The sequence below is a fragment of the Parambassis ranga genome, chromosome 2 (assembly GCF_900634625.1).
Source record: "Parambassis ranga chromosome 2, fParRan2.1, whole genome shotgun sequence".
Classification (NCBI taxonomy): domain Eukaryota; kingdom Metazoa; phylum Chordata; class Actinopteri; family Ambassidae; genus Parambassis; species Parambassis ranga.
Window position 1 is genome coordinate 32525070 of NC_041023.1, and position 67687 is coordinate 32592756.

The following is a 67687-nucleotide window of genomic DNA, read 5'->3' on the forward strand; positions in this document are numbered from 1 at the left end:
ATAATTCTTCTATTCTTTGTATCGAATCATTTAATAACTCTAATACCCTAGCTTCAATAAATCTTGCATATATCTAATAAACTTTTCTTAAAATAAACTTTTTATGGACTACATTATAGGCCGTTTTCATTTTCACATAGGAGTGAGTCCTCTTCCTCATAGACGATCTTTGCTATAAGTCTCCCCTCCACATCTCCCGCTGCTGACAGCTTGAGTCGGGCCGACCGGTGGCGGCACACGCAGCAGGACTCCACGCTCACGCTACATAGGTCTTGTTATGCGGGACGTAACAAAGTTGTGATAAAGATCGTGGGACGAAATAACTTATGACACGATTGAGCGATAACATGGAGAAACAAGCCAAATTACTGTCCACGAAGCTTCTCCACAACCACAGACAGGTAGAAGTAATTTTAAATCGCAGTGTTTTGGCGTGGAAGGTCACTGAGAAGAGTGGAAAACGGAGCTCTGGAGTTACTGAAGGAGGTAAGGCAAGCACACAAAAACACAAAAACGAAACAAACTTTGTGTTATAATCAATAACAGCCAGTTACTCTAACATATGTCATACTATGAAAGGATCATGTTGCATGTAAGCCTATATTTGTGTCCTTCAGTGCATCATTTGCCTTCTGTAAATGAAACCATTGTCACACATGCAAAAAAAGCAGCAGCTGTCTTCCCACTCTGCACTCCTTATCAGGATCAGACACATGTTGAGGGAGCAACAGTCAGGGCATGTAGCTCTGGTAGTTCACTGACAGGAGCAGGAGCAGGTCACACAGGTGGGCTTTCAGTCACGGGTAATTATGACCCTCTGTTTCTTTGGAGCAACCTACAGGGTTGGCTGTCATTTAACATGTCCCCCAGGAGTGGGCAGCTCATTCATGAACTCATGATCTGTTTCACTGCGCTCTTTGAAGGTATATACAGACTTTATCTATATGGTATAAGCCAGGATAAAGCCATCCAAGCCTTTACTTCTTGTTTTCTTGTGACATCATTTCCTGTTACTGTTGGTTGTGAAGTGGCTCTCTCAAATTTTGGCCCTTTCTACGTTTTGCGTCAGGCAGCTTCCATTAATCGCTTCTGACCTCCCGGGGCTAATGTTTGTTCATCTGGATACGTTCCCTGGTCTGCAATTACTGTTACCATATGAGCAGAGCAGCGATTACCCCGGGCACTGCACACTTCTGTTTAAACCTGCCCAGTGACCTTACTCAAAGTGGTATCAAGTGCACAATAATAACCTGCCATAAAGACTTCCATTTGTTGAGTCAATGTTGGAAATCCTGCCCAGTGGTTGGCGTGACATGTGAGAGCAGTTTACCCTGGAGTTAGGACTCAAACACAGAGACTTTGTCAGGAAGATGTATGCAGAAGGTTCAATATTAAACTGCTGTTAATGAAAAGAAATGGTATTACACTGACTTTAACAAGCACACACAAGCACACTTATATTTACCGTTTAAACTGTTTAATGAGTGGAGTGAGATTATCATGTCAGTACAGTGTGGTTAATCAGTAACTACAGTAGACATATGTTTTTCAGCCCTCCACATGTTTTACATGGTTGCTTCAATCGCACAAACATTCCACACCTCTCTCATGCATTTTGTTGGCTAAAATGGGCTAAAAAGTTATTTTTTTTGCCTTTTAAATTTTACTTTTTAAACTGACACATACTTGTCTGGCCTTATTGTTTAGGTTATACGATGCCACTTCTACATTTAATTGGATTTTTTGTGAAGCAGAGCATCTGCCAGTCAGATGTGCTGAGCAGAGAGAGCAAGTCAGACTATCCCAGGCAGAAATGCTATTTGTATACCGTACACACATCGAAACAACCAGAAGCCAATCACTGAGATGGCATGGCCTCTCAGCTTTGAATAAATCCTATGTCCACATAATGCCTGAGCCACTCCTCTCATACAATGCAGTACAGAGTAAAATCTTGAATAAATCATGGCATATGCTTTAGAGAGCTTCTCTCTTTTCCTCCAAATCACTATGCTTAGTGAGTAGCCCTTCCTCAGGCCCTCTAAGCCATGATATCTCTGTCAGCCAGAGGGGGTTTAGATATTTGCTTTCCCATATGGCAATGCTGGATACAGATCCAACATGTTACAGCCAGGGATTCACTTTAGAGTCATACTGAAAATATTGGAAATCAGGTCGAAATAGGAAATTTCCTCAGCGCCTGTAGTGAAATCCACATAGGAAATAAACAAAGGTAGATGATTTACATTACAGCTGTAGTTTTTGGAGTACAGACAAACACTTCTTAAAGTAACCTTGTTCTGTGATTCAGGTGCTAGCTAAATTAGCTAAATGCTAATATTGGTTAACATGCTAACTGACAAATGACAATGGTGAAATATAAAAGTCAAAACACTATGATGTTGTTATATTTGTTTCCTATGTTAGCATGCCAACATTAGCACTTAAAGGTAGGGTAGGAGATTTAGAAAACTCAGTGAGAGAAAAGTAAACACACACCCCTTTCTCTCGGAGCTCACCCCGAAGCCCCGCCCCCCAATCACATGGACGCGCATTATCTGAAGACGATCTGCGGTCTGTGACTTCGGCCATCATGCACGTACCTCTCTGGTGCGCACAGAGCAGGAAGAGAGTGACAACCAGCCAATACTCTGCGCAGGGTCCACCCGGAGGATTGGCTGATGTTTTTAGCGTTTTTATAGCTCCCACAGATGATTAATATTCTTCGTTTTAATGCGAAACTGCCGAATTAATTGGTTGCTATCAGATTGTAAAGAGAAGTTACACTAATTTAACAAAAAGTGCATCAAAATGAAATCTTCTACCCTACCTTTAACACAAAGCTAAAGCCTTATTTTTGGGTATTATAAATGATACCTTCAGTCATATATTTCAATTTTGTTGAAACAATTCATTCCTGTACAGAAAGCGGGCATAAATCCATCCCAGGAATGTAGCAATATTTCTGTCATCCTTGGTCAAATATGAATATCTGCACAAAAATCCATCCAGTAGTGCTAATTCTGCCTGAGCTACTACAGTGGTGGACCTTCATTGATCAGCATGGCTCTAAAGCTTCAGATGAAAAGCCAGCCCCAGTGGATTTTCATGTTCATTACAGAAAAATGAAGTTTCCAGGAAAGTAAGATTGCATTTTAGATTAATATTAACGACTTGTATTGACTGGAACTTTGGGCGCATTAGTGAACTAGTGGTATCATTAGACCCTGCTCTCCTGTTATACCTTCCACCTTGGTTGTCCTTTCTGCTACCATCTGTTTGCCTAAGCACTGGCCTAACAAACCCATTGTGCCTGGGAGAAATCCACATGTCTTGTTTGACAGCTCACTGCCATGTGTACCCAGGCAGATCTGTGCTCTGTAATCTAAAGCTGCTGCTCAATGCACAGGGCTGTCTGTACGTTGAGAGACGGCTGCAGAGGGAGAGAGAGATACAGAGAAATAAACACTGCCAGGAAACGACAGCTGCAGATTGGGTAAACTGTGCAGGTTTATACTGCGTCACTGACGGGGTCTATATGGGCTCTTTCATTACATTGATTTTATTTATTCAACTGAGGCATGGGTCAATGGAGCAAAGACAAGGACCTCACATGCTAATTACATAATGCAAGATGATATGCTGGTGACAGAAACAGAGCCTGGCTTTCTGATGATCTCAACAACATAAACAGTTTTATCAGTCTCACACCCTCAGTAACATCTTATCTCATCTGTCGCACCCACATTACATGTCAGCTGGAAATCAGCATGTAAGAGCAGATTTAGAATGATATAAAAGGAACATTAACACCGCAGGAACGCCTAAGAACGTGAGCATTTTCTTAAACTTGCACTGGCTTGTCCTCTAACACATTGTCAGTGCCAAACACAGTAACAATAAAGGGATTACACAGTGATCCACTGTGTAAAGGGAGGGGTGCACAGAACAGCAGCAGAATATGAATATGATGACAGCTTGCTGTTGTCAGAGGACTGGAAGGAGGTGAGGCCAGGCGCTGTGTTGTCACAGATATCATAACAAGAAAAATCTCCTGCACAATCTGGTGAATTCATCAGGTTTACAGAGTCAGGATCAAATGCGGTGCTGTCATATGAAAATCTCATCATGCACTTTGCATTTGGGCTGATGAGGCAATGGGTGTGCAAAACAGAGAGGGTGTGACAAACAAAATTCAGACCTCACGCTGGAACCAGTGGAATCCTGTCAGATTGGATGCCACCCTTTCTACAGAGAAGCAGGATCATTAAATTTAGCCTCACACATATACCTGTACAGGCACGGGCACTCTGTGTTCCAGGTAAAATACAGGTACTAGTCTGGTCTGTTTGGATGCAGCTTCCAAAGTGTGTTTTAGTTGTTTACGCTAAGTTAGTTGAGGTGTTAATTTGTGCCGTTTACAAATTTTAAGCAGTCTTGACGGTGATGACCTTTGAGGCAGCAGACACCCAGAAACTCCAATATGGTGGAACCTACCCTGGCTCATTTACTGTGTAAGGCTGCAATAAGCAATTATTTTCATTCTTGATTTGTCTGCTCATTATTTTAATGAGTGATAATTTTGTCTTTAAAATGTCATAGTTAAAAAAATGCCCTTACGGTTCACCACAAATGTCCTGTTTTGTCTGGCCAAGAATCCAAAAATTAAAGTTGTTGCATGACAAACATATGAGAGGTATCAGCCAAAGTGCATAGGCCTCAGTGGTGGCAGCGCTAAATATGCTAACCAGGCCAGCTATTTGTGAATGATCAAACAGAAAGTTTTATCAGTCAAAGTGACATAATCACTGTGGTGATCAAATAAATAGCTACAGATAATGTACAAAGTTATTTAACATCAGGCAGTAAAAAAGGCAGATAAGAATGAGTTGCAGTCAGTAATCTGAGTACAAAAACTGCAGGCGAGCAGGCAAAAGGTGGCCACTTCATATATATCATATGAAATCATCCATTTGTTAGGTGAAAGTTCAGGAAGGACCCGAGGCAGACACAAGGCAAATGGTATCTAAAGTGTAGCTTTTATTAACTAAAAGACAAAAGTCCGAACACAAAAATCCAAAAAAGTCCAAACAGAAAGTCAAAAGGATCCAAGAGACAAAAACCATAAGCCAATCAGGAACGAGGGACACAGGAACCACACTCAGGAAATCCAGGGAAGCAACATAGTCACACACAGGTAGGGAGACAGGACAGCACACAGTACAGACACAAGGACAAACGGGTAACAAGACACAGGTGAAAGCAATCAGGGCCGTGCAGGTAATCACTAATGGAGGGAACATAAGAGGAAGTAAAACACAAGGAAAAGCAGACTTTCAAAATAAAACAGGAAACAACCAAAATAGGGCAAATTAAACCAGGAAAATACAATTACACTCAAAGAACTAAAAAAAACCACGAAGAGTTAAATCGCAACCAACCGAACAAGGGATCATGACACCATAGGTTGTGTATGGAGGAGGAGCTTGTGGTCTGCAGTTGAGACATCAGTCACTGATGCAGCCATCTAGCTTTGCCTGTAGGGGTCAACTCTTGCTCTTGGATTACAGGCTGGATAGTGTTTCTGGCTGAATTTAACTGACCTCCCAAGCTGAAATTACATTAACATTACTTTGTCCCATTATTACGTGGAATAATTACTGCAAAGACCAGTGGCTCTGGATCCTCGTCAAGTACTGCTGAATTCTTACCCTCTAGGCAGTTGAAAGGCCACTTCACTGACTCTAACCTTTATTGCTACATTCTTCTTATAATGTGTTATAACATTATAACCACTACATTAATCTGTGCTCTCTATCTGCTACACTTGGATGATGCAGCCATGTGCTTAACAACTTTACAGCCTGTAAAAATCAGGCCTTCCCTTTGTGTTACAGGTGTTAATCCGTCTCATGTGGTCACAGTGGAAAGTCACTGCACCCTGAGCCCTGAGGACTGGCTCAGTAGAGAAAGGCACCAACAGTGCCAGAGTCAGGGATTACATTCATACTCAGGGCAAAGCAACACACTACCACTGCCAAACCTCAGGGTCCAGGGTTACACACGGCAGTATTAGAGAACCCTTCTTTGTGTTTGTCCTCATTGTGGTTTCACATGATCGTCTCTTTGAGGTTGGCCTTATTCCCTCGGCACGTAAGCTGATCCCACTGGGGGAACACTGACGCCTAAACTGAAACCTGGCAGGTTGTGATTCAGCATTTTACTCATGTTTGATTAATAGATAATGAAATAATGGACACTGTTTTACTTTGGATTTATGAACTTTGAGATACAGACCGTTTGACCCTTTGACCTCTAAATGAGGCATTTTTGTCCAGTGTTTGACCCACCTCATTCCTTTCGATGTAGAGCCAGTTGAGTGGTTGCTCTGAACCTGCCCCAGACCTTCCAGGATTGGGACCTTGTTATGCTAACTTTTAGTTATGTCTGCCTGGCAGGGTGTTTCACAGAAAAACAGGTCAGATGAGGAAGATCTAGACAAACTTGATCCAAAAGAATGAAGGATTAAACATGCCAGGAACATGCCTGTGAAGATTCTCATTAATCCAGATTTGTTTCATATCCAAACGTTTAAAATAGAGGCAACTGGGCTCATAGCATAGTTTGTCTAAAGACATTTTATCACTCTGCTGATGAAGTCACTCAGGGGAGTGGCAGAACATCCTCAGAAAAGCTATGCTATGAGTCTTAATTGCCTTGATTTGAAACGTTTGGATGTTAAAGGAACAATGGAAGTCATTATTGTCTAGCAGCTTATTAAGCTTTATGCCAAGTGGGATCACGATTCAAAGGTCAAAGGGGCAATATCTTGGATTTTGGCAAAGCTTACCATTGTCTTGTATGCTTGTCTTGTGTGGATATGGGCATATGTAGTTGGAAATGTTTAGTATCTTTTATTTGTAGCAGAGCCGGGGAAGCAGTACTATCACTTCTTAGCTAAGTGATGAAAAAATATTACAATAACAATTATATAAGACGGTTGTAGGAAATGAAATATAGATTGTCTTACACTAAATTAAGGCCTGTCAGAGATCTCAGGTATCACCGTGTTACAACTAAACAAATGATTTTTCTCTAACTGCAGAACAAGTCCCAGACTTTAGAAAATAGAGCTTTTTCTCCCGCGTTCCTGAAAAGCTTTTGACTTTCCGCAGATAGCGGACCTCTCCGGCTCACACGAGCACACTGAGCCCTGTGGTATGAATAGGCAGCACACGCTGGCTGAGAGCCAGTGCTAAGATTCTTTTCAAGCACAAAGAAAAGTATGTCAGAGCAGAGCAGAGAGGATCTGCCTTGTATGGCCGAGGGCTTAGCATGTAGCTTAGGGACCGCACTGGGCTAAAAAAGTGGGGAATTTTGTGTGTTCTCCTTGTGTGTGGTGATGGGATTATTGTGTACTCATGTGCGCATATGTGAGCGTGTGTAGGAGTGTGTGTGCGACAGGGTTATTGGAGCAGTAATAGAAGGGGGAAGGCCAGCTATTTGTTTCCAGTTCCTTCCTCATCACAGTTGACGGGGATGTTGAATTTTGCACTTGTTTCTAGGGGAAATTTGATCAAGTTGTATAAAGTAACACCCTGACTAGACAAAGCAGCACTGTGTGCACCGATTCAGTCATTCTGTCTTCATTTTGTTTGGATTGATGGAGCTCAAGATAACGTTAACCCTAATACAGGCCAAAAATATATATATTTTTACACAACTTCCAATCATACATTTAGGAATTAGTTATTAATGTTCAGAGAATATAGAGCTTCTGTAATCTCTAGTGAATAAAGTACTGCATGCATAGCATAGTAAAAGGATTCTTATCTATACTAGCAAGGACTCATGTGGGTTTGAGTGTTGACCTTTCTTCCCTCAGGTCCCAGACATACAATTAAAACTCCATGTGTAAATGTATGTCCTGTTCTATATGTACCGGTATGTGTGAATTGTGTTAGCTCACTGTGACCCCCACCCCCCAACCCCCCAGCAGGATAAACAGTCTGAGAAATGGAATATAGATGTTCAAAAAAAACAACAATCATTCTGGCAGAGCACCAGGTGCCATTTTTCAAATACTTGGACTGAAACTCCTCATTTGAAAGTTTTTTTTTTAGCTGAAATAAAACCCACATGGCCATAACTCTTCTTCCTATTTGTCAAAGTGTGAATATCGATGGCCATAAAGTTATTCATGCCTGTACGGCGTATCATCTTTATTTGAGAAAGAAATGAAATCCTATTCCCTCCGAGTCCCATGAGAGATATAATATGTCATGGCTCCCTCCCATCCATTGCACCATATCAGCTGAATAAATTTGTAAGGGAGACTGGGATTCCTGTATGTGATGCAGTTGAAGAGGTCAGTTAAACCCATTGCAAGTACAATTGTCAAGTCTTTTGTTCTATTTCTAGCTTACTTTTGTGATCGAATGCTGAGGATCTATATACAAATGTTTCACAAGAGAAGACTTTGTGTGTCTTTTAACACAGTACCTCACCACCCTGTAAATTCCTTGTAATCCTAGCTGCTCGTCAGTGCTGTGAAGTACCAGGTCACACTGTGCCAGACACATTCTGTTAATAATCAAACTATTCTTTCATCATTAAAAAAACAGCCTGAATCCAGGTTACTGGTGGAGAAAAAGAAGCTCTCCCGGGATGTAGCCGTGTTAATTTCCATTCACTCCACTCTCTCTAAAGCAGATTTAACAAAAGATACACACAACTTGCTGCTGATTGGATGGAGCTTGTTTACTGTTTTACTCATTTTTTCCGCATTTAATCAACAAATCCTCAGTTACTAAAAGATAAGAAAACACAGTTGGTAAAATTTTACACAAACTTCTCCAAAGTCTAACCTGACTGGATGATTTTACATGCATTTATTCACACGACCATGGGAGGGCGCTAGCTAGTGATCCCACTAGTGATCAAAAGCTAAGGAAGATCTGTTGTAGCTGCAAACTACATGTTGCTAGTGTCAAAAATATGTGGAAGAACCAGAAATTGTTTGTGTTGCTTAGGACAAAGAGCATTTAGTTTTCATATTTAGCCAATGCTTTTTCATTCTGTGTTTTTGTAAACAGTGGGATTGCCCCCTTTCTGTTTTAAGCTAACCTTTTAACTAATGGCATTTGACCTACAGTGTTGACAAGCTGTGGGCTAAATAGGGGACCGCTTTCAGATGTGTCTATGGAACCTTTGTTTCCCACAATTCTTTACTCTGAGTTTTCTAAATACAAATGTGTCAGCGTTAATATCAGCCTAATTTTGTATCTGTGTGGGTGTTCAACATCTCCAAAAGGAATTGTTCTTTACTGCTCTTTACATTTGGTACAGGGTAAAGCTGATCCACACAACACAGCTGCTTGTTACATGTGGAAATGGGGCTGATTAAAGCAGGTCAATAAACACTAAAAGCTGTGGAGCATAAGACCAAAACAATGATGTGAAACAAGCAGGATAAAACAGAGGGGGAGCTGAACAAGACAGGTGGTAATTGTTTGGTGCTTTGACTCATTTCACATCACAGAAAAAAGTGTTTTAACAAATATTGTCTTTCCAGCACACAGCCACACTGTTCAGGTGTTTGAAATAGTGGCTGTCCACAAGACAGAAGATGACGACACACAGACCAGGAAGCACCAGGAAAAGACAAAGCAGCACTCCCAGCTGAATACCTATGCATTTACAGGTACGAAACTTACAATGATACACACATATTCTCTATAGAAGCTCTTTTATTAAACTGCTAAGGAGCATCTTTAAGAAATTCTATCCATCAACAGAGCCTGAAGTCTGTACATCACTGTCACTTTCATTTTTCTTAAGTATAGGCTAATACTACATCACAGTTACATTTTGCTTAAATGTGCCAAAAAGCTGTGTGATGTGACACTGGAAATAAGCCTGGAGACAGCTCCATAGTTAGAAAGTAATGCATTAACAAGAGAGTCCCTCGCAGCTTAGCTGACTGGGTCTAAGATGGCAGCATGCCAGTGACTTTGGGGCTAATGCTTGATTTGGAACCATTAGATTATATCCAAACAAGATCGGATTTACATTATTTATCGCAGCCAAATGTTCAAAATTACCTTGCTAATGTGAGCTCTTACTGGCATTAGAGTGTGTCGAGTCTGACACAGCTGCATTCACACAGTCTGTGCGGGCTTCAAAGACACGTCCCGTCACTTCCATCCTGATTATGTAACTTATTAAAGGATGATTTTTGCAGCCACTTTTTTTTTGCCTAAGCGTGAGGTGCTGTAAGTGATCTGAATGGCAGAACTTGCCTGGAAAGTTAACTTTTTCTATCTGATGGAGAAAATGCTTAGTGTGATAATTTGACTTTGAAATGCTTAGTGAGTGAATCTGCTGTCAAAGTGCTTAGCGAGTGAATTTTTGCTCCTTAATGTAAATATTTCAGTAACGTTTCAAGCAGGATATTATGCCTCTTCCATCTCTGCTTTTTGTCTGACTATCAGCTCAGCCCTGTTTTTTTTTAACCGGCTTCTTTTTCCCCACACATGCCGTCATTTCTTAGCCACTCACATATCTGGTTGATCTGGTTGGCGAAGGTTCACTCTCAGGTCAAAATAAGGTAGCATGAATGGGTGGCATCTCAGAATCTTAACAATACTCACTAATGTATGATAGTGATCCATTTTTTCAGATTTTTAAGATTTTATCAGAGCCATGTAAGGAGTTGTGTTGTTGTGATGATTGTATCTTCCTTTTTTCCACTCTCATCGTGTTTTGTTTCTTCACAGTTTCCTATGTGAGGAGGACGCGGCAGCACCGCTGGCGGTGCAGTGACGTCACCTTCCACTGCGCCAGCCGGGAGCTGTGCGAGCAGTGGATCCAGGTCACGAATGAGCAGCTGCTGTTACTCAGTGCGTGCCATCTAATGATGTTCTCTATCACATGCACTTTGGACTTAATAAGAACTTCATCAGAGTCACTTTATTGACTCCATAAAAGTAGGAATCGGGCTGAGTGAGTGATTGTACACATACATATAAAAGTGAAGTACACACAGTCATTAAGCAGCACTCAGTGAAGCCAAAGGCCAAATAAACTCCAGGTGAAGTGTATTAGGGAGAAAGTCTTTACAATGCCAATACTGGGAGTGAACATTCTTCTTATTTCTTCCATACTCAACATTCAGATTTTTTAATTGAAACGGTGCTACTGCTACAGCAGCAGTTTGTCTGTTAGGATAATATTGGATTAGAAGTTGCTGCGCCGTACAGTATATTCTGCATCGGGTGGGGAACAGGGTGTCCCGTAAGGATCAGGTGCTTTGTTTTCCAATGCAATTTTAACACCTGACAGCAATTGTGCTCATGGGATATGCAACTCAATCCCATTTTTGGAGTAGTTGATGGACTACCTCATTAAGACGGCAGCATACTGCATATATTATACTGTGAGGTGCTGCAGGGAAGCAGTTCTATCTTCACTCACCTACAGGACATGACACGGGCACACTGTGAAATCTTTGTGGTGGGCTGGAACAATAAAGGGAAACTGTTTACAGATTTATATAGTAAATAATCTGGAATATTTAATCCAAACATATGGCTGACTTGAGTACACAAGTGAGGGCAGATTTGTTTTTTAAAATATGGTAACCAATTTTACCATCCAAACAAATGTCCATGGGGGCCATAAACTTTAAAGCAACTTTTTGCTTGACACTGAAGTTGTACAATCTGCTATCAACCTTTGTATATTCATTATTTACAAGTAAAGTGGAAGGGTAAAACTAGAAAATACATTATTAATATCAAATAATGATCATTTCTTTAGAGCTAGTATGATTTTTATCATATTTATTTAATAATAGTATTTATTTTTATTCATATAAAGACTATTATTGTTCAACAGTCTTTTAATATAATTAATAACTTGTGTTATCATACTCATTTTGGACTACTTATAGAAAAATCTTGCACCAAGTTTGGGCATTTTACAGTACAATAGAGCACAGACCAGGCAGGAGAATTATGAATGGGTTATTTTTTTACCACTGTAAATGGATATGGGCATATTAATCCATAATTTGCTATCATAATAGGCAATATTATATATGTACTGTATTTCACATTTAAAAATTTATTGAAATTGAAGTTGAAGTTGAAATATAATACCTATTGGCTACAGCTGTCATACACATGTAATAAAAAAGCAAAAGAGGTGTCTGTAAAATAAGCAGAGGCAGCCTCAGACTGAACCTGAACCAAAATATGTATTGTATATCTATAATGAAGTCATTATTTAAAATAAGACTTATTCCAAACATGGATTTATGCATAGTGTCAGTAGTTCTGGCAGCAGGGCTATATATAAATATATATATAGAATTAGTCTTCAAGCCGCACAGTCAGAGACACCAACAACAAGAGTCTGCTAGGCTGCACATTGCCCAGATGGGCTCTGATGAATCTGCACATCAGTCTCTTATGTGCCTTTAAAACAAGACTATTCAGAAGAAATTGTTCAATTAATGGGTTTAATGTGCTCTCTGTATACCATGTAACGTGGCCATAAAAATGCCATTAAAAAGTCAGTCACAACATGTCAAGATTTATTGTGATTTCGGCCTAATTAAGTGTAAAATACATAGTTCTACGCTCTGAGATTAAACTGCTCTCAGAGCAATCACATGATTGAGTTCTGCAGGATTTAGTGTGTATCTATGTGGAAATGAGAGTGTAAGCTTTACAACATCTTGTCTTCTCACTCCCATTATAGTTGGCAGGATGAATCAGTTCAAGAAAATTAACCACATTCATTGTGAAGATGAAGCCTCGGTGTGTTGCGTTAGCCTCTTCCACAGTACACCTTTACATCACCCATTGACAATCCATTTATGTAATGTAATGGAACTTTTGTCTTATTACCAAACAATATGGCACACAATATTTCTTTGTGCTCATTTAACACTCTATCCCCAGTTCATTCGTTCTCACTTTGAGCAGCTGCTGTAGCTCAGTTTGTTGTGCTAAACGCAACAGCCATAAACAAGCCATTTAGCATTCTCCATCGCAGCACTTTATAGGTTTATCACCAAATGATGCAGCACCTCTGAATGGCTTCACACTCCTCCCATCGTCAGTTAATCACACCATTTATTTTTTCAGCAGTCTTGTTTTGGAGACCGGTCTCAGTTGACTGAGTGTTTTCAAAAAGGTCTGTGGTTAATGAAAACTTCATCAAGTGGGATGTCAGTTACACGTTTGTAGAAAAAAAAAAAAAGGTAAACACATCGCATATTTAATGACTATGTCACGGCACGCTCTCACTTTGCAGCCAACCGACCAAAGAGTCTCCTGGTCTACATCAATCCATACGGGGGAAAGCGACGCGGGAAGCATATTTACGAGCAGAAGGTGGCTCCGATGTTCCGCCGTGCCGGCATCTCCGCCGACGTGATTGGTGGGTCCACATCAGCAGCATTCCTCAACATTTAAATAAAAAATGAGTTTGGACGGCCGTCGTATAGATCTCCACCGCCACTGTGGCCTCTCGCAGGGACTGAAGAGCCTTGCTAGGATATGATTTGGCTTATAGTGCCATTAATCATGCCAGCACCTTAATGGAAGCTGTGATAGTTGATAAGCTTGGGTATCCAAACACATCTATTATTCAATAAGTGTTTGCTACTGCTACACATAGTCTGGAGGTATTGATGGTCCATCACTGTGAATACTATTCACTCTTGGCTTCCTACAGCTACTGTGACTTGTAGGATTATACTTGTGTCTGTATTATATGCCTGGTAAACAGATTTACTGTTGAAATATTGTTTTTGTTTTTCTGGGCTCAGGGCTCATTCTGCTGGCTAATATACAAAAGCTAAATTAGGTTGTTTGGTGCCACTGTGTGTGCACGCTTTTCCTGAACATTAATCAGCTCGAGGGGTTCCAGTCACTGTTTCAAAACTGCCGTACTTCTTCTCATCTTGCAATAGTCATTTCTGTCTGTACATTCTCTCTCGTTGCACTAATGCTTGCCGTTGCGTTTGTTTCCATAGTTACAGAGCGTGCCAATCATGCCAGGGACCACTTGAAGACAGAGGCCAATCTAGATAAATATGATGGGTGAGTACTTAAACTTCCATCTGTTCATATCCTTAAAAAAAGATGCTTTTACCTTGTAATCTGTTTTGTGTCTGATTGTAATTGTTTTGTTGTGATTCTCTCTTTGAATCAGTGTGTTGTGGGCTCTAGATCACTCACAAAAAAGAAATGTTTACAAATATAACTCAGTATTCTACTGCTCACAACTGCAGTTCCTCAAATGGCCACTTGAGGCTGGCTCCAAAAGTGAGTCAATTCCCATAGTCCCTGAGCCCTAATTCCAGGTCTAAATAGTCAACTTCATGGTGCCTTAGGAGGAAAAGTCAAGTCTGATTCAACTTTCTACTGCAATAAAAACACAGATCAGCATAAAAATGTAAATAATTTTGAAATGTTCGACCAAAAAGAAGCTTTCACTATGCTGTAGATAGAGAACTGTATGATTGGGACCAATGATTGATCCATGGGTGAAACATGTTTTAAACATAGTATAAAACAATGATACACAAAATGACAACACAGTGCTTAAGATGTTTAGTCCAAACACGATAAATCAATGCCTGAAGTAGGTGCATTGGAAGATCTACATCGATTTTCCATCACTTTAGCCATGTAGATTCACTTTAAGTAATTCAACAATACATCTAAACCTACGAATGACTAACACTACGTCTGTTCTTAGATTAAATTGTACATGATGCTGCTCTGATCTGTAAGTAAAGGGGTAAAATGTAGCTGAGAGTCAAACATAAAGAGCCTCTTTTTTCTTGTTAAGTGCCTTGTCCTTTCCAGCTTCTATTTATCAGATATTTGCTCCCCCAGAGCAGAGTCTATTATGCCTTTACTCTGCAGTTCATTTTATTTATAGAGCTATCTTTGCAAGGTTTTGAGTTAGATTCAAAAAAGCTGTAATGACTGGTACCACGGTGTCATATTCTTATTGATTGATGGGTTCCACTGTTGGAACTGCTGCCCTGTGGTGTTACCATCAATTTTCTTCTTGTTCTGAAGTTATTTTTCTGATGAGTATAGAGCTGTCTCTTACGTTCAAATGTGGCTAAAAACTAAAGTTGAATCCATGAGATAGTGAATTCATTTGTCTGTTCAGTGTGGTGTGTGTAGGTGGAGACGGGATGTTCAGTGAGATCCTGCACGGACTGGTGAGCAGAACCCAAATGGACCACGGCGTGGACCAGAACCAACCAGATGCTGAGTTGGTGCCTTGTTCTCTGCGCATAGGAATAATTCCTGCAGGTGGGCTTTAATATTATTAATATTATCAATATTATCTTGACATTGTGTGAGGCATTGTTTAAAGGCACAGTATGAAAAGATTGATAACATTCTAAAAATTAATGTATACCCACAGATATAAGCCTGCAAAAGGGGGCTAAACAAGCATACACACTGCTAGCTGTCCATCAATATAATTTAATTAATAATTTAATAATAATAATATATAATAATTAATAATTTATTCCAGCTAGTGTTCCAGATGTTGCGTCGTGACCTCTGAGTGCACAGCTCATCCTTTTCAGGTTGAAACAGCACCACTGAATTTGTGCACTACTAAAGCACATATCGTATTTTCAAGACTATAAGTCACACTTTTTCCATCCTTTGGCTGGGTATGCAACTTATACTCAGGTGCGACTTATATATTAAAATATACGATTCCCATTACAGATATAATGGCAGCTATTCTGTCCCTCTCTTACGGTTCTCTTGCACCTCCAGCTTGTCCACACTTTGCATTCCGAGCATAGGTGACGCGCACGTTCATGGAATGTGTGCTTGCAGCTGAGCCTCAGACCTCACCTGGCAACAGGGAATTCTATTTTCTGATTGGTCGATAGGTCGCCAATTCCAGACAGCTATATGAGCACACAGTAGTCTGCCTTTTACTCATTTACAGGATATTTATAGGAATTTCTGTGCGGTGACACTAATCATTTCTCCGTGTGAGGACTTGTTGAAATGCGCGTGTCTCACTCTCAATGCCCTGCAGCCGTACCTCTTAAGTTAAGAGGAATTCAAGAGGCAACGTTACATTAAAAATGTAGTGATTTACGCTGGCCCACTGGTGCAACTAATAGTCTGGTGCGACTTATCTATGTTTTTTCCTTCTTCATTACAAATTTTCTGGCTGGTGCGACTTATACTCCGGTGTGACCTATAGTTTGGAAAATACAGTAGTTTGTTAATGCAAAATGAGACCCAAGCTAGCTTAGCTTCACAACTCTATGTCTTTAAATAATGTAAGGTCTATGATCAACTTTAATCCTGCAGTCCCGCAGTCACACATCTTCCTTGTGAGAAGACTACACAGCACGAGCTGGATAATGGATGTCAAATTGTTTTTTGTACTTAAGAGCTGCAGTTTAAATAGCATTAAATGCATAGAAATCCATCAGAACCGTTGTTGATGCTAAATGTGAAGAATTTCAGACTCACTGATCCCAAGTTGAGTTACATAAGAGAATCTCTATAGCAACAGAGCAGGGGGGGCCCAATAGGAGTCTGCACAGGGTCAATCATTCCAAGTACCATAAATGGGAACATGCTGGGTGACATTTTGAAATCACTATAATTTTCATGAGCAGAGAAATACAGTGTATGAGGACCAATATGAGGCTGTCCTGTGCACAGCTTGACAGTAATAGCAGAGGGGTTTAAAAATCGGCTGGGGACACAGTAAATGATTTTTTTAGGCCAATTACAACCATGATTTGGCAGCGCCACTTCCTTTTCCCTTTTTTTTAACAAAAGCGGATGAATTAAAATGTAAAGTGAGCAAAGTCCTTGCTGAAAGTCTTGCCATCACTCTTCAGATACTTTTGATGAGAGCTCAAGCAGATTGTTCAAAATATGTTGTGGCCAAGGCCTCCCTCTAAATTCTGTCTGTATCCATGCATTTAAACTGTAACAGCACAGGATTACACCTGAAAAATAATAATGCTGATATTATACATGTTTTCTTACTGTTAACAGTTCACATGACATATCTCTGTTTTTACAAATACAGGCCAGCTAGCTACCCCTGGGTGAGTGCTTCCACACTCACTGTATACTGTGTGTGTATACACTCTTTATTCAAAAAGCCTCTCTGAACATTTGTCAATAATCACAGTGCAAGGAGACAGTTTGGATCCTTCAACTGTGGCCAAGAATTACAGCCTTCCCAGAGCTATCATGAGCAGACAGCAACTTTAAAAACCGTCATAAGGACGTCATGCTTCCATTAAGGACAGATCAGTGTCACCAGCAGATATCTCAGTCTCCAACCTGATTAACTGATGGATCAGTTGACATACTCCACTGGTGTGGGCCCTACCTTTAACAGTGTTTGTGATGGTAAAACCTACCTACATTTTTTTGCATACACATTTCTGCTACAACCAAGCGGCAACCTTCGAGGCTCAAACTTTAAGCCCAAAGTGTCAAAATCTGTAATTCACGCCACAGCCACTGGGGGCTGGCTGCAGAAGCAAGTCATTTCCCATAGACTCCCAAAAATGGAATACCATTCTGGTCTCAAATGATAGGTTCTCTTCTAGTGTCGATTGTACATGGATTATAACAAATGTGCCGTTCTGTCTGGTTTGGACTCCTAGTTGTGGAGTAGTGGACTCCCCCGACACACTGATTATGTTAATGAAAAAACAGCTATATTGGCCGGCTTGTCTGCTTCAGAGTGGTTTGTGGTACTGTCACAGGCACGTCTATAAATACATTCATGCACTGATGGTTTAAACAGTGAAAAATATCCTGTTTTTTAGGATGCATGTAGACTCCACGTTGTCCCAGAGATACAGATGATCTTACTGGTGAGACAGTTTTTTTTTGGGGGGGGGGTGCAGCTAAAAACTGGAGCTCCTCTGCTGAGGGTATGCCTTGTGACAGTCGGCTCCCTCCTCTGATTATGCCAACAGGCTATTGCAGTTGAGTAACTTAAGGGGAATAAAACATTAAGCGTCTAAGGAGTGAGCATCACTGAACATCTGTGCGCGCCAGCTATTTCCATTCAAAGTCAGTTGGCTTGCTTTAGAAGAGTTAAATGGCATATGTCACCGTTTTTTTTTTTTAACGCTCAGCAAAATAGCAGGCAGCACGGCGCTGTCAGGAGCAATTGGAAAGTGTTCGGATGTGATTATGAAGCTCGGAGAAGAAGCAGCAAAAGGCCAGATAAGTGATATTCGTAGAAAGTCAGAAAAGGCGGAGAAAGAAGGAGCTCATCTTCATACTCATCTGTGTGTTCGCCTCTGAATGACAGGTCTGATCTCCTCTGTCACGCTTCTCTGAGCCAGCTCAAAACATCACTAGTTAGATTTCACTCCATCCCTCACTCTCTCCCTCTGTCTTTTATCAGTGGCAGTGGGTCCATTTCACCACTTGAAGATGATCAAAGTAGGGCAGATAGGTCTGAAATTACACCATGTGGTGCAGAAAGAGAGATAGGGCCTTATTACCTCTCAAGTTGAAAGATTTAATGTCAAACTCAACATTTTTCACAACGCGGGGGGATGCTTCTTATCCTTCATTTGTTGGCTGAAGAGAGCTGATGATAGCCCCGGGCCTGAAGCTGTCCGATTAGTTCGCTTTATGACTGCAACATCTCTTTGCCTCAGCCTAATAAAATCACTCAACTACATTTGAAAGACATGTAACTTTGCCTGGCTTATATAAAGATGTTAATCACATGTGTATAGAGTCATACAGAGTCTGGTCAATAGCATTGTCTCTTGTGATTACATGACAGGACAGACATTGTCTTGCACAGATTTCCCACGGAATGTAATCTTTAGATCCTACCCTGGAAAATAGCAAGCATCTGATTCACTTACAGTAAATGAAGGAGGAAACACATTCAAAATATTTGAATGACACACAGTTGCTAGGTTCGGTCAACCAGCTGAACAAGTGCTGATGCATAAAAATGAACAAGACTATGACACAGATAAGCAGAAACATGCATGTGTCCTGCTGCAGCATTCTGAAGAGATACACAGAGACATGCAGGACATGTGTAGAACAGGTGACAACGTCCATTTAAGGATGTATGATTTATCTATCTTTCATAATAATAATAATATAATAAAACCATATAAAGACATTGGTGTCAGGGTTTGTGTTTAGGAGCGGACACAAGTGTGGGGACATAGAGAGGTTGAAAAGCAAAAGAGTCTTTTATATAAGAAGCACGAGGAGGGCAAAACAATACAAAACTAAAAATCGCAATTGGTGTGGTCAAAAGGCAAAGCGAAAAGTAGCAAACTAAAAATCACACTTAACATGGAAAAAGCCAACAACAGGGCAAAAGCAAAAATCAAACAAAGCATGGCAAAAGGCATGGCATAGAAAAACCTGAGAGTCGTAAGCAACGTTTTGCGAGGCATAGACACATAACCAGAGACGAGGCACACAAACTCCATGAATGACGAGACAAACTAGCACCAAGTGCAGAGAAGATGCAGACAGACCATGCACAAGGAGGACAGGACCAAAGTAAAACAGGAAGCACAAGACAAGACAAACACCACAAGGACAACAAGACACAAGAACTAAACAAAAATCCAGAGAAACAAAATACTAGCCCCAAGGACTACAGGAAAACAACAATAACTAAAGACAGATTAAACTAAAAACCCAAAACAAGGAAAACAAAACCAGAAATGAACACAGCGTCATGACAATTGGTAACAGTCAACATCCTAACTCAAGGCACCAGTATGTTAACATGCTAAACTGTATAAAATGCTGACACTAGCATTACTATTATTAATAGTCAAAAATATCTATCTGGGCTAAACATATGCATTTAGATGATTGCTGCTAACATGTTAGCATTAATGTGTCATTTTAGACATTTTCATGGTATCAGCATGAGAGAAATCTCACAAAGGCATTTAAACATCGTGTACAAATGGTAACACATTAGGCATACTGCAGTGCTTAATGTGAGCTTAAAACACTAAAAATGAGTGCAAGATCATGACAAATGTATTGTGACATCTCAGCAAAATAAAGTCACAGGAGAGAGTCCCGGTTGCACTTTCACTATTTCACAACTACTGGAAGGCAGTTTTTTTTTTTGCTTGCAACTGCCCAAAAGTCACACAATACAACCAAAGCTAACAGAACACAACAAGTAGCAGAGGTCTTGCGTTTTCTTAGCCAGTATTGGTCAGTGTACGGTCACGTGACTCGGCCAACTAATGGAACAACACAAGTCACGTGACTTCGTAAGTACTGCTCACAAACACACAAGCATAAACATAGAAATCACCACTGCAATGTCCTACAGTATGCTGCTGTATGTCAAGCAGTAGTGATGTAACCATATGATCCGTTAGCTGGATATGTTGCTTCACTGTGTGTAGGAATTTCCCAGGGCATCCGTAGAACCTGGTTCAACAGTGCCTCATGTGTTTAATATTGGCATTGTTGACCCATCCACTAAAGGGATGACATAATTTAAGACATATATCTTTAAGATGTCCGCACATTATATATATCATTAAATACTGATATGTTAAAGCATGCTGTTTTAGTGAAGGGAGGTAATTTATTTGTCTCTAACATGTCTTTATCAGGACTACAGGGGCTCATTTGTGTGTATCTTATCCAACAGGCTCCACTGATTGTATCTGCTTTGCCACAGTGGGAACCAACGATCCGGTTACTTCTGCTTTACACATCATTGTAGGTGAGTGAAAGTCACTGCAGCATGCGTCTTATCTCAGTGCTCAGATATTCTGTTTTATGCAGTGTTGTCAGTGAAGAAACCGTTCAGTGGTTATTACAGCAGCTGGCTTTTTAGTTTTGTCTTTGCTGTGTCATGTTGTAGTAACCAAATTAAGATTTTTCACTCTACTTAACAGGTGATTCCCAGCCGATAGATGTTTGTTCTGTTCACCATGACGACATCTTTCTCAGATACTCGGTCTCATTGCTCGGCTACGGTTTCTATGGAGATGTACTCACAGACAGTGAGAGGAATAGATGGCTTGGTCCTGCCAGATATGACCTGTCAGGTATAAACCCAAGCTACTCTTAAATCTAAGGCTACCTGGACCCTTCAACTCTGTTTTTAACCCATAGCTTAGTGTCTTAAATATTTCTGACCTCACACCAGCTTGTTTTTAAAGTCAGGTAGCCTAGAGTTTATCCTATGAGCCTGCTGGTCCTGCTCTGGGGTCCAGACTTTGGAGGATTAAAGATATAAATCTATCACACAGCCTTAGGCTTCTGGATTCAGTGCAGGCTTTTCTTGTAGATCTGTAGTGAGACCAATAGACCCCACCCGGCAAACTGAGGCCAACCAAACAGAGGAACATAATTCAGAGCCACAAGTATGGAGCCTTATTTACAGTGGTGGAGGAAGTACTGAGGCTTGGTACTTAAGTAAAAGTACAAATACCCAGCAAAATATATACTTAAGTAAAAGTAGAAGTGCTACATCAACAATCCTACTTAAGTAAAAGTCTTAAGTACTTAAGTAATGTACTTAAATGTACTTAAAGTATTAAAAGTAAAAGCACTCACACACCAAATATGTATTATTTGCATTACAAAGGATCTGAACAGGTTAAAATAATCAAAGAAATAATTTATAAATTAAAATGGACAATGTGTAGTTAATTTACATTTTCAGTACCCAGAAGCAGCTATGAACAGGTCTGTGTGTCATGAGGCAGGCTGTGGGCATCAAGTGAACAGAGAGGCTGCTAATAAAAAACAGGCATTCAGCATTTTTACTGTGTAAGTATTCCTGCTGTAGATTCATGTTATGATTCATGTTAATCAGACATTAATGAATGGACTTGTGTTAGCAGACAGTAGCTAACTAGTTAGCTAACTGAGCCAGAGCACCGGCATCATGACTGAGGCTCATTATAGAAACACTGTATTAATAAATGTACTTGTAACTACAGACATGTTAAAATTTGTAGTGGAGTAGAAAGTACAGATAATATCTGCAAAATGTAATGGAGTAAAAGTATAAAGTATGCACTATTATTTTTACTTAAGTAAAGTATAAATACATCAAAATTTACTTAAGTACAGTAACGAAGTACAAATACTTAGTTACATTCCACCACTGCTTATTTCTTAGGCATAAAGCTCTGATCAGTGATATTAAAATTAAATTACAATAATCAATCATTTTTACTTTTTAGGTCAAGCTAACTGGCTTCATGGTGTAATTGTCACTGAAAGAATGAAATAAATAAGAAATCAGACTAGTTTATGTTTTATCAATTAGTCTCTATGGTATCGTTTTGCCCATTAGTATTCCTGTATAGCACTGGCTCCTGTAGAAAGGATGTGTAGTAAATAAATGGCACCCCTGGGTTAAATGGTTGAATTAATTATGCAGATGCATCTTTTTATAAAAGATTTAACTGTGTGTTGTTGTTGTAAGTGCAATTAAGATTAAGCTAATAAACACATCAGCATCCACTCTGTGTTTTTGTTCAAGGGGTAAAAACCTTTCTGAGTCACAACTACTACGAAGGCGCCGTGTCTTTCCTCCCCGCTGCCGATGACTCTGTGGGAAGCCCTCGGGACAAACTGCAGTGTCGATCCGGGTAAACAGAGATTTTCTGTTGCTTATCTGTACTTATTGTGCACTCGGTGCCCATTCATTTGTTTCAAAAAAGGAAATGTATTTTTGTATAAAACACAACATGACTGTAGTTTCCTTGACACAGATTTTTAAATCTGCTAATATTTAAACAGCTGAACACAAATACATGTCATGTTTGAGAGCTGAATTTCTTCTCATGAATCATTTATGAGCGTCACAGCAGCCATGATGGTTTTGATGAACGTAAAACAAGGTTTTGCTGATGTTTCAGGTGTCGCATCTGTCAGCACAAATCGCCATCAAAGGCCAGTTTGACGTCAGAGGAGGAAGAGGAGGAGGAGAAGTCTGGTAAGAGTTTATTCCTCATTCCTCCACCTCATTATCCTGCTTGTTTGTCTATTTTGAAACTATTGGCAGAAGCCTGAGATGTGTGAAAATGAGGCTTTTTTTAAAAGGGTGTAAAGATGGAGAATAAAGATAGAGATGAGACAGTCCCACGCTGGCTGTGTGTGTTTCCTTGAAGTCGCACACATGAAATGGAGCAGATTTGCATTTTCCTCTTATTTTGGGGGAGAAGATTAAGTACCTGAGGTGGACTGAGTGTAAATAAACATCCTCATCTTCTCCTTCTCAAAACAATTTTTTTTTCTTGTTGGGGTTATTTTTCACCCACAGCATGGCAAAAATTCTTGATGAGATTCTTGATGAGTTATTGACGAGAAAACATAAAGTGATTTTTGACAGCGCGCAGCCCTCCCCCCGTCAGAGCTTTTTTGCCTATCGATTTTCCCAAATCTCCAGCATCTACCCTTTGCGTCTGCTTGATTAGATTACATGTTCCCTGTCGTTCGGGGGATTGACACCTCCTGTTCCCTTTGTTTCTCTCTGACCATGTGAACACACACACACACACACACACACACACACACACACACACACACACACACTACCATCCTCTCAACCCACTGACACAGCAGCACAATCCTCTGGAGGCAGATGAAATACTGACTCCTGTGTGTGTGTGTGTTTCTGCCTCTCTAATTAGTGTCATGATGTTTAATTCTAGATTTTCCATCTCGGCCTGGCTACCTTGTGGTTCCTGTGGTGTCATTTTTTTTTTCTTTGTGTACATATGTGTGTGTGTGTGTGTACGCTGTGTGACAGACTCCTCCTAATCAGGAAGAAATTTGGCTCTGCCAGCTCTGACAGGGGGTTTTGCCTCAGTGCCGCCGTTTGTTTTGTGTGTGTCTGTGTGTGTTTGTACTCTGGTGAGGGAAATCTCAGACAACTGCTAAATCAATGAGGCACAACACACTCCCTCTTTTCAAATGAGCCTGCAAAAGCATTTGGAAATATTCTCCTAATGCAGAGTCTACAGTTAGATTTGTTTTTTTAAGTTTTAGCTTTAATCACTGCTTCCCAATTAGAATGTTGTTTTTTTTATGTAGACTCAGCGGGCTTGTTATCATTGGTTGACGTTATCACCTCTGTAAGTTTGTTTTTGCGAAATGGGGGGGTGGTGGCGTAATGAATCGTTTTGCTTTCTGAGATCACATAATTTTCCCTCTGAGGTGCTCATGAAACAGTGAGATGCTAATTTGGACGTCTGTGATCACGTTTTCTTTTTTTTTTTTTTGTGGCTTACTCCGACGACTATCACCCTGGTGACAGGCACCAGCAGTCCCGTGGGGTGATAGCACTGCGTCTTTGATACACCATCGTACAAGTAAACAGTCACTAATCTCCTAGGAACAGAGCTCCGATTTGTGAAGCGCGACCATCATGTCTGCCGTTTGAGAAACAGACGCTTCACATGCATTTAAGCATAACAAGCCAACTTAAGGTTAATCCAATCAGTCCTCCATCTATAGGACGTGTGTGTTTGGTGTGAAGTTTCTATCTTGGCTCGGTTACTAGAGTGAAAAACTGCACTGAGAATCCCCTGCCAAGACATCTGGATCTTAATGGAACCCTCATCAGCATCTCTGCTGTTGTGTGACAAGCACAGGAACTTAACCCCAGGACTAATATAGCAGTGGCAAAATATACAAAATATATCATTTCAAAACCGTGCTTTATTTGCTTGACTCTGACACGCCGCTTCGGAGAGGACTTTTGTTGTTTATCTAACTTGTACGAGCATGAAGCTTGAGGCATGCAGAAAACTCTGAGCAGAATCAAACGCGGCGTATTTCCAAACCTGGAAGAGAAGCGTTACGAGCAAACGACACTAAATTATATTCACTGCAGCTCCATGTTCGTTCAGTTAAAAAGTGTCAAAGTCACATGGAGGAGAAGTAGTTCGAAAAATCTCTGTGTGCTCAGTTGTTTCAGGAACTCCTGATGACCACTTGCCATGTGGTTGTAAATGGGCTTTTTGCAAAAAAAAACAAACTTGTTCAGCACTACTGGATTTTTGTTGCTAACTCACCATTTCTGTGTGTCAACATTAATTCTGTTTCAAGTACACTTGAATAAAAGTGAATTTGGTTATTTGAAGTTCAGCATATACATTACTGCCAGCTTGCAGCTCTTTAGTTGTTACAGCAGAGAACTGAGATTTAGATCTGTCCACTAAATATAAAGTGTCAAGCACAAGGTTTTAAAAGGTTTGAGGTGCTGACATTTGGTATTCATAAAGTAGACTTAAGAGACTTTTTGGCCAGGAGTTAAATAAACAATCATTTCTACTTCAGGGCACTCTGTATGTTGCAACAACCCTTTACAGTCCGCTTGGTTGGTTGCAGAAAGGCTGACTGTCCACGCCACCTGAAGCCTCCTCACCTGTTGCCTGACTACGTGTACAGCTGTGTGTGTAGATGTAGCATAAAAATAAAAGATTAAAGAAAGAATTAAAACACAACCATAATATCACTTCGCAAAGGCATTTGAAGTTAAGTCAAGCAGATGGTTCAATAGATAGCTTGCACTTAATTCACTTGAGTTAAGCAAAAAAGAAGAAGGCAGCTAGATCTGGCTGCAGAGCTATAGCAAATCTATAAATGTATATGAATCTATTTAAACATGAAAAAGTATAGTTATACAGAATTATAGATGCTAATCAAAGCTGTATGGAAACAAAGGTGAGAATCTCTTTCAGAGAACAGCAGGATTAAAGGGTTGTGCAATAGTAACAGTTGCCAATAAAACGTTCTGGTTCTTAATCTGTGGATTAATAAATGGGTGTAATCTAATCTGAATTTTACAGCTTAATGAGTCATTTGTAGTAACTTTCAGGTGTGGTCACACTCATGTGTTTCAGAGGGCAGCAGCGGCTGGAAAGTCATCCACGGAAAGTTTATCGCCATCAACGCGGCTAATATGAGCTGCGCGTGTCCCCGCAGTCCAAAAGGCCTGTCCCCCTCCGCCCACCTGGCTGACGGCACCACGGACCTGATCCTGGTCAGGAAGTGCTCCCGCTTAGACTTCTTCAAACACCTCCTTCGACACACCAACAAAGATGACCAGGTAGCCTACATGTAGCCTCTCATACAATGTATGTTTCCATCCCTGCATACCCACACTGCTTAAGTGTAAGTAAACACTGTGTGTGAGTCATGCCGTGCAAAATATTCCACCATTAAAGAAGTGTGCTGGGAAAATTGATGTGATTCGTATCCAGCAGTGATAAAAGAAGCCTCCTCTTCAAAGAGAAGAAATCACTGAAAAACAGCAACTTATAAGGCAATTTCATCCTTCCTGAACACCCCCCCTCCCCTCCCACGTCAATCACTCTGCTGCAGAGTGTGCTGTTCAACATCATGAGTTTCTCAATCACTGCTCAGATGAATTGAATGTGTGTGTGTGTGTGTTACAGCCTGGGAATGAGAGAGCAGAAGGCAGAGTTTGCCCACTTGCTGTGCTAGCACCTCCCTTTGCTGACTCGGCTCAATTTCCTAACTATGGTTCACTTTAGTTCAAATGCCTTAGCCCTTGTGCCTTCCCACGTATCATAAATAACCTCCACCCCGTGTCCAGAGAGGCACCGGTAATCGCTGCATCAGGGATATATGCTGAACGGGAGAAGAGGCTGATACCAGACTAATGCCCGCACAGGATAGCACACAAGTATTAGCAGGGGAGGTGTGGTGATTAGTAATTATTACCTCAGGAAGGATCTCGGGAAGTTTATCCCACTTGGAGGGATTTTGTAAATATTTTCATCTTCACTAGCTGCCCTGGTTACAGTGGTTCTAGCTAACCTTAACATCCTGGGCTGAGCTTAAGATCAAAAAGTTGGAATATTGCTCTTATTGCTCTCTCGTAATAATGTCTAATTAGATGAGAGTGACAATTATTTGCAGATTTAAGTTACAGTTGCAGGAAGTGCTGCTGTTGCAGTGAAATTGAGCAAGCGGAAGAAAAGATGTTCTTTGTTTTTTACTAGCTCCCTCACAAAATGTTAAATGTATTGTTATTCTGTATTATTAGTTATGTTAGTGGTATTTTTGTCACTGTTCTTTTGGGTGTTGTGTCCCCTGAAATACCACAAAAATAACTTTAAAAAACATTTGCATGCTTTAGATGCTAAAATAAGCAGTGGTTAGCACTGTCGCCTCACTGCAAGAAGTTTCTGACTGGGGCCTTTCTGTGCAGAGTTTGCACGTTCTCCCCTTGCCTGCGTGAGTTCTCTCTGGGTGCTCCGGCTTCCTCCCACAGTCTAAAGACTAGTTTCTCTAAATTGCCCATAGGTGTCAGTGTGAGTGTGTATGGATGGACCCCATCATCAGATCAGTTCTCTAATAGAAAATACTGCTGATCATTAATTGTTCTGATATGATCACAGATCTTGTTGTACAGGTGTGATGTTGGTAGTAAAAAGTCATGACACAGCGTCTCTAGCTTCAGGCTGCTTTCTTTCCTTACAGCACAGATAGGTAGACAAGTAGTCGTATGAGTGGGGCGGGCGGGATTTTGCATCAGAGTTCGGTTAATATCAGCATCACTGTCCAGCCAAGCGGAGAGAAACAAGGAGTGAGAAGCCACTAAGTGTATTCATGGCCTTGTCAGAAAGCCTTTTAGGCAGACCGTCCGGCATGAATGCAAAGCGGCTGCAGTCATAAAGTAGGTCTGATGTGAAATAAATGGCTGTCACTCCGTTTTCGGGATGAAAGAGGAAGAGGAGGAGGAGTAAGGGAAGAGAAAGATAGAAAACAGAGGAGAAGAAAAGAGAAGAGAATAGAGAGAAAGTGGCACCCCGTGAAGCTGAAGAAGATGGTGCGCTGGACAGAGCTGAACCTCTCTGTGACACCGAGAGAGATGAAAGGAGGTTTTGACAAAATAATTTCTTTTCATCTCTCTTCACTGCTCGGTTCACATGATTTTAATGCATCTCGGTGTTATCTGACACTCTTTCTGCTGTCCTACTCTTATTTCTGTATTCATTTATTTATTACATCTATTTTTGTGTATGTGTAGAAATAATCATTTTCTTTCCATTTCCATAAAATCAGCAGGATTCCATAAAAAGACAATAACAGAAATTAACTCTGTACCTTTCTCACTAGGAGGCTGAATCATGTTGACACCAATATAATCATAATCAGTCAGAGAAATAAGCATTTTCATAAAATTGATGATTTAAATGTTACAAAATTGATATTTCTTTGCAGTAGACTCATAAATAAGACGAAAAATACTTCATCCTGTTTTGAGAATAAATCACCCTTTGTGGAATCATGGACAACTGGGTAATCATAAAAAAATACTTGAAAAATACTCCCAATTGTATTGGACTCTAAAGAGCTCTTTCTTCTGTAAACAGTTAATTTAGTGAAGCACCAAACAAAGATGAAGTCCCCCGTTCACTCTCAGCCTGCTGTGTACAGCTCACTTTGAAATGAAACCCTTCAAGTAATTCAAGAATCTTAACCTCTGCACCATCTGTGGCAGCATCTGTTCCTTCATCCATCCGTCCGTCTCCTCCTCCTCTCTTTCATCTGTTTCTCATCCATCTCTGCCTCCCCCCTCTGCAGTTTGACCACTCATTTGTGGAGGTCCACCGGGTGAGGAAGTTTCACTTCCAGCCTCGCCATCGTGAGCCGCTGTCCCTGGAAGACCTGAGCGAGCCCCTGAAGAAGAAGACGGCCTTTCGTCCCATGTGCTCCGCCCAAACAACCTGCAGCTACAACACCGCCCACAGCAGCAGCTGGAGCTGTGATGGGGAGATCCTGCATCACTCTGCCATTCAAGTCAGGTAGGGACCTGTGAATATATTCAAATAAAAACATCAACATGCAGTGTGAACATCATACCCACATATATGACACGTTAGCATCATTTTGGAGTCTGTGACTACAGACAGGCTGGATCATTCTCAGCCGTAGATGAGGACATGCAAATGGCTTTGAATCAAAGCACATAATACTGCAGGAGTTGTATAATGAAAGAAGTATTGAAATACTTAAAGAGCTTCCACCTATTGCATCAGCATGGCCGGATATTCACAGTAAAGACTTTCCTTTTGGGTATTAAGCTGTAATCTTATCTGAAATTGCCCCAAATGTTTCTGAGTATCATGTCTTAAAGCCTAAGTAGAAACAGATTATGTTCTGAATGTCTGACAGCTTCTCCATTCACAGTGCACTGAAGTGAAACTCACACGTACAACTTTTAGCCACCACTTTCATCCACGCTCAAGTATCTCATTATCTGCTGGTGCAGGCATTCATGGTCCCCTTAGGATGAAGCTGGTGACCTTCTCACCTTTAGTTTTGCACCACTCTTTGAAACATTACTGTACAGACTACTGTAATGTTAGTCATATTTTGGCTTTTTTGATGCTGATAAGTACAATAAAAATTACCACATTAACATTTTATGAACAACTTACAAAATGGATTATTAGAAGAGTCCATATAAAGAACATAGACTGTAAATAAAGATGTATTGTTGTGGCTTCATACTCATCCATTGTACAGTAGTGAGGCCATCTTGCTTACTGGTGTTACTATACTGGGACAAAGACAGCATGAAGCTATGTGGCCACTAGGGTTGGGCAGTATTAAGGTATACTGGCAGGGCACACAGGTAGCGACGGTATCATTGATATCATGCAATTTACTTATATAGCAGATAAGGATCAAATATTAAACATATTTTATTTGATGCCTTGTGTGGTTGAATCTTTAGTTTTACTTCAGTATTATAATATATTTTACTTTTGGATAAAGCTTATGAACATGACGTGACAGCGAGGAGAAGAGAGAGAGCTATAGTCATTTTTAAATAGCTTCAATAAAAACTATATTAACTGAAAAAGATCGCTTCACATGTTTCAGGCAGTTTATAATGCATTTTACCTGCCATGAATTGTAGGCTACAGCAGCTGAATTAAAATTAAACGTGTGCTGTGTCTCTGCAGTTTGTAATCCGTATATGCGCTGTTTCGATTTGGCTCTTCCGGAGACACACCTCTCTCTCTGTGCAGGCCCACACGCAACTCTCTAGTCAGGGAGACACATTGTTCAGCACTTGTGGCCTCTATGAGTGGGGTAAAATGTGGAGGGCGTTTGACGGTATCAAAATTTGGATGCCGCCCAACCCTAGTGGCCACTGTTCGGCCCTACACCCATCCACCTCTGTGTCAAGCTACACTGCAGCCAGCCGGCAAACTTTTGAACATAGTTCTATAGCTTCTCTGATCAGCATAACAGTTCTGCTGTGCTAACATAATTTCACAGGCGTTTTCTAATCATCAATTAGCCTTTTTAACACGATTAGCTAACACAAAGTACCATTAGAACACAGGAGTGATGGTTGCTGGTAAAGGGCCTCTGTATACCTTTGTATATATTAAATCAGCCTTTTCTAACTAGAATAGTCATTTACATGTTGATGAAGATTCTCAGTCATCCAGGTCATCATATGTAGAGAAGATTGACGCAAGGTGTCTGGATCCAAGCAGCTTCATCAGTTTCATCAGTTCTAACTAACCAAACAGTTAGAACTGATGAAGCTGCTTGAATGAGCAGTGAAACGTCTTCAAGAAAACTCTACAAGTCCAGACGCCTTGCTTCAATCTTCTCTACGTAAATAGTCATTTACCACATTAACAATGTCTAGACTGTATGTCTGATTACTTTAATGTTATCTTCAATGAAAAAAAACATTAAAAAAAAAGACATTTCCAAGTGACCCCAAACTTTTGAACAGTAGTTTAAATATATTTCGTTCACTTTTGGGCTGTCATGTCATCTATATTTATTTAGAGTCAACAGCTGCCTCAGCCTCACAGTAACTAACAAAATGTTTAAAAGGGTCTGTAAAGCTGTCAGTACAAATAAAAAGTACGTTTATGGTTAGCATTAGCAGATAATTAAGAAGTGCTCCTGTGTGGCAAGGCGGTGCCATTAGTGTCCAATAGTCTCTGGTCAGAAGACTCTTTCAATGTTCCCAGCCGTACAATCTTGGCAACTCGGTGGAATTAGCCCCCTTTCATTATTCTGGCCCTGTCTACACTTCAGCTTTCCCCACTATCAGATCTCTATACAGCCCCTGTGCCACTGCTTGACGCATCATTTATTTCATGCTCCATTGTACTTAGCCAATGATGCATGGCGCTGTAATGTTGCTAATTTAACGGCCCTCCCCATGTTAAAAGGCTACTCCCCTTTAATTAAAGTAGAAGTCCATCCTTTTATTGCCACTTCCTCGCCGCTAATCGTTCTTGGAGTGAGCCAGCCAGAGTGCCCGCTTGGATAATTAATGGTAATAGCCCAGGGGGGAAGCAGAAAGAAAGTAGGGAAGAAAGAGTGAGAAGTGAGAACTACACCTTTAGAAAAAACTCAAAAAGCACCACAGTGGTTCAACCAAGTGAGATTATAGTGTCATATATATGTAGAATTTTAGAAAAAGTCTTAATGTAAACAACAGGTGTCATTCAGCAGATAATAAAAGGGCAATAATTGAGGCCATACTATACCATAACCATGTCTGTTTACTGCATTCTTTCTGTGTTATACATCTGTTATAGGCACTCTTTAAAGGTCTTTGTACTTGAGTGTGTCACTTTCAAGATTGTGTGTTGATTCTACACACAGGGGTGCTGTTCCATTGCTTTTACATCTGCCACATGGACAGTAAAGCCTCACTGCAATGAGGATAGTCATTAAGTTGATGGTTTGTTATTCAGGCTAAATGATGCGTTGTGTGTGGATGTGTGTGTGTGTGCTTTTGTCTGCAGTGTCCAGTGCCAGTTGATCAGGCTGTTTGCCCGTGGTATCGAGGAGCAGCAGCAGCAGCAGCAGCAGCAGTGTGTGTTTGAAGACCCTAATACACTGTGGACCCCGGAGCCAAGCACAGAGATGGACAGAATATTTAGCTACTAAACACAGAGCTGTGCTCTGCATAATATTCCTGGAAAAATACATCATGCATCATATCAGATTGAATTCTCCAAAAGCTGCTACACCAAGAAGTCCTATCAATGCACAAGAAGAAATGGACCATTTAAAAGATGTGATGGGAATCCACAGCCAGCCTTTAAAGGAAGGGACATTACAACATTTAGCTATCCTCTTTGGTGCTATTCGAGGCGGCACTGTTGCCTCATGAACCTTGAAGTAAGCTGCTGCAGTCACATTCGAAACATTTCAAATGTTTTGTAAAAATGTTTCAGTTCAACAGATAAATCAGACCTGGACCATCACCATTTATTTACTGCCATGAAGGAGCGCATAAAAAGGATTCCTCTCTATGCAACACTGGGAGACAGCCAAGGAGTTGTAAGAGGGATGGACGATAATATACCTGTTAAGTACACTGATGAACTCAAAAGACTTGGCCTAAAAAAAGGCAATCTGATCTTCCATATTTTGGTGAAAAAAATCATTTCATCTGTGACCCAGGTGAAAACAGATATGAGCCAGGGACACTAATGAAAAGAGCTGAATACCTTGCTAATACACTAACAGGACCCTGGTGGCTGCTGGGTGATAAGGCAAAGTGGCTGCTAAGTGATTTGGTGTGTCTCAGTGCTGCTGTGCTGCACCTGTGGCTCTGGCGCTCTGGCTATAAAAACTTCAGTTTAATCATCACCTGGGATTACCCAGAATTACGTATTGTTAACATCATTAGAGATAATCTATTGCTCTGCTTCGAAAACTAGCAAATTAGCCTTTAGCTCTTTTTAGTTGTAGGTCAAGCTGGTCTTGATATCACTGAAGCAAGGTCATTGGAGAAAAACAACAGTTTTATTTTTGCTGCAAGCTTCTTTGGCTACCCCTGCATGCACGATATATACTGAGGCAAGTGTGTGTGTGTGTGTGTGTGTGTAAAAAGTGTGTTTTCCACAATCCCTTTAGGGCTGTGCAATCGTTGGAGATTGAGTGTGAAGGTGCCAATGTGATGAGTTAGCTCCATCACAATTAGCCTCATGACTGCCATTTTGCAGATGCTCTCTCGCCACAGCCAAAACACTGCTAACACATGAGCAAAGTCACACACACAGAGCCACACAAATAATGCTGCATTCTGATCTTCAATATCATGTCTTTGTCTTCACACACACACACACACACACACTGTTTAAATTTTAAAACTATAAACTTTGAACTTGCACTTGGGTCAACACTTGACTTTCACAGACTCCTAAACATCACAAAAAAGAGTGAATTATGCAAAACAACCTGAACATTAAAACTCTTCTCACTTCCACTAATCTAAGCAAAGTTAGCTGTTTTGCAAACTAGCTAGGTTAGCTGGTGTCTACTTTACTAGTTGAAGCTAGTTAGCTTGCTAAAGCTGATTGATGATGATACTTTTTGTTCATGTTTATTTCAATTGTGCGCCTACATTCAGTACTCTAATATGTCCCATTTTCTCGCTATTAGCTCACATTAGCTGGCTCTTTTTCAGGGGTCCAGCTAATGACGGCTAATTATCAGACTGTCAAAGATAGTCCTCAGCGCTATACGTTACAAGCTGTGTGGGTGCTGAACAGTAAGAAGAAAAGGTTCATTTTACTTGAGTAAACACTGTGCATAGTAAACTGTTGGTAGATATGATTTATTTGATGAAAATCCTTAAATAAAGTCCTTTTGAATAGTGATGCTTCAGACCTTTGCTTGATCTTCACAGAGTGCCTGACACCCGTGATGCTTCATTCCTTTCTTTTTCCCCCTTTCTCACAGACACTCCTACGCTCTGACACAAAAGGTCAGCGCACCCCCTGCTCTGGCTTTCTCAATCTCACTCTTTGGCTCTTTCACTGTCTCCTGTATGAGTGGAATTTAATAGGGTGCTCTGATGTGAGCGAGATGTTTCATTAAAGAACATCAGACATCAAAGGTCTCTGCTGAGATGGAGTGGTATTTCAAGCTGGGCTCACTCTGCACAGTCTGGATGGTACAGCGAAGCTATTTCAAAGTGTAAAATAAATGCACAAATTCTCACCTGACAAAAACTGGGGGGAAAAAAGCAGCTAGGTGAATTTGGTAAAATATCCTAAAACGATCTCAGTGATAACAGAAAATACTGATTTATAGTTAAAAGCATTTTGCAGAAGCCCTTTCCTGTACTACCTCCTTTTCCATGTATGAGTGTGAAAACACAACAAATATGTGTGTGTTTTAGTCCCAGGTCTTTTCTGTTCAAAGCAAAGCAAGTAAATGTATAACGTATGTCCGGGGAAAACTGCATGAAGGGAAGCTAATCCGGGTGGCACAAGAAGCCCCTTCCACAGACTGAGCCCCTCCCCTTTCCACTCCGTTGACTGGAAACTTAAAGATACTAACTTCTGGAGAGGCCTGAGTGCGGAGCTCCTCACAGACAGACAGACACTCACTGATCTCAACACACAGAGGCTGTCAATCATGTATTTCAGCGGTGATACCTCTGGTCAGAGTCAGAATTCTTTTATTTATCCCTGAGGGGAAATTATTTAACCCTCATGCATTGTTCGCAAACACTACCCTAATGTGTTGTTCGGGGACAAAAACGTCCCCTAACTTTAACGGTTTTAAAAATATATTAGATAAATATTTTTTTGAAATTTTTTTGCATAGACCTTTTAATTAACTTCAGTTCTAATCAACAGTAGTGAAAAAATCATTTTCCCCCAGGATTTTAACCCTTTAATCACCAATTTTATGAGGGGTGGTGCTGAAAATTGAAAAAAAAAAACACAAAATGGCTCATTTTTAATAGAAAAGGTGAATGTGGACTGGATTCGTTTGAACCTTTATTACAGTCTTGGTCATGTCAAACATCAGTAAAAAAATTGACTTTATTGCATTATTAGTTTTTGCACAGCACTGGATTTTCTTTTTTTCTCCCATTTTGTCCCATAGACTTACATTATAAACACACTTTTTTTGACTGCACAGCCATGGCACTACATAATCATGCATTCTTGATTGTTGGTGGTTTACCCTGTTGGTAGGAGGTAAAATTTGTGATTTTTACAGTTAACAACTTAATTACCATATTAACCCTTTACCTGCAGGCCTGTGCTCATGTAGTGTAGTTTCTGGCTTGTATATGGAGTTATAGGGAGTATTTTAGCACATAATTGTGTGTCTACACACTGTGTGTGTATGTTAGAGAGGAAGAGAGCCATTTGCACACTGATCTTGTTGTCTGTGAGTACACACAACCACAGAGTCTTCATAGTAAACAAAAACAAAGAAAGTGTTGCTATGCACGTGTGGCCCTTTGATGTCTACAGGTGCAGACTAAACAAAACAAAAAGGCAAGTGGTCTTACATGTGACCTTGTGGTCATTTGATGGTGAGAAGAGCAGAAAGCAACATGAAGAGAGGATTCACTTGTGCACAATCTCTGGAAATGATTGTGCAGCCTGGCTCTATGAAGGGCCAGGCTGTGAAGCTGTGAAGGCTGCACAAGTAGATCCGTCACTTGTTCACAAGCGAATCCTTCATTCGTTCACAAGTGAATCCTTCACTCATGCACAGGTGAATCCTCTCTTCATGCTGCTTGCTGCTCTTGTCACCATTAAATGACCAGGAGGATGCATGCAAGTCCACTAGTGTTTTTGTTTTGTTTAGTCTGAACCTCTCAGCATCAAAGGGCCCGGCACTTACTTTTAGGGCTGCAACAAATTTACTTTACTTTACTTTACTAAACTACTTTTAATACTAATTTTAGTAGGGGACTAAACTGTAGATTAGATTTGGTTAGTCAATGATTATTTATTATGTTATCAAGTTATCTATCTATGGTGTCTATTTAGTAACATGCACATGTACGTATGGTCGTGTGGAGCGCAACACACCATGGAAAAGGGGCACTTAGACCTCACTTAGACTAATTCAGTGATCTCAACTGAGACACTAACCTAAAAGTAAAGTCACTCTACTGGAGGACGTGTTTTCCGAAAGCTAAAAAAAAAAAAAAAACAGCTATTTTACCCATCCACAACTTCAGACGCCAGAACTCCTGGATGTTTTCATTTTACATGCTTATGCATTGCCGTTGTACGTCTGAATTAGGTACACTTCACTTACTTAGTAACTTTATTTTCCTGACTTTCCTTCCCTGACAGTGTGCAAATGGCTCTCTTCCTCTCTAACATACACACACAGTGTGTAGACACACAATTATGTGCTAAAATACTCCCTATAACTCCATATACTTAAGCCAGAAACTACAGTACATGAGCACAGGCCTGCAGGTAAAGGGTTAATATGGTAATTAAGTTGTTAACTGTAAAAATCACAAATGTTACCTCCTACCAACAGGGTAAACCACCAACAATCAAGAATGCATGATTATTTAGTGCCATGGCTGTGCAGTCAAAAAAAGTGTGTTTATAATGTAAGTCTGGGACAAAATGGGAGAAAAAAAGAAAATCCAGTGCTGTGCAAAAACTAATAATGCAATAAAGTCAATTTTTTTACTGATGTTTGACATGACCAAGACTATAATAAAGGTTAAAAAGAATCCAGTCCACATTCACCTTTTCTATTAAAAATGAGCCATTTTGTGTGTTTTTTTTTTCAATTTTCAGCACCACCCCTCATAAAATTGGTGATTAAAGGGTTAAAATCCTGGGGGAAAATGATTTTTTCACTACTGTTGATTAGAACTGAAGTTAATTAAAAGGTCTATGCAAAAAAATTTCAAAAAAATATTTATCTAATATATTTTTAAAACCGTTAAAGTTAGGGGACGTTTTTGTCCCCGAACAACACATTAGGGGGTAAAATTTGCCCACAGTGTACCGTTGACCTATGAAAAATTTTAAAATCATATTAACAAAATTTATGTAAAATTAAGCTTATTGAGGAAAAATGATTCAATTTGTCCACATATTGACAAAGTTATGGCCAAAATAAACAGAAAAATTTCTCTCAGAGGACAAAAATGTCCCGAACAACGCATGAGGGTTAAGATTAAGATTTGTCCCACAGTTACAGTAACAGCACAGACACAGTAGAATTAAAAGTAAGACAAAATAAAAAATAATAATAATATACAGTATGAAGTAAAACTACCAATAAAGATACAAGAGAATTAAAATGAGAACATATAACATATTAACAGATATTGCACAGATGAGGTAGGAAGGTGGAAAACTTGTAGAGAGGGTAGCTCACAGGAACTAACCACAGCTGAAATAACTTGTTTAAGTTCCCCTTGAAGAAGTTTAAAATGTTTGGTTGTTTTTGATGCACTACTGCATGTTACCATATTGAGGAAAACGTCACCTCAATAAATGTAGGTTAGTTTCTATTCAATTTAGTCATTTACATGAAAAACACAACGTTTCTGGTAGCAAAATCAGGTCAAAAATTAGGATTCCCAAAATTTATACTGTGAAAAACAGATATTAAAACGGAAAAAACGGAATTCCCAAAAATTAAAGCGGCAAAAACGGAATTCCCAAAAATTAAAACGGCAAAAACTTTGGGAAAATTTGGGAAAAAATAAAATGGATTTTATAGGGCCCTAGTAAATCATCTTGCATCTTGGCATGAATAAAAATATATAAGCGGTGGACAACCAATATAGCAATTAAATGCAGCAAAGAAAAGACCTGATCCAGTCTCACAAAACAAAATATAAGAATATTAGCATGTGCATGTATGTATATAGCTTTACTTTTACAGGGACAGTGCACAAAAACATTAGCCTAAAGTTTAGATGTGTTGTATGACTGAAACTGCAGACTTAAATCAATTTTATGCTGATCTCTGTGTTGCTGTGTGCAGGACTACACCCCAAATTTTATTGATTTGAAAGGAGAAAGGTGAGAGTCAGAGATTACGGAGCAGTGTAGTGTCGGTAGTTCCATCCACGTGGGAAGAATAAAAGGTCACCGGTGTCACTTGTGTTCCCCTTCATTGGCAGAGATTTAAAAGTTACCCCCTGTTGTAGTGTTCCTCTGCCAACCTGCTGTTCTAAACATGCACTGACTGTGTGACTGACGTCCTCAAAATGGTTGTACATTACTCTAATATAAGCGCCACTATGCCACAAAGCCACCGGGGGATTCTCCAGCCTGGTCTTTTTTTCCGCAGTGGCAACTAAATTGTTTTCCCTCCTCCTTGCTTTCCTCTCCTCATTTTCTTGCTTTGCTTCTTCCTTATTGATTTATTCTCCATCTGCTTGTCTGCAGCCCTCTGTGAGCCACTATCTCATTCACACATCCCACCTGAGACACAAGGTGAGACAAAATAGCAGCAAGAACACCCTCTACCCCCAACACACATGCAAACATGCACACACACACACAAAAGCAGTCGGCTGTCCTCAATTCAACAGTGTCTTTACCTAAAGAAAGGGTCCCTAACAGGAGATGACAGCACTGCGGCGTCCCCTGGACACTCTCATTCACACTCTTACCTCCACACACACACACACACTTTCACACTCACACTTGCATCAACATGTCTCTCCTTTTCTCTCCTACATAAGGATTCACACTTATTCAGAGAACAGAAAACACACGCTCCTTTCTTCCCTTCTGCCCACACACACACACTCTATGAGCACTTCAAGAATACACCCATTATTATTGGCCTTTTCAAACAAGTCTTCCAATCAGGAACGGAGTCTAACAGACTTTTGTAGCTTAATACTAACATTGTTTTTTTTTGTAACCTTTCTGTTGTTTGTCATGCACACAAACAGCAGAAATGGCTGCTCTGCAGGAAAAGGTGAAGTCAGGTAAAGGTTTCAGTTGTAGTGCTACCCTGCCAATGTTGTATAACACCCGTGATTACAGCAGCCAGATCTGGAAAATGGTTGTTGTCCCCCACAGCAGGTTTGTTAACAAGAGGCAAACAAAAGTACAAATACTTCCATGCATGAGAGGGGATTTAATGAAACTGATGTGGAAGTGAGAGCTAGAAATCGAGGCACACTCCTTGCAGGGGTGTAAGTCCGAACAGCAGCAGCAGCAGTGGCCACTTTTCTCTGTATTGATTAGAAATGGGCTTCCCATGAGAGATTTAGCTCAATGAGGCCATAACAGTCCATCTTCTCAGTCAGCAGCAACTACCAGCCTCTTATCTCTAACATTGAAACTCACTAATGCACTGAAGGTCTGACCTTAAAGATTTCTAGGTTTTATAAAAAAAAAAGTTGTTAATTCACAAATAATTGAACCATTTTCCATTTCGTTAATTTTGTGGGAGCCTTTTTTGTGGCGTTTTTCTCATAGATATACAACACAGTGTCATCCGCATATAAAACGCATGGAAAATTTTTATGGAAATAGTAAAGCACAGCAGTCCCACATTTAGACTTGGTTAAAAAAAATGAAAAGCGATTACCTATGTTATTCATTTATGTTTTACTCTGTCTTTCATCCTCTTTCTTATATCTACCTCTTTTAGTGCTTCTGCTTTCACCTACATAGCTTATGTTGTCACCTCCCATGTGTCACTGGAGTCAGCTGTGCGTCTAGTAGGTCAATACGCAGCTTGGTTGTTAGATAATGTTTTTTTATGTGGCACTCCAACACCCATAGGCCATAGTAGAAGTTAGTTTTTTTTTTCCGAGTCCGAGTCATTTAATTTTGAGTATCTGTGGATACCGAGACCCAAATTGATACTTTTAGTATTCTCTACAAAAGCGAACGGCAGGTCACTTGCGCTCATTTGTGCTATCTTGCTGTGATGTCCTGTGCCTTCGCGATGTCATGGGGCATATAAATGTTGCTCAAATACTGTTCAGTTCAAACTGAGTCTTGAACCCTGGACCTCTCACACCCAAACCAACAATCACACCCCTACACTACAAGCCAGAGAGCCATCCAGGCCACCACTATGCTGGATTATTCTGCAGAAACGTTGACAGCCCTAATACATATATATCCAGGTAACGTTCGATTCCGATCGAGTCTGAAACCCCGTAATTGGGCCAGATTTCTGATCATGTGATTGGATCGGGACATTCCTAATAGTATTGACCAAAAGGCGAGCTAATAAACGTTACAATAACACACATTTGAAAAGGAACAGGTGTCACTTTTTTCAAAAAACACATTTTAGCATTAAGGAGACACAGAGAGGACATTTACACCTCTGTGAGTAAACTCCTCTGCTGATGAATATCACAGAATATATTTCAAAGTTTACAGATTATTGAGCCTGAAGCTCAGATTACTTTTAGATGGCTGATTCCAGTCTCCTGAAGAAGTACTTCAAAGTTTCAGGATGTGAAAAGCATCTCCAGACATGTTCTTTTTTTGATGATGATTCTGAATGCAGGTTATATAAACAAATTGTGATTTAAAAAGTGAGCCTTCAAAAAAACATTGTGAGTGAGTAATGAAGTGGAACCCCTCCTGCTGATTAAACAGATGCGACCTGCGGCCCCACTGTGTTTGCATTGGACTCAGGTATTATTTAAGCACCAATTTATCAATTTATCATTAACTGTTCCACATTTTTCAGCAGCAGCAGCAACAACAAGCTCAAACCGTGAAGTCAATCTTTTTATTACATTTACACCAAACCAATGTTTCTCATTATAATAATTCTGTATTTAAAAAAAAAAATAACACTCAGAACTGAGAGGCACTTGAATCAGCATTAATGCAGTAATTAGCGAGGCTACACACCCAGAATCTTCTTAATCCTGCATATTGAAATAATGGTCTCGAAGCAATGCTGTAATTTACTCCACAATGCATTTATTTCAGAGGACGCTTAGCTCAATGTGCACGAGGTTTGAAAACTTTATTCCTGTGGTGCAATAAAAAAAAGGCAGTTCTGTTTTGTAACAGCATGTGTACACAGACACACAAAAACCACATGTGATGATGAACGCTCATTTTTTTTTCTTTTGCTTATTTATTTCTGCTCTAAAGTTTAACATGGGGGTTTGTGGAAATCAATTCAATTTTTTTGGAGCCACACTAAAGTGGCTACTTGTAAAACTGCAGTTTTGGGGCAAATCTAATTTGACTATAATTTAGTGCACCTGAGTGCTCAGAAAAAATACTAAGGACTCATAAGAAGTGCTTTCCTTCTAATTCACTTCAAAGTGTTCTACAATAATGTCTAATGAAGCTTTTGTATTGTTTAATAAAGTTTTGTCACAGCTATGACCCATCATTTGGTTGTGTGTTTCCTCGCAGTGACCAACTACACTTTGTATGCAGTCAGTTAAGCTTGTTGTAGAAAGCACGCTTCCAAAAGAAGCAACTGCAGATGCCTTATGGCTAATGGAGTCATTTAGGGGAGAATGGTGGATTGTGTGTGGTACTTCTGAGCTACCATGCTGGGGCCTGCTGGTGAGGACTAGACTGCAAGTAACATTACGGGGTGTAATTACTTCAAGCACCATTAGGAACGCAATAACGTCTGCGCTTAGCAGAAAAAGTCCGGTCCGACGGCACTGGCTGAATGTGTTTGCTCTTCGTATGGACTGGCTTTATGTGTGTCTGCACAAACAAGTCCTCCTATTCAAGTGATTAGCAAGTAATGAGTAGATTGCTCCAGCAACAGATTCCCTGTTTGCTAACAAAGCGCCAGCTGAGGTAATGACTTGTCACTACAAAGCACTCTGCAGTCGCCCGCTGGCAGAGGCCAAAGTGCCACTGTGGATTCAGCAGGAGGGACTCCGGCCACACTGTGGCTCACAGTGAGGTTAGTGAGTTAAATGTTACGGCCAGGCTTGGGGAAAGTTACACTTAAAAGTCACTAGTAATTTTTATTTTCCCTCTGAAAACACATTCACTGAGGGCAAATGGAAAGTGAACATAGATGCAGCACATGTGCATACATATATGTATGCATATACAGGACTGCATAATGACTTGGAAAATAGCCCAGGATTTATTCCATGCTACATACCCATCTACATGCATCCATGCATACTAATCATCACAGTTAGAAGGGTTGCTTAAGGAGAAGAGTTATACAGCCCATGTTACATATGTATACATACAGTTCATCTCTTTGAGTGTTTATGTAGAAAATTTAGTCGATATTTTTACTTTGTATCTCATTCAACACCTGTCACGATTGCTGCCTTTCGCAAAACTAAACAAAATAAAGAATCAATAAGTGAATAAAGGTCCTCCATAATCTATTTAAATAAGACCACTCAGAGGTATATATGTTATATGACTTTTAATCAACATCCTCTAATGCTGTTTCACCATCTCTCATCCCAGCTCTTCAATGTCTTCGAAGAATAGAGGCTGCATTCCACTGTCCATACCTCCAAATTATTTATCATAACTGACAAAGAATTACAACACAGTCTGTCAGATGTAGTTTGCCAAAAGTACCAGGATGTTCTACTACTTCTGATCTCATTAACAGCATGCCTCTGGCTGTTCTTACCCACAATGCTTTGTGCAGAGAAACATTCATCACATCACTGAGCTGCTACTTAAACAAACATGAGAAATACAAAGTGTCTGAGTTCAGCATGTCATTTTGTTGTTTCTCAGATAAAGGAAATGCTGCACCAATCCTATTATTCACAACCATAATGTAGCAGCAGTATATATACTGAGTGCAGCTGTAGTTTGCACTAAAAGTAGAGATGTAGGCAATGAACAGTAACAGCACACTGAGAAAAGTAGTACCATACTAAATCCAGAACATTTTTAGGTACAATAACTAAAAGGGAACTTAAAAAATTTAAAAACATATCCTCTTTGCCTGTATTTGGAATAACTGGAAGTGCAGGTGTATTCAAATGCTGCCATCATTCTCCAAGGGAATCAAAATTCCTCTACAGGTGACTTCACAGTCTGTGGTTCCAACACAGTCCCCCTGCCAGAAAACCTGGAGTTGGGTCACAATTCAGCACGGTTTGTGAACATTGTGCTACTCTTTAAATAATAAACAAAGATGTTTCAGTATGAGAAATATAAAGTACCAAGTTTGAAGTAAACTAACTCACGCCACCTTTACTGCCTTCTTTTTATTTGACCTGTAGTCTTGCATTGAACTCTTTATGTAGCAGCACAACATAGAAGTACTTTCTCCCTCTGTGACGAGGAAGGACCCAGCCCCATATCTAATATTAATGCACTTCAGCCAGTGTGACTGAAATGACTGCTTCTGTAAGGTAGTCTGCCCTCCAGAAAACTCAGACTGATGCCTCCTCTCCGCAGACTCCATTCACCCTGACGACCCGAGTCTCCAAACCCCCCTAAGGGGTATTTTGTTTAAGTCATTTTCTCCCATGTCTCTGCCTCTTCCTCTTTCCTCCCTGCGTCTTCCTTATCCATTTGATGCCACAGACTTGTTTTCTGCTTATGACTGTGGATGATTGAGGCGCATAGCGCCAGTGTCAGCTCAGCTCCAGGGGAGAGCGCAGCAGGACACGGACAAACAAAAACTATCACCTTCTAAGAGGGGTTCAACTGACATTGGAGGGTGAGTGTGTGTGTGTGTGTTGTTTTTTTTCTATATGAGAGTGTGTGCACCGCCTTACCCCTGGGGGTAGACATCTTATCTCAGCAGTGTCTGGGAGAAAAACAGGCCAATATGTCGGTGCAAAGATGTGCTGTGGGTGAGAACAGAGACTGAGACCTTCTGATTTACCGGCAGTGACAGGACCATGGGGCATCCTACTTTACTGTGCAACCAGCCATCTATGTCCACCAGACATGGAAATTGAGAAGAAGAAGACTTTATAGAAGGAAAGGCATTCTGCAGTGCGATCATCCAGAATATTAGATGTCAGTGTGTGACAGCGAGGGAAACTAAGTTGTCATAACTGGACACATAGAGACTGGGTGTCCAAGTCTTCCAAAAAAACAGGTTGAGTTGATGGGATAAATGCACAACTGATGACATCTGAAATCTATGAGTAGTTACATAAGGAACATCTGAAAATCAAGCACAAAAGATGCAAAATGCTTTATTTCTGGACTCACTGCCCCATTCAGAGAAGTTATCTAGACTGTATATAAACATGGACGAAGTGACTCCACCTCTACACATTGTATGAAAGTAGGACCAAAATATCTCACTGCCATGTTGCAACCACAGTCTGCACGGTAGAGGTCGAGAAGTATGGTATGGATAATGCATTGACCTAGACAAAGTCAGAGTAGAGATGCATGGTGCTTAGATTACAGCAAAAACGCAACTTTCCACCTATAGTCCCTGGACAGATTGGTGTTATACAATTATGAATAAATAACAAAATTTGTTTTAAGTGGATAAATAGGCTAGTCAGTATATAGTACACGCATGCAGACCATAAATATCAAACTTAAGGATTCCCACCAATCAACCAGCACTACTCTAAAACCAAACCAACCCCCATTGTAGGGGGAAAATTTGGAAAAATGTGTCTGGAGAGGAGGATGATTATTGCTTCCAAAATCACAGTCACAATCAAGCTCCTGCTTTGTGAGGAGTCATGTAAATTGCTGGAGACAACCACAGGTCGTTTATTAACCCAACATTCACTGAAAAAACAAGTAGCTTGAAAGGCTTGGAAGCAACTGTCCTGATGGGGGTGTATCATGAGCAGCACAACCTGTGTGTCTGTCCATACTTTTAGACTTTTAGGAATCATTCAGCAGGAGTTACTTCGACTAATGTAGAGGATCTGTCCCATGACTTCATTCATTATTATACAGATATAATCTTCAGTGTTACAGCATGGCTATGCATCCACCCATTGCACTTTATTGTTACTTTCAGAAATGGGCTTTGTAAAGTGGGTTGTATTATTTGGAAAGTTCCAAATATTGTCTATGTTTTGTAGACAATATTTCGCTTTAGGTCCACACAAGACGATGTGTTCAGTGTCTCCAGCTGTGTTTTCTTGCATTCTAGTTTTGATGTGGCAGAGCCTTTATCACCTAACAATAGAATATTGGCTTAGTGGGTGACCTGCCACCATGATGGTCACACAGCAGCCATCTATCCTGTTAAGGAAAGGGCAGACGGGGGTAGCGAGCAACATATGCAGGTCGGTCCAGGGTTGAAGAGTATAACAATCACAGCCAGGATATAATAAGGCACACAGAGCTCTTTGTTGAAACACAGCAGACTCTGTGTCTGTGTGTCGTTTGTCTCATTGTGATAAAATCTCGAGTGTGCAGTCTGCTGAGTTCATCCTTCTGCAGCATCTTTGTCGTGCAAGTGGTCGTTACTTTTCACTGCAGACTGTAAGCAAACAGGTTTTAACATGTAATTTGTATTACCCGTGAATTCACTCATCCCACTTGCACATAGATCTTTATAACGTGGGATGGATAAATCTGCTTCCTGGGAAATTAAGTCATATAGCAGGTCCTCCAGTGCCCCCATCAGGATTTTCCCTGCACTTCCAATTCACCTCTCTTTCATCGTCAGCATCTTATTTGTTTATTCCTTCCCTACAAAAGCTCTTTTTTACCCTCTCTCTTTCTGTCTCACCACTCAACTCAGGAAAGCCCAGAGTATAGCTGTTGGGTTAAGCCATTACAAAACAGCAAACAAACACATGGGGTCGTCAAACACTGGCGTGCGTACAGGTGGTGCAGAGCTAACAGACAGGAATCATTACACCGCTTCCACTGGGACTGAGCCTGCTGTTACAGATGTTTACACACAAACAAACAGAATGTATGGAGCACAGGTACATAAAAGACGGGAAGTCTTTGTTTCTGCTTTGTCTAAAGGATAAAGAAAAGGAGAGGACGCAGTGAGAAAAAAAAAACTAAATCTCTACTTGTTATTGTACCTGAGGCCAGAGAGCTGGCTCGCTCCGCAGCCTGGCTAATGGTGCGACATTCACCAGCATATTTCACCAGACACATTTACATTTGCTCTGACCTAGTCATAGCACATCTCTCCCTCATTTGTCCCCTACGTCTGTGTGTGTGTGCAGCAAGGATAATGACTGCATTGATCAGAGACGTCCCCAATGGGTGGTCTTGTTCCGTCAAGGCTGAGAGAAAACGAGAGGCAGAGCGAGACAGAAAGACAGAGGGAGCGGGGCCAGAACGGGATGCCCTCTGCTGCAACCCGCCTCGACGCATTAGCCAATCAAATATCCATCTCGGCTGTCGCCTTCCTGCTCCACGAACACTATCAAAAACTAATCTGCTGCAGTGTTTTTATCGCCTGTCTTGTCTCTGTTCTTCCCTTCCTTTATCATTCCCGTCGCCCACTCTCAAAAACCATCACTTCAGTGTGCAGAACAACAGAAGAAAATGCATAAATGAGCAGAGAAACAGAGTCCAGACGCTTCCACACAGGTATGAAATGAACCTAAGAATGTTGTGACTCAGACACCTTCATGTTAAACATCAAACATCAAAACATCATGCACATAAAGAGTTGGAGAGACTTTATGATGGCCCACATATGCCACTTTCCTTCAATGCTTCTATCTGTAAGAGTGAATAAAAGTGGCAAGAAAACGTGTCCCATTAACTTTAAGTTCTAGGTTTGACCAGCCACTGTGCTGCCCACTACACATAGCTGTTCCTTATGTAGGCCACATCTGCAAGATCCTGCCCACAAAACTTCAGTTTTGACAAATAAAGCACACCAGAGGTGTTACACATATTTATTCTTTTAAAAAGATTAGTTTTCTAATGGTGATGTTTGTGTGGGAACAATACAGAGACTGCTGCAATACCAAGAATGGCCACAAAGTCAAACTTATGGTATAAAATCGACTGAGTGATGTCATCAGTGTTATTGTACATACATGTGACTTGTGACTTCACTTGTACTTGAGCCTTATGACTTAAAAACCCAAAACCTGAAGGTGAAAACTATGCTATTTCAAAGTGTGCGCTAATCAATTCAGTTCACTCAGCACAGCGCAGCCCCTCTCTCTATGCATACCTATGCGCATTTGTGTGTGTGTGTATGAGAGCGAGAGAGAGAGAGAGAGCTGTCAGCCCAGCAGTCATTCAAATGAATCCAAGAGGGGTTATGGATCCTCAAACAACTTTTTGCTTTGAAAAAAATACGGTCAACAACAAACAAGGTGCAATATGCAGACAATGCGGGTCAAACATTACACACTGAGACAACTTTCAATTTTGCTCGACATTTCAAAGAGCAGTAATTAGAGCTGGCAAGTTAATGCTCAGCTAACTTTGGCTTATTGCTACAGCTTATTTTCACAACAGTGCATGGATGTGCTGTGTGAGCCATTCGGTTTATATGTTATATGCCAAATGGAAACCGAGGACATCTTGCTGCCCCCACATCACAACCTGAATGATGCCACTTTGTATCAGAATAAACAAAAACTATGATTTTGAAATATTTTTACTGACTCGGCAGTCCGTCTCACTTGTTTTAGGAGAAGAAGAACATCAGGGCTCAGGACAGATTCCTCGATCAGGTGGAGATCTTTTTTTCTCAGCATCAGGGGCAAAAACTTAAAATTAAGACAAGAATCCCTCACACAGTGCAAGTCTCTGCTATGACAGATCCTCATCCTAGCATTGTAAAATTTATGCAGCACTTTATTCTTCTCTGACATGTGCCTATGTACAAAACAAGTGTGTTTAAAAGCAACTGCACTATTGTCACAACATATGAGCACCAACTGATGTCTTCCTTCTCTTGACACACGTTATATATGGAGGATGGAGGCATTGCTCTTATCACCAAAGACGAAAAAAAAGTACAACACACTGAGGTGTGACAGCTCTGGAGTTCCATTAAGAATTCTTCTAAATTTACAGTGAGAGCAAACCGCTACAGCTTGCCGCCCACAGAAACAAGGCAATCACTCACCTCAGCCCCTCTACACAGCCAGACAGCACGTACGTATACACACACACACACAAAGATTTAAAGACAAATCTTCATGCACACATGCAGGAAGATTCAGAGATATATATACACACATAAAGCCAGGGGAGAGTGCAGATGATGGTGCAGATGAGTTTGTGTTGCTGACAGTTGGCTCAGTCCTCTGTGTGTGTGTGTGTGTGTGTGTGTGTTAGAAGGTGGATAAGGATCCATCATGGAAAAGGTTACGTCTGGTGCCAGTGCAAACAAGAGGTGCAGGATCAGCGCCGCAAACCACCAGCCAATCTACAAGATGCTACACCATGGAGACCTGCGCATATGTGTTACGGCTCAAACACACACATGTAGGTGCTAACATACTATTAAATCTATACACACAAAGAAGAAGAACACACGCCTTCCTGCACATTTTGCAAGCAAGCAAGCTTCTTTAAAAGGACTTTAATAAAAATCTTTGTTTTCTAACCTCTTGCTTGGCACCCCCACCTGGCCCCCCGAGGAGTGGATGTGTCATTAAAAGTCAGGGCACGTGGCACAACGAGGCGAGGTGTAACCCATCTCATCATCCACAGCTGTATGTTTCTGTACATGTGACACTGTGAAAAAACACTGTGATATGTGATGTGCGCATGCAGATCCTTTCTTTGGACCTCCACAGCGCCACAAACTTCTACATACCAGAAGGAACAAAAATCTGATAATATTGAAGTGTAAGAGATGAGAGGTCCAGACAGGAAACAAGTTTGCATACAGTTGCAAACAAGGAAAAGCACACAAAGCCGATGAATCTCCCGAGTCTGTCTGAAGTCTCCCAGGCTCACATGAATATTAAATGGCCTCTTGTAAATCAAACAGAGGTGTGTTAGTGAGCACCGAAACAGAATTAGTCAGGAAAAGGGCAGATAATGAATTGACTATTTTCACAGCCAATGCTGAAAAGCTACTCCACATGTGAAACAGATACAGGCAGAGTGAAGTGCTGGAGAGGCCTAATGGCTTCCATTTTTTCTCTCTCTCCATACACACACTCTCCATAAGGGGTAATAATGATAAGAAGCAGAGTTATAGTACTGGATTTACACACAAACACACACACAGTCCTTCCCTTCCCACAGACAACGTGGTTACACACTAGAAAAGATATACTTGCTTGCCCGCTTCGTGGCTTTGCATGTGTTCATGTAAGGCGTCCCTTCTCAGACATTTACTGCATGGATACAAAATATGGTTTCTGTATTTCTTGGTGATTGTTCGCATCTTTTCCTCCCTGAGATGCAGCCTTGGCTCATAATGCAGTAGGGAGAAAGAAGGCAAGAGACACGAAAAGAGGAGAGAGAGGTGATGCAGGTGAGAGAGAAAATCAACCAGCTCTCACACAGAGACAATCAATAAGCTCTCTTCTCAGTCTATTTCCTATGGGCTGGCCTCAGTAATAGCATTGTGCCAAAGCCGTCTGTGTGTAGCCTGGGAATAGGTTCAGGGTGATGTGATAGTAAAGTATGAAGCCTGCACTGCTGAGGGACTCACACTAATTGTTACTTTTGTCATAAAGAGGGCAGAGGAATCACTGAGAGGAGTGTTGTGGAGATACAGGTGCAATGTCAGGGGAGTTTAGGTGCAGGAAGAGGAGGAGAGAAGGTGTCAGAGTTTAAACAAACTAGTCCATGCATCAAGTTCATTTAGGGTCACAAAAATACACTCATGAAACTCAGTTTTAGACTATATACTATTAATTCTGTTGTCAAATGCTAAATGATTAAATGTATCAGATGCTAGCAGCTAGCAGTCTTCCTCTTTAATAGTAGGTGACTATTTTGAAAATATTTACCATTTTACAGGCACAGTGGTTTCAGTAAGTTACAGTGCGGTATCATACTACCCTAATTTTGAGCATCTTTAATCATAACAATATTCGGGAACCAGCATTGCTAACATGCTAACATTTTTCCATTGGCATCCCATTGGCATGGATTTACCATGTAGCCAATCGCATCCAAATGAGTGCTAATGCTATGTCCAGGCTGAATTGTTAGAATTGTTAGATAGAATTGTTAATGTAAGCATTTTAGGTTGTTTTTGTTTTTTTTACGACAGACAGATGGAAGAAGTCCACAGTGAGACACACATTTTTAAATAAGGTAAAATAGCAGATGCTAGCGAGGGAGTTCTCGGTTCATTCTCTTTCAAAGTGTGACAGCTTTTCAAACTGTATTAAACTCTATTTTCCCGCATATTACCATTTGTTAAGGCAACAAGCCACATTTCAGCAGGGGAATGATTAAAATCTCGTCTCATCTTATAGTTTCCATGCATCATGCGTCTCCCTGTCCCTCTAAATCTCTACCAGGAGCAGGAAATAAAAAGCCAGTTTGACACATGGGGGATGACGGGGGTGGAATTTCCACTCCAGTGCAGGTGAACCCAGTGATTCATTAAAAAGAACGAGCAAGTCAGCAGGAGTGCTACGGCAAGGAGGGATACTCGGGCAGGTGGGGAGGTTGGTGAGAAGGAGTACGGGTGGGGTTGAAGAGGGGAAGAGAAGGAGTGCAGAGCGGCGCGCAGGGCTGTACTTTCCATCCATATGGTCAGCCAGTTGGTTGGCGGGCCAGTAGTCAGGTCTCAGTGATCCTGAGCTTCACCACGCATGACCGCCAAATCATCACACACACACACCCTGAACGTCTCTGAATAAGGGTGATGAGTGTATATGAGTGTGTGTGGTGTTGGACAGGTGCACCAGATGTCCACTTTCCACTCTTGTGGCCATTGTCACTAACATGCTCTGGTATCATGGGAGGAGATGGGGGGCCAAATGGCAGGCACAGAAACCAGCGTGTCTGGGGCCGGCTGTGGAGATGGAGATGGGTCCGGCTGCAACCACCTGGCAAACGACCCACGTAAACACCTTTCATGGCAGCAACCCATGAAATACTTCAAAACAGTCGAAAAGGCCAAACAGGAGGCCAACTCAATCAGAAAATGTTAATGCCACTTTAGTTGTCAATCAGACTGCACAGATCTCACTCACCATAATGATAGCTGTATATTTCATATATATTTATTATCCATTACATCTCCTAACCACCTGTTCCTCCTGGATATGCACACAAGCCTAAGGCAGAAAGCCTAGATCAGATCTGGAGCTTTAGTTCTGTTGAGCCAACCTGTCTCTGTCAAACTTGCTTCATGGTACACCCCCAGCTCTTTGAACTCTTCATGTCCACCAACACTTCCACTGACATCAATACTTTTAAAGCTGAAGCTGCACTTCAGGTCCTTTCAGTGGTCAACTGCAGTACACTTTAGCTTTGCTTTAGTTTGGACCATTTAACACTCACACTTCAGGTCCTTTGAGTGAACTTCTCTCAATGCAGGCATAAATTACCACTTCAACTTCTGTTAGTATTTGATTTAAAACGGCTGCAGCTAAACAGTGATATGAGTACTACGATTTATGCCCTACATGTGCTAGGACTGCTAGCCTGAATACTAGCTTATGTTTTTAACACATATATTTTACTTAAAAGTGGAGTTTTTTGCAGAAGTAGCAGTGATATGGACTATTTGATCTGAATTTGATTATTATGATTGATTAAATCATTTTTATTCTTAATTGTTTTCTTTCATTCCAAGCAGGTTGTCAGCAACACCTTCACAAACTGTTTATTAAAACCATGCTAATAAATCAACGCTGATCAGAGACAAATGCATCTAAGGTAACCTCTGCATAGTATCACTTACAACATGTGCCTTTAAAGAGAGAAAAAAAAAAGTGCCACTTCATGCAGTGTAACATACTCTGTGTTAGAATACGAACCAACAGTCGTCAGCATTTGTTTTCTGAGATGCACATGTTTTCGCTTCCTTGATTGTGACTAATAGTATTTTGACAGAGCACCCAGCTGGTGTATAGGCACTATGGGGTAGCGCATCTGCTATCCTTCTCAACTTCAGCCTGACCTCTCTGAGGGAAGCTGACACATAAGCACACACACACACACAAACACACATTGCAGGAGGCCGCCGTCCCACGCAGGGCAGCTGAGTGAGCGAGCTAACAGCCTGTGACCACGCTGTAATTATGAGCCGTTTTCTAATTATGAAGCACTTTGCTAGTTTTGCCTCAAACGCTGAAACTTTTTTGATTTTTTTTTTTAATTTTCTTTTACAGCCTGCAGGATTAGAGACAAACAATGAGGATGAAGGAAAAGGAGGGGAAGCTGTGGGTTTAAGGAGAAAGGCAAAGAGAAATTAGAGAAACAACAAACAGCAGGCAGAGTAAAGAGAGAGAGACAGGGCGTCCCTCAGCTGGAGTCTTCTCAGCAGGCCTTTCCACTGAGGAAAGTGGCAGGGAGCTGCCTGTAAAACAGAATCATTACACCATTAACCCCCAATCCATCTTCATTTGACCACGCTGTAAGAAACTATATCAGCGGAGAAGCCACGGAGCTTCTCGAAGTTGACTGTGGAAATGGGGTGGAGCGATGGCCAGCACCACTAAACACCAACCCCCTCATCCCACCAGCCTCAGTCCGAGCACGACCATGGCTGAACTCAACCCCTCTCTCTCTCTCTCTCTCTCTCTCTCTCTCTCTCTCTCTCTCTCTCTCTCCTCTCTCTCTCTCTCTCTCTCCCTGTGTGGATCTGTGGTTGGGTGCAGCAATGAGAGGTGACTTGTGGCCAATTGTGATTTATGTGGTGGTGGGTTCGGCTGTGCGGGACGTGGGCCGGTGGAGGCGAAAAGATGGATCCGAGGCGTGACCAGAGGAGACAATCTGATTACAGTCCTCCACCTCCTTTCATCTTCATCTTCAGCACTCGCTGGTTCACTTGCTCTTTCACCCACGTCATGTCGCTATGGTAACCTGAATCCAGGTAAGAAGCCAAGAGTTGACACCTGATGGTCAAGGCAGAGATGGATTTAAAGTCCTGTCCTCACAGTGAGGAAACATCCACTTACAGGCAACATGGGTAAATCATGGGTGACAAAAATCACCTACTAGCATCCTTAAAAAGAGTTTGACTGACAGTCTGGGACCAATCAATAAAAGATTACACACTAAATAACTCAACCCTCACTACTGAAACAAATGAGCTCTGAACTGAAGAGATCTTGAGTCTCATATCTCAAAAAGAATATTGGTCCTAAGGCATGATATATATTGGTAAATTAATTTAATTAAACCTTCGACATCAACCTTTATCAAGGTGAGAAGGCTGCAGCCCACTATGAGACACAATCTCCCAGTTGATGGTTTGCTGACTCCTGATGTGCTCCATCAAGGTACTGCTCCTTTTATTGGTAAACCCTGGTACAGACTGTACCTGTACAGTTTAACTGTGTAAAATACAGCTCATTTCATTATTATTACACTTCAGCTCCTTTCAGTGGTAACTGTGGGTATGCTTTAGTGCAGTCATATGTCGCTATTAATCTACAGATTTGCTTAAGATTCTGTAAGTTCAACTTCACTCAGTGTCTGATTCACACTAGTATGAAATAGATTTCACACAAACAAATAAAATTAAACCAGATTAAAACCAGATTTTTTTTTCAGCCAATGCTTCATCTGCTATCAGTTTGCAGTTACTTCTGAACTGTCTCCTACTTTAACCTCCCAGCTCTTAGCTGACATCATTTCAGCTCCTTGTAGTATTCAATTTGGTGCTCAGACATAAAATGACACTTCAGTGTCTTTCAGTATTTGAAACAACACAGCGTGAAACATCAATCCTTCGATTTCAGAAACAGAGGTCACGTCTGGACATCTGGATGACGGTCGCATAAGGTGTAAAGATGATTTATAAATGAAGTAGGTAGCTGCAAAAGTGTATGGAAATAGTGCACATTCACAATGTTTCAAAAATGTACTGCATATATCCACAAACCACTGGAAAGATCTCCTGCATGATTTTACAAGCACACACACACACACACACATCTGACCAAACTCTGCTGTTCTTAGACTGCCATCAAGTGGAAGGAACAGGTACTGCTGATGCAGCTTTCCTCATCTCTATAAAATATGTTGAATGTTCAAGATTAATTTCATATTATAGAAGTAACATAAATCATTGCATGCATCTCACAAGCTTCAGCCCTGCTTTTTGTTCTTATTAGAGGCGATGCGAAGAAGTATAAGAGTCTGTGAGATGGATGCTGGGTACACTGGCAGGAAAGAAAGAGCTTAAACCTGAAACACCCTAATATACATATTTACACTGGAAGACAAATGCTGACTGCCTAACACAGCCATTATGATGAAGGTAAGCAGTTCTAAGTCAGCTGCGGGCTCTTCACTAAATCACAATGCAGACATAAATATGAGGTGCTGATTGTCTAATCTGCCGCCCAGAGGGAGCAGTGAAATGTTGGGTCTTCTCTGGATTAGATCATTTATCAGCACCATCAGTAGAGTGTGTTACAGTGGGAAAAAAAGCTGACCACTCTGTGCAATCTACTCCTGACTGAGACTTTGTAAGCGACACAAAAGACCCAAAAACTCTTCTTAAAAAAGAGCCAAGTGGAACTGATTTAACATCAATAAATCACTTAGCTCACAATCGAGCCACAAAAGACAAAATTAGAGCGATGAAACAGAATGAGGAGTAATCACAGGTCATTATTAATAATTGTAGGAAAGAAACAGAAAGAGTTCAGGGCCATGCTGCTAGAGATACTTCATATGTTTAAAGAAAAGCATGACTACAAAGTATGTTGATGAAAACTCAGCTCTGTGTCCAAAGGGACTTGTTAAATAGGTCGGCCTAATATGTACACGGACCATAAAAAGGGCAGGACTGACAGCATGTGCACTCAGGACTGCTCATTAACACATCAGTAGCACAGACATGTCATTATGTGACTCACAGGAAGTGCCATTCAAGAACTGAGACTTTTTTCCTTAACGTTTGAGACAAAGATCCTCAGGTGATGTCAAAGAGGAGACATGGTTTTAAAAATGATCAATAGCCATTTTGCTTCAGCTGAAAGGCTTGATGTTGCAGTGCACAAAGGATCCCAGTAAGAAAGTGTCTGTGCTGGGCTAAAAGCTAAAAAAACAAAACAAAACACCCAGTCAGTCAGTCCAACGTGAACATGTCTTCTCCTTCCTGTGCTCATATAATGTGTTGATTACCCCTTGACACACTACGTGTAGTTTTAGTACATCATAAAGAAAGTAGCTCTAGTGTCTCTAAAGTCTACAAAGAGGTCTTCACAAACAAACCAGATCAGCAGATTTCTGATCAGCTAGTTGATCTTGACAAAAGAACAAGGACCTGGTTTTGGCTGATCCTTACTCCGACTCTGCTGCTGCACCACAGTCTTCATTTGCACCAAAAGTACCTCTACATCCCACAACAACAAGGAGAATCTGTCAAACACAAGGTCACCCACAGACGCCTCTGATGGAATATCTGCCTGGAAAGAAGAATCTGACACCGCTGACCACCCAGGTAATATTACAACACCCATATCATTAGTGTAGTCAGAAAGTCTGAACAGCTTGCACAAAAAGTGCCAAAAAATAGCTTTGTAATCCAACACACCCATGACACAGAAAGGAGCCAGCGGGCTGCTTCATCAGACTTCTGATTGGACAAAATGGTTTTGAAGAGTTGTTTAGTGCTAGTTGTGTTGTGAGATGTTTCATTGGAAAAACAGGGTTTTATTAAAGGCCAAAGGACACATCCTCACAAAACATATCCAGTTGTTCACCTACAGACAAAACACCCTTTTGTCACCCTTTGTTAAAAAAGTACCAACCCGAAAAACATACAAGCACGAACGCAACCTCAGGACAGGCTGAGAGTTAACTGTCCAATGTGTGTGTTTTAATAGCATGCGTATACCATTACATCCATTACTTGTCCCCTAGGGAAAAATAGAGTTTTTTGAATTTGAATTCAGTTTCAACCATCAGATGAGCACGCTAAGAATCCCACAGAGGTGCTTCAGGAGAAGCTGTTTGGCTCTCACTGATCTTAATGAGCTATCTGATTGACCTGTTACTGTTAACAGTAAATTTAATTAGCAACATTTCTTACATTCCAAATGACATGTTTTGTCAGATGATCTTTTCCCTGCTAGCAGCATAAATGTATTAACTTCAAAAACTCTTGCAGATGACTACTTCAATTCCATCTCTACTCACTGATGGACAAGTAAACACAGAAACATATGGACAGACTGACTGATAAACATCCACACAGACACTTCTGCTCATTACCCTCTGGCAGCAGCAGAGGTGCTGGTGTCTGCAGTGGACTCAATTACTACCAACCTTCTTCCTTTGGATGTGACATGAATAACCACATTATGATTACCTCCAGCTCTGTGATGCACACCGCAACCCTCCCACTCAAAAGGCTTTGTGTAATTAAAAATCAAGACAGCAAAAAGCTTGGGAAATAACTCAGGAGTGTCAGGATGGAAGAGAGAAAATGAGACGGACAGGAGAAGATGAAGTGAGGCAGGGTGTGAGGAGCCTCTGTGATCGGGTTTGATTACAATGAGAGGGGAGAGAAAAGTATGGGAGGAAACTCTGACAGCAAGTAGCAGAAAAAAAACATTGTACTTTAGGACACAGGAATGTTTAGTAAACATAAATTGTTCCTCTCTGAAGCCACTCATTAATTATGTTTTGTGATATTTGGGTTATTGACTTATGTGGAAAAAGTGCATTTTCAGCTTGTGGTCATGCAGGTATTGGAAATTAGTCATGGGCAAATAAACAAAGAGGGCTCAATTTGATACAGCATTGTTAATTATTTTGTCTGTATTTCAATCAGGAGAGACTAGATGTTCAGATGAGAAAGAATTTATTGAAATACAGTGAATGAATGACTGAAATGTGCTTTGGCGTTCTAGACCCCGAAAGGACAGGAGATGAGGCCGCTTAGGCAGGAATCCCCCCGGGTCTAGACCTGGTGGTGGTGAAGGAGCAGAAGAGCAGGGGATAAGAGGCCTTGCCCTGATGAGGAACTGGTGGAGCTTGGGGTGGAGGAGGGTTGCCGAAATCGATCCGAAAGACAGCTGGAGAGGAGACGGAGAGATTTTTAAATGAATTGCTGAGCGGTGATTGGGCAGGAAAGGAGCGGCTTGGCCGCTGATTGGAGGGGGAGTTGCTCTATATTAACCAGCTGATTAAGTGGGAGGCAGAGAAAGAGAAAGGGGCGAGGGAGAAGGAGGGAGGGAGTGTGAGGAGGATGAGGGAGAGGCGGTTGGAAAGAAGTGATGAAAGAGTGAAGATAGTCTTCCTGACTAAGAGCTTCATTTTTACTTTTTAGTGTGATTTGAACAAGGCAAAAATTAACCTAAAATATAAATCACAATAAATCATCTTGAAACAATAAAATCTTTGGCTCATTATCAGGTCAAAAATTACATAAAAGTTACTTTTGTGAAACTTTTCTAACAATAGTATCAAAAAAGATTTTAAACAACACATTGACAAATCTGCATGTAGTAGCATGTAGGAACAGGTCAGCAAACACCTGTGAAGAAACAAAGCAGCGACTATGATAAAATGAAATATTATAATTATATAAGAAAACACCAGGTCATTAATCTAGCAAAATAAATTGCAACAAAACACAATTGTGACCCCTGGGCAGGTATTTTAAACCTTGTCCTGTGAGCTTTTTAAAAAAAATCCTACAAATTATTGCTATGTGCACAAGAGAGGGAGTGTGTTTGCTAAATAGACTCTCAAGGAGACAGACTTTTACAGTATTGATTTAAATGTATTTTCATTATTCTATGTGCACCTCAACTGCACATGTCTTTAAGGGGATATAATGGTGGGTTTTAGATTTTAAAAGTTATGATAGCCAGCCTCTAATGTCAGATTTTTTGAGTTTAAGAGTTTTTGAAGACTGTACAACTGAAACCAAAGACTAAACGACTGCACTGCTCCACTGACACATCTTCCAAACAAAACATTGATCACTGCTTTAAACGGTGCAGAGGTGTAAACACAATCTTTAAAAACCTTACTATTAAAACTGAAGGAGGGACCACTCAGCACAGTCAGACATCTCCATCCTGTCTCACACACACACACACACACACACACACACACCATCTTGTGTTGTCCTTCTGGAGGACAGCAGAAATTAAGGTGCCAGCAACCAGCAGCTTTCAGCAGCATTTCCAATGTTTTCTGGTGACAAGCTGTGGCACACTTTATTACAAACACACACACAGATTTGCTGTCAGAGAGCCACGACCTTAGATGTAATGTGCAGACAGATGCTGTTCTCTTCTCTTGTTCTCCAAAGCATTTGCGGTGTCTTTATAAATGCAAACATAGAAGAGAAATGAAGCTGAGGGGAAATGAGGAAACCACATTTTCACACGGCAGTCTCTGGAGTTTACTTAGAATGTTGTGGGAAAACAAAAAACTCAGATGAAGTCCCTCTGCCCACTTTTGATCCCTGATTGCTACTAATCATGGTTTGAATGCTGGCGCAATACATGGTTGTTCGTACAACTAACACTCTGCTGGGTCAGACAGCAGCTTGACCTCATGTTAGTCCATCGCTCCTTCTAACCTCATCAACTTAATAAAGGCATTCACAGTGATGTTTGTTGGAAACATAAATGTATAATGACGGTTTTTTTTCTGGAGTTTTTCATCTTACAAACTGGACTGGAGAAACCATTTGAGCTGATCAAAATAAATATTGACTTTTTTTTACAAGGACTCACAACTTAAGAGCTCAGCACATCCACAGCAGACCTGTCGGCCTCTTCCATGCAAATGCAAGCCATTTCTCATTCAGTCAAAAGATGTATTCGCATGTAAAAAAGGCTGCGCTGCTAATTATCATCAGGGTCTGAGCTCAGTTCATAGAAACATTAATGCAAGTTGGAGTTCAGCCTTTGATGACCTAACAAATCAGTCTTTTTGCAAAGAGGCAGACATGCTTTAACAGCCTGCAAGACAAGAGGATAACAATTAATACATGCCATTTAAAATCAGCACAAAGTGCTAATGCTGGGTCGTGACACTCTCAGTTGTCTCTGGGAGATGCTGGCTCAATGCACCCTCCCCTTCCTTATCTTAAACATCTGCCAGTCACACACACACACACACACACACAATCCTCATACCTCCATTCACTCCTCAGACGTGTGCCAAATAAACATCATTAAAAGGAGGCGGCGGTGCCCCCGTGCGACGCCCACCATGCGTGTCGGGTAAACACCACAACAGCTCATTAGTATCCACAGTCATCAGATTATAGTGTGTATGTGTGCACCTGTATTTACAGTGTGGTCTAATGCATACATACAGTGAGAAGATTCTCTACATGTGTGCAGAGCTCGCTCTGCTTCATGGATGAGCGCCTGCATGTATATGTGTCTCCGAGCGGTGGGGAAACACACTTCATGTGCAATAAACAAACTTCTGTTAAAATATTCATGAGCGGCCTCCTCAGTGGGGTGCAGCAGGTTGAGTCAGGTCGAGCTCATTTAAACAGCAGCATGTGCTGAAAAAGGAGCAGCAGCTCAGGAGAGCGCTGGTTAGTTGAGGTCAGTGGTTGGAAACCTCTGCAGTAGTCACGCAGAAGCTGAATTAACAACATCTGATGATTTAAAACGTTACAAAGAGCCTTGAAAAGCTCCCATATAAAGATAAGAGGCTGATGTTATTCTACATTTTTTGCAACATGGCCAATGAAAACAGCAGTCAGTCCACCCACGGCATATAATCTATATTGATTCTTGATTATATGTTTTGTCCAATGATAATACAGCATAATTCATCCACTACCTGTTTGATCCCCTATACCAGTGATGAAGGTGAAGACAAGCAGCACTTTGAAGATGTTGCTAAAACTCTGTGATCTTTAGTTATTCTTTAGTCAACTGATTTTACTAATATCAAACAAAGCAAATAAATCACTGAGGCTAGACACAAAGACCTGCTAAGATCTTGTTTTCCATTGAAAACTCATGGAAAGTCCACTGGCATGTCGAAAACCGCAATTCCACAAATGGCCACTTGAAGCTAAGTGAAGAAACGAGTCAATTCAACAGCTCCTAATATCAAATCTCCAGCTTTATAGCAGAGAAAACACCTCCACATCATTTACGGGTACGGCATTAGGCAGAGTTATGACCTGCCAAGATTGCATGTGAGACGCTTTCACAACTGAGAACTGCAACTACTTTTCAAAAAGCCTGGGTGACACTACAGGGGTTCAATTCGAGGTATATAAAGGACACATCTCCACAGATTGTGTCTTCTGAAGGATGCTGCCCTGACCTGGGTCACAGCTTACACTATGGTCTGAGAATAAGCCAACATGACCACATCAACAGAGGTTAGCTGCAAGTTAGACATCGTACAGAGGTTAGCCACCGGTTTGACATCTTACAACAGAAATCCACAAAACCTAAAATGATTTGGACCCCTAAGTCCAGACCCATAAAAATTCCTTCATAACAGGCTTTAACCATGCAGCAGCCACACACAGCAAAGCAACACAGAACATTAGCTGGTCCATTACATTTCCCTGTTTTATAAGACTAATTATAGCCATCATTTCTTCTATGTACATATAAGGAGCCGGATCACATGGCTCCTTCTGCATTAAATGAATAAGAAGGTCAAGTATGAGCCTTGCTATCTGCACCGCTAATGTTTGTAATGGCCAATGTGAAGATAAAATACAGCAAAAACATGGAGTCAGCAGCCCACAGCACCATGATGGTTGTTGCATATAGTTTGAGAGACAAAAGCCAAACACAGCTTAACAGCACAGCAAACAAATAATGCCTCATTACAGGAAACGGCCCCAGCAAGGAATCCAAAGGGCAAACAAAACATGGCATAACTTTTTGAAATATTAGAGGTTTATTATTTCAGACATCAGCATGAGCTTGACTTGTTTGATCCTCTGAGGCATTATATAGCGTGTTACTGTAGATGAAATGCTTTCAGCCATTGTGGGGCTTCAGGTAGCAGCGCAGCACAGCACACATACACTTTCCACACTCCACTTATACAGTCTTCATTATACAGCAAACAGCTGGAGGCCTCAGGGAAGGTCGCCAGTGTTTATGTGTGTGCGAGTGTGTGTGTCAGTCCTGAGGGAAAGTTTTGGACCTAATTGGCACCGGCATGTCAAATGTTCCTGTGAACCAAGCTGGCACCCCTGGAACGTCAAAACTCCCTATTCCCAAGAAACGGAACGGCGCATGAATGTGAATCAAGTCCGTCGACCCCTGAGTGACTTTTAGCATCCCGATGCTGCAGGCAGTGAGGACGCAGACGGAAAGGCTGCAGGGATATAAAATCAGTTTATTAAAATGGTTGTACAAAAAACACTACGACTGGTCCAGCGCCTAAAACGATCAGACTCATCTAAATCCTAATAATGTGATCATTTGCTGCTGGAGGTAAAGCCATATGTATACTGAGCAATATAAATCCTGCTTATTAATCAATAATTAGATTAGACTTATGAACACCTTGCTGGATCAATTTAGAATTTCCTGAAAGGCCTTAATAAGTTAAGATGCAGTGCTCCCATTAATACAGCCCTAGTAAGACTGGTGTGCTGACAGAGTTATTAGCTAATGAACATGAATTAGCTTAAATAATGACCTCATTAACATAACTACTTATGTTCAATATATCACAGAGATATGGTGAAGCATTAAGCAGCTCAAGTGCCTCTCGTCTGTTATGGTTCCACCTAATTTATACTGCATATTTGAATATTTGATGGCATGTTCTGCTGTCACATCATGTAACATAAGTATTCATATGTATTCTGCACTCATGGTTAATGTGCACAGGCTAATGTTAGTGTTTCTATTATTAGGAACTGAATGAAAGATTGTATGATTGGAAAGAGCAGTGGAAGCTGTGTGTGTTTTTTTTAATTAAATTAAATTTCAATGTTCCCCTACAGAGTCCTTCAAAATAAATAAAAAAATGTGGCACTTTTTGTTACAGATTAGCAAATACACTGATAAGACATGATATTAAAAATGTAATTATAGAGCAGTAGTATAATATAATTATGAACCTAATAAGCAGAACATAATATGGCATGATTTATAGATATTTAGGAAATATAACTTAAAAATCTAACCAAGCAATACAATGAACAACGATATACTCAGATTAAAAAATGATTATGGGGAAATTATTTTGATGATAACAATATATTTATAGCCTTACAGGCAGTGTTATTGCCTTTAAAATCTAACCTTCGAAAATATAGGGTAAAAAAAGAACCAGATTATAATCTTCACATTTCTGTTATCTGTGTTTTTAAAGATGGTATGTAACATGAAAGGATTAATGGTAAATGCTAAAATATCTTGATCGCCCTCTTGTGGTGAGTTGCATAATAGAGTCCCTAAGCAATGAAAGTTGTACTGTTGTTAGATGCTTGTTGTGGTGAAATTGTGGGGACAAGATAGAGAACGTTGCTAAACATAGTTGAGATTTTACCTTATTTATGATTCATAATAAGGCAGATTGGCATGCAAGCAAGAACAGGTATCACTAATGCCATGCACGTTACTACTAACTATGCATGTTACAGCACTTGCAATTGACCGGGATGACAGCCTGTGTCACAGTGACCTGTCTTTCTCGACGTCTGCCCTCCGTCTCCCTTCACATGCCGTGCAGAAAATAAGTTTTAATCTACTTCCATGCAGAATGCTTGGATACTGATTATCACAGTCTTTTGCCAAAACAACACAAAACATCCTATCTGCAGGATTTTCCTAAGGAACCAATACCTTGCTGGTACATATTAGTGCTATAGTCCATAACCAATACCAATCTGATCACTAACCACCCTAATGTTAAAGTTCCTTCCCTCAGTATTTTCTGTGCCTCACAGAGGTTGACTAGCTTCTAATTACCCATAGTTATGGATAATGCTGCCACCAGCCTGAGGCCTTTATAGTTCTTCCGCAGCTGCTGTATGTGCTTCTCTCCCAGGTTGACAAAACTCATTTGACTGCTGTAAAAAAACAGCGTGCGGCATGTTTTGTGAGTTAGCAGATGAGAGTTGTCACGGCCCTGCAGACAGAAATAGCTGCTTCCTCTCAGCATGGGTTTACCTTTTGACGTGGCTTTGTAGTCTTTGTCGTGTAATAAGCAAAAGGTTCAGGGGAAGGCTATAGAGCTGACACTGGATCTGCATAAAAGACCTTTCATTGGTAAAGACAAAGAGCTGCTACTGCTGCTGCTGCTGGGAGCTGTTTTGGGGGAAAATCCAATTAAAAATAAAATTGTGTTATTGAACTCTGAGTTCACTTAATGTTGACAAATGTTCTGACCCAGATCAGACTGAACACCACCAACACAGTGTTAGAAAAGAGAACCATACACATTACAACAAACTTTTGTTTATTTTCTTATTGGTGCTTTCATTTGTTTACACTTTATAATAACTACCAGGATGTGCTTTGGTAAGAGAGGCAGATGTATCATGCTAACACAGTGTGTGTGTATATATGTGTGTGTGTGTGTGTGTGTGTGTGTGGAAGACATTATGCTGGGTGCTGACAGTTGCTAGAGGGGAGAGTTATAGCCAGAATGGTCTGCTATCTTTTAGCAGAAGCATCATTTCAACATTTAGCTAATGACTGATGGCCAAGGCAGCCAAGTGCCTGTCTTCTCCAACACACACACACACACACACAAACACAGTTCCCTTCACAGTTCATTGGAATATTACAATAATAACATCACACTGTTCCAGCCCAGGAAAGTTCATACATTTAAACAGCCACTGACTGATTACATATAATCATAATGTACTCAATGGTCAGGTCACTCAAATCACAGGCTAACTAGCTAACATTAAGTTATAGGTTAACTATTATACTATACCTGCACAAAAAGACTCCTCTACATAGCCGACATAAGTGAATTAGCATTAGCCAGCCTACAACCCATAACATAAGCTAAACGCACCCAACGTAGCCATGCATCACTGTGGTGCCACCGTAACAACTCTTATTTTCCAGTCTAACAGTCAGATTGTTTCGTGTGTGAATTATCGGTGAAACGCTGCCGTACTTTTGAAAATATCAAAATATGCACTGCTTATTGTCTCTACTTTCGTACTGTCTCATTCCGCCATCATTCAAACGGTCTTTTTCGCTGGTATAGCAGCAGGAGTCACGGCAGAGAGGAAAGCAACACTGCCCCCACCACTTCCTGTAGTGTACTGCAGCCACAAACGCGCATTTATATTGCGTTATAATACTATTAAAGGTAGGGTAGGAGATTTCATTCTGATGCACTTTTTGTTGAATTAGTGTAACTTCTCTTTACAGTCCAAAAGCAACCAATTAGTTCAGCAATTTCACTTTAAAACGAAGAACATTAATCATCTGTGGAAGCTATAAAACGCTAAAACATCAGCCAATCCTACGAGGCGCACCTGCGTGAGCTCCGAGAGAAAGGGGCGTGTGTTTACTTTCAAAATCTGGCTGACTCTCACTGAGTTTTCAAAATCTCCTACCCTACCTTTAAAAACATATTTAAAAGTATTTTTTTCGGTATGAAACTTCTTCTGCTTGGCTCAATTAGTGTAATGAACATATAAAATAAAAACAGCAAAACTGCCAACGCCACCCCCACCCCATTTATAAAGTGTTACAGAGCCTACACACACAAACAAATAAATGAAATGAATGAATTAATATTTTAAGAGGCAGCATGATGACTGACACGGTCCTGCAGCTAGTTCAGTCTGTGCTCAGGTCCAAGTAGGGAAGTTTACAAAGGAGATATCAATCAGCTCGGTTGTATTTAGCTCCAAGGGCGGTGTGGGTAATCGGGAGAGTCGGGAGGATTCCCAGTGGGCCGCTTCATTCATGGGCCGGTTGGCGACGAGGAATAGTAGTAATCACAGCAGAATATGAATGAATCTTTGCAGCGCTGTTCGCGCTAAATAGACCTACCTCTGAGACAGAGGGGAGTTTGGGAGCTACCATTTCACACAAACACCCCTTTGCATAGCTCACCGTTGGTTTAGTCCACCATAGCGCGTCTCTATCAAAAGTCGAGACAGGACAGAGAAGCGGATAAAAACGGACCGGAAGTGACCAGGCGGGGCTGAAAAGCCAGGTGAAAGTGCTTGGCAGCATTGATTGACGATGCAGCCAAACATACTCTCAAGAAGACAGAAGAGGCAAATGGTAAGGGACATATATGGTTAGGCCTAATTGATAATTTGACTAAAACTAGCATAAATACATTAAGCTACACCCGCGCACTTTGAACTTTGAACTAACTACACTCAACAAAAATATAAACGCAACACTTTTGTTTTTGCTCCCATGTTTCATGAGATGGACTTGAAGATCTAAACTTCATTCCAGATACACAATATTACCATTCCTCTCAAACATTGTTCACAAATCTGTCTAAATGTGTGATAGTGAGCACTTCTGCTTTGCTGAGATAATCCATCCCACCTCACAGGTGTGCCACATCAAGATGCTGATCTGACATCATGATTAGTGCACAGGTGTACCTTAAACTGCCCACAATAAAAGGCCACCCTGAAATGTGCATTTTGTTTCTGCTTTATTGGCGGTCTGGGGACTCAGAACCAGTCAGTATCTGGTGTGACCACCATTTGCCTCATGCAGTGCAACACATCTTCTTCGCATAGAGTTTATCAGATTGTCTATTGTGGCCTGTGGAATGTTGGTCCACTCCTCTTCAATGGCTGTGCGAAGTTGCTGGATATTAGTGGGAACTGGTGCACGCTGTCGTATACGCCGGTCAAGCACATCCCAAACATGTTCAATGGGTGACATGTCCGGTGAGTATGCTGGCCATGCAAGAACTGGGACATTTTCAGCTTCCAAGAATTGTGTACAGATCCTTGCAACATGGGGCCGTGCATTATCTTGCTGAAACATGAGGTGATGTTCATGGATGTATGGCACAACAATGGGCCTCAGGATCTCATCACGGTATCTCTGTGCATTCAAAATGCCATCAATAAAATGCACCTGTGTTCTTCGTCCATAACAGATGCCTGCCCATACCATGACCCCACCACCACCATGGGCCACTCGATCCACAACATTGACATCAGCAAAGCGCTCACCCACACGACGCCACACACGCTGTCTGCCATCTGCCCTGAACAATGTAAACCGAGATTCATCCGTGAAGAGAACACCTCTCCAACGTGCTAGACGCCATCGAATGTGAGCATTTGCCCACTCAAGTCTGTTACGGCGACGATCTGGAGTCAGGTTAAGACCCCGATGAGGACGACGAGCATGCAGTTGAGCTTCCCTGAGACGGTTTCTGACAGTTTGTGCAGAAATTGTTTGGTTATGCAAACCAATTGTTTCAGCAGCTGTCTGAGTGGCTGGTCTCAGACGATCTCGGAGGTGAACCTGCTGGATGTGGAGGTCCTGGGCTGGTGTGGTTACTCGTGGTCTGCGGTTGTGAGGCCGGTTGGATGTACTGCCATATTCTCTGAAACGCCTTTGGAGACGGCTTATGGTGGAGAAATGAACATTCAATTCAATTCAATTCAATTCAATTCAGTTTTATTTATATAGCGCATATTACAATCAGACATTGTCTCAAAGCGCTTCACAGGAACCCCCCTAAGAGCACTGTGGCAAGGAAAAACTCCCTTTAAGAGGAAGAAACCTTGAGCAGGACCCGTCAACTTAAGGGGGAACCAGTCCTGCTGCTAGTCAGAGAGGATGAGGGAGAGAGAGAGAGAGGGAGAGAGAGAGGATGAAGGAGAAAGAGAGAGAGAGAGAGAGAGGGGAGCAAACATGATACAAACATGATACAGTACAGAGCAAACATGACAGCAAGATGAAACAGTGATTATATTGCAATAGATATCTATATATATCGTCGGTCCATAAGTAGGAATAGTAATTTGATAGTAAAGATGAGCAGCAGGGGCTAGTTAAGTCAATGAGCACAGGAGAGACTGCAGGTCAGTATGCAGGTCTTGAGACCCAGTATGATCCAGATCATTTCAATGCACGAGCAACAGATCTGGTTGACATTCCTGCTGTCAGCATGCCAATTGCACGCTCCCTCAATGCTTGTGGCATCTGTGGCATTTTTGCTGTGAGACAAAACTGCACATTTCAGGGTGGCCTTTTATTGTGGGCAGTTTGAGGTACACCTGTGCACTAATCATGATGTCAGATCAGCATCTTGATGTGGCACACCTGTGAGGTGGGATGGATTATCTCAGCAAAGCAGAAGTGCTCACTATCACACATTTAGACAGATTTGTGAACAATGTTCGAGAGGAATGGTAATATTGTGTATCTGGAATGAAGTTTAGATCTTCAAGTCCATCTCATGAAACATGGGAGCAAAAACAAAAGTGTTGCGTTTATATTTTTGTTGAGTGTAACTAAACAATAGGCTAGCATTTAAAAAATAAATATTCATGCATTGTATACATAGGAAATGGCTATTGAAACGAATTTACACAGTATATAATATATTTTAAAAAAGTGTTTTATTTAATTTAAATAATTGAATAAATAATAATTAAATGTATATAAGTGTGCTGTAAAAGAATTCATTTATGGCTTGCTTTTTGTAGCATCTGAGGAGCAAAGCCAGGCAGACAACATTGATGAAACCAAAATTAGGGAGGGCACAGGCACAGCTGAATGGAGTGGTGGTAAGTAAAAAAAGATGTAACAGAAGTTGTTTTTCAGGGCCGTCATGGCTGTCTTCTTCCTCACTGTAATCTGAATCTGTTGCCATGAACTAATAGCTAGTTTCTCTGGTAACAAAAACCACATTCCCAGTTCAGGCATGGACCAAGGATGGACCAAAACA

The 67687-nt window shown here is 40.9% G+C and overlaps 1 protein-coding gene and 1 long non-coding RNA gene across 2 annotated transcripts; one reads left to right on the forward strand and one right to left on the reverse strand.

Annotated features, from left to right (window-relative positions):
• The first annotated feature begins 220 nt into the window (after positions 1-220).
• On the forward strand, positions 221-33729 carry cerk (ceramide kinase). The gene is made up of 13 exons (XM_028400447.1): positions 221-486; positions 9575-9703; positions 10779-10901; positions 13324-13449; positions 14048-14114; positions 15202-15347; positions 20725-20799; positions 20975-21127; positions 22576-22684; positions 22955-23031; positions 25946-26151; positions 28659-28879; positions 31868-33729. The coding sequence occupies exons 1-13, from the start codon at positions 327-329 to the stop codon at positions 32010-32012; spliced, it is 1737 nt and encodes a 578-aa protein (XP_028256248.1). The 5' UTR covers positions 221-326; the 3' UTR covers positions 32013-33729.
• Positions 16884-33201, reverse strand: LOC114432433 (uncharacterized). Its single transcript, XR_003670277.1, has 3 exons — positions 33132-33201; positions 23611-23629; positions 16884-16894 (listed from the first exon to the last, which is right to left on the reverse strand). It is a non-coding gene; the product is annotated as an uncharacterized LOC114432433 (long non-coding RNA).
• Positions 33730-67687: the final 33958 nt, after the last annotated feature.

What these genes read in the sequence shown, in the direction of transcription:
- cerk (XM_028400447.1), top strand. Translation starts at nt 327, where the DNA reads ATGACACGATTGAGCGATAACATGGAGAAACAAGCCAAATTACTGTCC. An exon ending in TGCTTTACACATCATTGTAG is followed by an intron (nt 20,800 to 20,974) that starts GTGAGTGAAAGT and finishes TCTACTTAACAG; the next exon opens with GTGATTCCCAGCCGATAGAT. An exon ending in AAACTGCAGTGTCGATCCGG is followed by an intron (nt 22,685 to 22,954) that starts GTAAACAGAGAT and finishes CTGATGTTTCAG; the next exon opens with GTGTCGCATCTGTCAGCACA.